We start from the raw sequence: 72089 nt of genomic DNA, 5'->3' as shown, positions 1-72089 counted from the left end.
GAGGCCCCACATCAAGACTAACGTTGAGAAAGGGGAGCGTTGACTAAGTAGGCTACTGTGATCAAGTAATAGGAAATTTGACATGCGCCAGAACACGCTTCAAGGTCTTTATAAATTCTATGTAAGTCCCATTTTCTATTTCGGCCGCTACTCTTTTCTGGCTCCCCTAAATATAAGCTTCATCCGTTGCTGCTGTTAGAAAGGCGCTCTCTGCGCCTCCGCCTTCGTCTCCTTCAATCTGTTTCCACCGCAGCTCAGCACCTGGAGGCTCGTATTCCTGACCTTAACACGCGGTTCCATCTTTTAACTGTGAGGACTTTTTTTTGCAGGCATTTGAGTCTATTCTGCTGTGGCTAGACCTACTTTTGTCTCCAACGCAGCACTCTTTCTATTTTCTCATTGGCCGAGGTTCCGCGTCCTTCAAGTTGTTTCTACTCAGAACGTTTTCTCGAACATTCCTGTGGTTCTCAATTTTGTATGCAGAGTCGGTTACGCAGCGTCCTCTGTGGATCTTGCTTTTGAATCCATTTTGTCACCTAGGGCGAAGCGTCTGCCTGCCAGAGCACTCACTGGTCTCCTCTTTGATCACGTTGACGTTTTCCCACACCACAATGTGCTGGTTACAGATGCGTCCAGGGCCGGCCAGCAGGCAACGGTTGGCATTTTTTTCAGATTCTGTCTCTAGGATCGTTTCGGTACAAGTCGCGCGTCGCACATCCTTATTTATAGCTAAGGTTATGGCTCTTGGGCTGGCTGCTTTGAAATGTCTCACAAATGTTTTCCAGATAATATTACTCCCGATTTGTCTCTCTCTTTTGTTGACGATGCAGTCCACAGAGGGCACTGTTTTCAGTCGCCCACAAAAGTATTTTATTCCTGTATAGGTGAAAGAGGTGCCCTTCGGATGGATTTCAAATCACGGCTGTATTTTTAAAATACTGCACCAGATTTTTTGGCAAGATCAGTTCTCAACGCAACTGTCGCCTCCAGCGTTTCTAATCTCATTCTTTTCGGAATCTCTCCTTTTCAGCGTTATCAGTATACAACCGCCATGTACAGCGACCCCTTCCTCTCTACCGTTGACTCCCAACATCTGATGTACCCATGGAAGGCTCGTGAGTGTATATCTCGGCAGTGTGAGGTAGCGACGACTTTCTTGCAGTGCAGGATCTCCAGCTTAATTCTTCACTTCTGTAGATGTGGGATCAGTCCCGCATACTTCTACGCGGCTTGTGGAGCAGTGGAAACATTGGAGCATTTTCTGCTCTCTTGCGGGAGGTTTGCGCCTCAGAGAAGGACCCACCAAGTAACTTCCATTACAAAGCTTGGACTCAGTTTGTCGCTCCCGGTTCTCCTCTCCTAAGGCGCGCGCCAATTGTTTTTCATTATACCAAGTTTGCGACTTCCACCACAATTATGTAACATCGACCGCTACATTCCCTAGCTAATTTTACCCAAACCATCCGCATTTAAAAGATCTTTCGGCAATTTTCAGGTATTTAATTCTCGGACATTCACTCCCGTTATTTTTCTTTTCTCTATAATTATTCTGACATATCAGCAAGGCACCACCGTTAGCTTGACACCAGTTATCCTCTTCCTTTGGCTCTCCTCCCTGATCCCAGGCCTTTCCCCTCTCGTAAATATGTGCCGCGTCACTGAGGCAACAGCAAAAACAATTTCGACAGCCAGGGAATATTTAACGTCCACAGACATCGCACAGCAACCCGGCTCCTTTTTTTCCATTTCGCCTGCATCGAAACGTGGTCGCCGCGGTCGGGTACGAGCCCGGGTACTCCATCTCAGTAGCCGAGCGTTCCAATCACTGAGCCACACCAGCGGGTAATATAACGTTCTGTAAATAACATTCTCCGAACGAAATTCGTTCTGAAATCACATAGCGATAAAGTGATTGAGTTGCAATAATGGAGCTATCATAAGAGGAAAAAAACATTGTGTTCTCGACAGCATTCCAGCCGCAGAATTGCCACCCAGCAGTCACTAATATTTACAAAGTCCGCCCCCTCACCCACCTTCGTGTTCTCCCCTCCCGTTATCGATCCAGAGCGCGCTATGAGGCTCACCGTTCTCCAAGTTATTGCTCCCGTAAACGTCAATCATCCCGACTCCGATCGTTTTCGCCTCCGCCGGAAAATTAATAGGCGCGACCGGTGGGGGTGAGGTCTCTGAACGTGTGCTGCCGTTAGAGCCACCCCCTCTTGTAGTTGTGTCACATAATAAAGGGTAAATTTTGGGTGATGGTGTAGCTTTGATGGCTTTAGTTGATACCGGAGCTACTATTTTCTTTACAAGTGTTTCTTCGGATGTAAAGTTTTGTGCCGGCGGGACAAAAAGTCTAGTTTTGTGATGTGAGAATTGAACTGTCGCATGAGACTCAACTTTACATTTTTGATGTTTCTTTCTCTCCAGTATTCGGCACAGAAACGGCGGTACGCGCCCGATCGACACTAGACGTGACTCTTGGGCTGGACTTTTTGCAGAAGTCTGGCGCTAACTTCAGCTCAGCGGAGACAAATGCCTCAACGCTTAATTTATAGAACACTCCTTCAGTGCAGAGAGTGCGTCCTTTGTTTCTCGTGATAACTTGGGGCCTCGTTCTTAAGATCTATGTGTACCGGCTTCCAGCCGCAACACTGCTCTTGACGTCCTTGGTGCTACTACAGAGTCGAACCATTTGGCCTTTATGAAATATAGGGTCTTGGCTCCCCATCTCATTACGTCCGTCCGCAAAGTTCGTTCTGAACAGTGGATACCAAATTCTTCACCGATTCATCAAATGAAACTTGCGTCATGCAGGCCCAACTCGCCAGTACCAGTTGCCTTCATTACCGACGCCTTCGCGTCCTCGCTTTACAAGACTGGTCTAAAGCCCTCTACGACGCCCACCGCCATCATGTCCCTTACAGCCCTGGTGATTTCGTCTTGTTCTGGTGGCCTATTAGAAATCAGGGATTTTCAAGAAAACTGTGCCACAACGATGGAGCCTATGTCATCATTGGCGAAATCAGCGCACTTAATTGATGCAAAGCGACTGACTGCAAACGGTCGTCGTTCTGCGAACACTCAAGTTACTCACATTGCACGCATTGTGCCCTACCACACGAGCAGGGCTTTTTAACTCGACCTGCTTGCTCCGTATGCGTAGGGGGAAGTGTGACGCCCATGAAGAGGCGACGATTCTTACTCGTGGTCGGCATCGCCGACTACGCTAAGGATAAATAAAGTAAGGTAGTAGACTTCTCGTGCTCGGCAATCGCACCGAGCTCAATTTAGTCACTCGTTCGGGGTCTGAAGAATCCCTGCTCGTAATATTATATTATAATTGAGGGTATGTTTGTTAATGCACGTTTGGTAAATTCACATGAAACACATTCTGAAACTGGAAAGCTGCATTTTTACACTACTAACTGTTTTGTAAATAAATTTTATCTTCAACAAATAATATATAAGCTGCCCTTTTGAAACAGGTTATTCCTTAGACAGCGCAGTATGTTATTAACCTGCTCTAACTCCAGACGCCTGAGAAAGCAAAGTACTGGAGAACAGAAGGCAAAATATATATAGTGCATTGCGTAGGTTGGTGTTGCTTGGTTCTGCGTAAATTCTGCACCAAAATAGCAAACAAATGCAAGTATTTTGTCCCTGTAAAGCAATAACGTTGATGCACTCACATATTTTAAAGTAAAGTACCCTATTCTCCTCGCTCAACAGAAGCACCCAGTCTTAATGATGCACACGGGAATGAACCCAAATATCGCACTATTTTACACAGTCTGATTTCAACGCGTGTGAAATGTGCGGATTTTAGAGGAAGTACATGATGCTATCAAAGGGGGAAACAGTGTATTTCGTTTGATTTTATCAACTAGCTCTTTTGAGAAATAAGTGATTTTCTAAGCATTATAGAATGATGCCAAGAACGCCACGTTTGTAGCATATGTTTTAAGATGCAGACAAGAAATGAGCTGCCGATATGCATTACTATTAGCTATTGACGATAGAGCAAAAGAGTACGGCCGTGGAAAGATATCTTTCGGTACCTCCTTTTAACCCGCTTCCTTTTTGCAGCCAAGTCGGGAAACAAAGCTCCGAAGAAGTGCCTAAACTTCCTCCCGATACGTGACTAAATGACTGTGCATTTATGAAGCTCTCATATAGTTTAAATAGTTATTATTGGGCCGCAGCTTTGAAGGATGAATATGTGCGCCGTGCTTCTATTCTCTGAACTGAGAGGAGATCCTCTAAAAAAGATACAATACGTTTCGGGAGATGTGCAGCAGGCCCAAAAATTTCTTCTCCCGGTTCATTTTGAAAACAACATTCATTGACCAAACCAATTTAGAGTGTGCCGGCAATCTAAGTCTGTTCCGTAGTGTATCCCCAATCGCAGGAAAAACAGCCACCAATATTTCAGTCACTTCATCGAACAGGTGTCCCAAGCCGCCATTGAGGCCGACGAATGCCTTGTCTCCTTCGACGTGGTGTCCCTTTTCACAAACATACCCATGAAGCTTGCGGTGGCCGCTACCCGTGACGCCCTACAACGCGACGACACAGTCAGCGCACGAAGCCCGCTGAGTGTAAATGATGTGTGCCGCATCCTGGAGTTGTGCCTATCAAACACATACTTCTCGTCAAACGGGAAATTTTACCGACAAGTGAAAGGAACACCAATGGGAGCATCTATCTCTGTCGTCATAACCAATTTCACCATGGAATACATCGAACAACGAGCCCTCGAGTTATTCCACCCGAAACCAAAGATTTTCCTCAAGTATGTCGACGACTGCTTCGCCTTCATCAAAATATGTGAGACTCAAAATTTCCTTCGTCATTTAAACTCCGTAGAACCTGACATTCAGTTCACGCTAGAGGTGGAACAAGGAAACTCCCTGCCGTTTTTGGACGTCTTCGTGTCCCCGAAACGACAATACCCTTCAATTCTCCGTATACCGCAAACCAACCTACTCAGGCCGGTGTCTCCACTTCTCTTCGAACCACCCGACAGTCCATAAAGCATCAGTGGTGAAGACGCTGTTCAGAAGAGTTGAGACACACTGCAGCACAGAACCTGACCGAAAAAAAAAGAACAACGCACGATATTCAAAGAACTGATCATGAACGGCTACCCAAAATACATTATTCAAAAAACCATTCGACGTCAAAAACACAACATTCGTCAAAAATTCAACGCACAAAGACCAACGCCACCACCAAAACACCTGAGTTTACCTTATGTCGGAGGTGTCAGCAATACCATCGCCCGAATCCTGAAAAAATCGGGTCTCCAGGTTGCGCACAAGCCCACAAACACTGTTGCGCTTTGCCTACCTGTTCCCAAAGACCGGTCGCCGAGAGAAAGAGCCCAAGGCATTGTATACCAAATTCCATGCGCCGACTGCTACGCAAGCTACATCGGCGAAACCGAAAGTTTCAAAGAAAGAATTCGGCAACATAAGACCGACGTCCGCAAATTCGCAAGGAGCGCAATGCAGTAGCCGAACATTCCGAGTACTCCGACTATAGAATCAAATTTGAAGAAATCCGCATCCTCGGAAGAGAAACAAATTACCGCAAGAGGCTCCTTCTGGAATCCTGGCATATCCAAAAAACCCCGAACAATATCAACCGCACAAAAGGAAACCTGCCCCCAGTATATGCCCAGGCACTTCGCTCTTCAACGCAACGAAAAAAAGTCGCCATTCAGCACCTCCCTGCAGTGCGCCAGCAAGACTAACAGCCTAAACCCCCTCCCACGCGCCTTTCGCGACCCAGGTGTAGTTCTTTTCACCGCCCCCCTCCCCTCCATACTTAAAAGACGCTAGCTACTGCCCTCAGTCACCCCTGATGAAGGAGCCGCGTCGGCTTCGAAACGTTGGGATAAAGTTAAACATTTTGTTCGAGATGTGCAGTTTATTATGTTTTCAAACCCAACCAGACAGGCAAATCTGTCAAAGTATTCAGTTTTCTAGCTGTACGTTTGCGCTTCCTACTGCGCGAGATGCAAAAAGCGATTCATGCGAGGGTAATTTTAAGGTGCCTAAAGTCAGTGTTTTTTTCAATACAAGAAAGATGTATCGGTTCACTGTTCTGCTGAATAAGTGCTAAATATAACTTGAAAGGTTCTCTACTGTTTTTTTTTTGTTTTAACTAGGGTAGCCATTTTTATATATAGGCTGTACCATCTTCCAAGCACTCATGATTAAAAAACTGCTCTTATGTCTCAGTTGTGGTCGTGTGTGCGTGTACTGTTTCTCTCCACTGGCTATATATTACATGTGAACGCGTTTTCAAGCGATGACTTGTTCTACGGAAATCCGGACGCCGACGCCAAAAAAGTAAGCCTTCCTTCCATATTCTGTGCTGCGAAAAATATTCTTAATTCTGCACAAATTTGCACACATTAAATAAATGCACAATTCGAGAGACTGAAGAGTTCTCAAAGGGCAGTTCTGATGTGCCTGCGAATGCATGTGATATTCTACTTCTGCTTCGCCTACAGACTTCTGTGCATTACTGAGAGGCTGCAGAGATATCTTTCCAAGTGGAAACTCGGTATTCTCCTCTCTTTTCAAAGGTCTACTATGCAACCACTGACATGCATGGCGATTGGCTCTCCTGAAAGCTGCACACACCCTTGAACGCCGACTTCATGTGTTGCTGAAATGTACGACGGAAACTGCAACGCAGAAGGCGATTGTCGAGAGGCACAAAACAGTGACGGCATTCGCAAAGAAAGAATGCCTTTATTTGTCTTGTCTTAGAAAAAGAGAAAATAAAACTGCGTCCTCGTTTTCTTTGTTCTGTCAACGTGAAAGAGCGCGCTTTGTTCGCCTTTACAGTCTACTTAAACAAAAGCTGCCGTGCACACGTTTCCCTAAGCGCACGTCACAAATAGCTCCATGAGCTGCTTTATTCAATGCCGCATGTCATGCGCCGTACTCGTGCCCCTGTCCATTTGTTCTAAATAAAATCTAGCGTCAAAACGTTTGCGTTGAAATAAAAAGAAGCGCTTTCGATTTCTTTAATATCATACATGCGTTCTTGGCTCGAAAATCTTGTCGCAATTTTTATACCATCAATATTTGAAACCTTTAAATACACAATTGATTTGCGAGTTGGGCACATGGTCTCAAGTGCATTTCATTTACTTTAATTTTCTTTCACCCTCACGAGTGTGGCTTGCTTTATATTCTCTATTAATTGCTAGTACCATGGTTGAACACTTTTAATTCTTTGATATAGCGTCCTGGCGGTTGCAGACCGTTTAATTTGGATAGCCTACTTTCGTGCCTGTTCCAATACTGTAAACACTTTAGTTTCGTGTGAAATTGGGTCCTAAGATGTAAGTAAAAAACTGAATTAAAGCTTTGTTGACATTTAGGACACCCCTAAATTGTTCTTAGAAATGGTTTAGTCTACGCTACCAGCTGGTTTGTACTGTGCTCTGTCTTTGACAGCACCGCCGCATTGATATGACTATTGCGGAAGCTGCATTAGCAGTCCGCCGTACGTCGCCTGTGGTTGATCTCAGCAACCAACAGGAGGACGGGACTGCCATACACCTGCTCGTCGTGTTTTACGCACTCGGCTGCTGCATAGCCGCGGCCACACTGACTGGCGAGCACCTATGGAAAACTTCCGTCATCTGCGTATGTGTTCTTTATGTCACGTCATTGCGTCCGCTACTGACGCAGAGAATATCGAAAAACGCTTGCTCAGATTCTCGATCTATGACATCATAGCACTCACAGCTGGCCTCTCTGAGCCACCATAACGCAACGTGTTCAAACTAAAATGTCTATATTTCAACCCATTTACCCTTGCCAGGAATCGTCTTTAGTTTTCCTCACTATTGCCGAAGTTAGCGGTTAACTGTTTATATATTTCCTCCAGATGGAAGTATTCACCCCTCAGTGAATAGTTTTCGCCTCACTTGTCGCAATCTGCTGCTTGAAATTTGGGAAAGATAAGCACGCTGTCAGTATGAATTGCGGCTGATTTTTTCTTGACAGAATGTGAACGACAATGTAAAGACGTAGTGTTTGCTGTGTCTTCAGTTGACATGTCCACGGACAACAATCTGCAAGACATTTATTCTATAAATAAGTGTCTTAACATTGCAAATTGGTTTTGAGGAAAGAAAATGGTGCAGTAGCTGTCGCATGTATATCCATGGACATCCCAACCGGGCCGCAAGGAAGACATAAAGGAGGTAGTGAAAGAAGAAAGGAAGAGGTGCCTGCCTTCTCTGTTTCCTGGTGGTGCCGGGCATTTCTTTTTGAAGAGGCCGTCTCATGTTCGTGAGGTTTTGGCTAGGTTTCAGTGTAGCTTTGCGGACTCGGCAGATGTAATGTTGCTGTCGTGCTGTCCGTAGGCATGTGTTTTACCTCCCCGAAATGAGCTTCGGAAGCTAGGTTCACCAGCCGGCCGGTCGTAAGCTTGCCTTTGATTTCATTTCGAAAGAATGCTGTCGATGCAATTCCGGTGGCGCTTGTACAGATAGGCGTTGGAATGCTGAAAATGAAGAATTCGAAAACGATCCAGCAAGAACTGAAGAGTCTCACGCATCACTATATCGACATCACTGAAGTTCTACCTTTCGGAAGGTGTGGCATTGTTTATAAATCAGAACTTAATGACTGTGTCAGATCTTCTCAAATGTAATAACTTCAATTCTCTTCCGGCTAAGCCCTTCAATCCTGAACAGGTTGTGTGCATTATAGGCAGTGTACGTGGGGTGGAGTCGTCATCGTATTCTCAAGAAAATTTGGAGGGATTCCAGGATACCGGAGCGGGAGTTATTTCTGTGTACCACTGCTCTCGCGAGGTGGCTGGAGTGCGTGTTGCTAGGGAGTCAGTTATATAAAGTTTTGCTGGTCGCACATGTGCCTAGAAGTTGACAGTTTCGCCAACTGTGTATCGCGGGGGCCCGCTGCATCCATGTTATCTGCAATGTACCAACTGTTGGCGATTTGGACACAGTAGTAGAGACTGTAATTCGGCGACTAGATGTCATGTGTGTGGAGAAGGCCAATTTTCCGACAGCTGCACCGCTGGACAACCAAGCATTTGTTTATGCAGTAACGTCCACAGCGGCGATGATGCCAGTTGTGAAAAACGGCCACAGGTTCAAAGCTTATTGGCATTACATGAACAGAATCGCTGCTGCCGAACAGACTCTCATGCACTCTTTAGGCATGAAAAACATTTTTACGCCGCCTTGTGCTTTCCGCTGCTCCTGACATTGAGGCCACATTGTCTGCCTTATTAGTGTAAATCGCCGAAAAAGCACTTTCAGTTGTGGTCGAGCGCATGCTCAGCAACTTCACGCATGCGTTGTCTGATATTCCTACGAATCACGCTCTTTGTCATCCTCAGCCTGTAGTGTCATCAGCGTCTACTTAGTTTCAAGCCTGTACTGGAAATTTAATTGGCATGTCACCACTAAACGTTTCGTCTCACGTGCCGGCTCTCGATAGTCTCCCTGTCAGTCTTTCTCCTAACATTGTTTGCACTAAAGATGCGGAAATGGCGTGCTCTACACAGAAGCATCGAAGTTCCACTTCTACGTCATCGAAATGCAGCCGCCGCGGTGGGGTTCAAACCCATGAACGCCGGATCAGTAGCCAAGCGCCCTAACCACTGAGCGACCGCGGCGGGTAGCATAGCAGAGCACACGGGCGCCTTTGCGTTACGCTAAGTCCTCTGTTCCTCAAGTCAAGACTAAAGAACGGCCTTCTAAAGTATCTTCCAAGTCTGATATGCTACAAAAGGCTGTTACAGCCTGTATTCCCGGTTGACAACAATGGTGCGTGTAAAGATTCTATATTAGAAATGGCGCTTGCATCTTCTCTAAGCAATTTAAAATTTCTTTTATCTTCTCATAACTCAGACATTGTGCTCTTGAAAGAATTTTGGCTCACCTTTCTAAAGTCATTTTCATTAATAAGGTGTCATGTCTTCCTGGCGGACTGCATAAATGTCTGGGATGGCGGGTTTTTGACACTGATTTCGTCAAAACTGTTTCACCGGGTATTAGTAGCTAAAACATGATGATCTGATTGTGAGCTTCCAGCTGTAGATCTCACTTCACCGCAATGCGCTACTCTCACAGTCGCTAAACACTATTTACCAGCAGGAGTATGCAAAACAAACTGCCTACAAAGCTTTCTTTCCAAGTCCAGCAGGATCATCATTGCAGGGGGCTTCAGATAACACCACGACATCTGTGGTTCCTACACTTACTCATATGGACAGATGTTATGGGTATGGATATTGTCAAATGACGTGCACTGCTGCAATTCTCGCGACCTAACCTTCATCCGCAGACATCCATGTTCCGTTCTCTATTTGCCCTTGGAAACAAGAGGGGCACGTATAGGGGCATGGCCCACAGTTGATTACGGTACATCTTATGACAAATTGTCAATTAGTTTCAGAAACTTAGTGAGCCCACTCCTAGATCATGGTTTTCACCGAAATGAGTTAATCTTACAGCATACAGATCTTCTCTGCGCGCCTCTTTTACATCTTATCCTTGTTCGTATAGGACCAACAAGGCTCAGCGAGTGTTTCTTCTACTTTGAGAGCTACAGAAAGCTCCCAATTCACTGTATTGTCTGCAATTTGTAATAAATTGCCAACCTAAGCTGAAATGAAGTGTGATACAGCCTTCCGCCGCAGGGAAGCAGCGTGGAGAAGCCATTTGCATAATCAGAGCCCAGCAAATTGCATCAGCTTCAAATGTTTCTCAGCGTTGTTTAAACGAACTACAGCAAACGGAAAGGATGACTGCAATCAAAAATTCAATACGTATTTACAAACCGAAACATTAGGAAGCCTTTGTATTCGTTTATCGAACGGAATGTAAACTCCTAAGCTATGCAGTTAGCAATCTCGGCTGTCCTCTCTCGATAAGAGCGAAAGATAAGTTAGAGCGAATCGCACAAGGACTCTCATCACGTTTTCAGGAGCAGCGTAGTGTACATCTCTTCGCCCCCTAGCCCTGCTCAGACTATGTTACGGTTGACAAATCATAGTTGCAATCTATAGTTTCTTCAACGCAATCCTCACCTGCGGGTTTGGACAGTTTCATGGTCGCCATATTGAAAATCTTAGCGCACTAAATCACTCAGGACCTCGTCGATCTGGTCAATGCATCATCCGAAACTGCATGGCTGCGGCTCTCATGAAAAGTGGCGAAAATAATATCTGCTGAAAACAAGGAAAGAAATAATTACATGTTCATAATATTCGGCAGGTAGCTCTAACATCCAATTTGGTAAAGCTTACAGAAATGATTTGCACAGCCGCATATAAAAGCATGTTCAGATTGCCAAGGTTGGCTTTCGCCGCGTATGCTCCATAATGTCGGCTCATGTTGATTTAGAAAGCAGAATCCGCCTTGCTATGCACAAGAACGAAGTATCAGTGTTAGGGACGCTTCACATTGCTAAAGCATACGACAGTGTTCAACATTCGATCCTGCTCACCAAATTCTCATTACTACAAACGCCATTGTACATTTATCCTTGGATCCTTGAGTTTTAAACTGGACGCCATTTCTTTTGCACTGACGGCTGTTTTCCCACAGACATCTATAGCCAGACCAGAACTGTGCCACAAGGTTCTGTGCTTTAACCACTTCTTTTCAATCGGCTGTTGTGCGACATTCCCGCACACTCTTACCTTACACTTCATGTTTGCGGAGACGACATAGCCTTCTTTGCTTCTGAACAGACATTTATGCCGTATATCGTTCTCTCCTGGCTTACCACAGTACACTCAAGGTTAGAACGGATTACAATAATTTTGTGTTAAATGTTCATAAATGTAGTGTGCTAAGATATAAATCCAGTTTGTCTTTATATATCTCATTACACTATCCATCACAAGGTGTACCAGAGGTGGAATATTCAAGCTATCAGGCGATATTTATGATTCCAGTGCGAATTGGAGGCCCTACATCAAGACTAACGTTGAGAAAGGGGAGTGTGCACTAAGTAGGCTACTGGGAACAAGTAATAGGAAATTTGGCATGTGCCAAAACACACTTCAAGTTCTTTACAAAGCCTATGTAAGTCCCATTTTCTATTTTGGCCGCTACTCTTTTCTTGCTCCCCTAAATATAAGCTTCATACGTTGCTGATGATAGAAAGGCGCTCTCTGCGCCTCCGCCTACGTCTCCTTCAATCAGTTTCCACCGCAGCTCAAAACCTGGAGGCTCGTATTCCTGACCTTAACTCCCGGTCCCACCTTTTAACCGTGAGGACTTTTTTTGCAGGCATTTGAGTCTATTCCTGCTGTGGCTAGACCTACTTTTGTCTCCAACCCAGCACTATTTCTATTTTCTTATTGGCCAAGGTTCCGCGTCGCTCAAGTTGTTTCTACTCAGAACGTTTTAACGAACATTCCTGTGGTTCTCAGTTGTGTATGCAGAGTCGGTTACGCAGCGTCCTCTGTGGATCTTGCTTTTGAATGAATTTTCCCACATAGGGCGAAGCGTCTGCCTGCCAGAGCACTCACTGGTGTCCTCTTTGATCACGTTGACGTTTTCCCACACCACAATGTGCTTGTTACAGATGTGTCCAGGGCCGGCCAGCAGGCAACGGTTGGCATTTTTTTCAGATTCTGTCTCTAGGATCTTTTCGGTACAAGTCGCGCGTCGCACATCCATATTTATAGCTATGGTTATGGCTCTTGGGCTGGCTGCTTTGAAATGTCTCACAAATGTTTTCCAGATAAAATTCCTCGCGCTTTGTCTCTCTGTTTTGTTGAAGATGCAGTCCACAGGGGGCACTCTTTTCAGTCGCCCACAAAAGTATTTTATTCCTGGATGGGTGAAAAAGGTGCCCTTCGTATGGATTTCAAGTCACGGCGGTATTTTTCAAAATCCTGCACCAGATATTTTTGGAAATATCAGTTCTCAACGCACTGTCGCCTCCAGCGTTTCTAATCTCATTCTTTTCGGAATCTCTCCTTTTCAGCGTTATCAGTATACAACCGTCATGTACAGCGACCCCTTCCTCTCTACCGTTGACTCCCAACATCTGATGTACCCATGGAAGGCTCGTGGGTGTATATCTCGGCAGTGTGAGGTAGCGATGACTTTCATTCAATGAAGGATCTCCGGCTTAATTCTTTACTTCTGTGGATGCGGGATCAGTCCCACATACTTCTACGCGGCTTGTGGAGCAGTGGAGACATTGGAGCATTTCCAGCTCTCTTGCAGGAGGTTTGCACCTCGGAGAAGGAACAACCTAGAAACTCCCATTACAAAGTTGGGGCTCACTTTGCCGCTCCCGGTTCTCCTCTTCTAATGCGCGCGCGCCACATGGTTTTCATTATACCAAGTTTGCGACTTCCACCACAATTACGTAACATCGACCGCCACATTCCCTATCTAATTTTACCCAAACCGTCCGCATTTATAAGATCTTTCGGCAATTTTCAGGAATTTAATTCTCTGACATTCACTCCCGTTATTTTTCTTTTCTGTATAATTATTCTCACATATCAGCAAGGCACCACCCTTAGCTTGACACCAGTTATCCTCTTCCTTTGGCTCTCCTCCCTGATCCCAGGCCTTTCCCCTGTCGTGAATATGTGCCGCGTCACTAAGGCAACAGCAAAAACAATTTCGACAACCGGGGAATATTTAACGTCCACAGACATCGCACAGCAACCCGGCTCCTTTTTTCTATTTCGCCTGCATCAAAACGCGGTCGCCGCGGTCGGGTTCGAACCCGAATACTCCATCTCAGTAGCCGAGCGTTCCAATCACTGAGCCCCACCAGCGGGTAATATAAAATTCTCTAAATAACATTCTCCGAACGCAATTCGTGCTGAAATCACATAGCCATAAAGTGATTGAGTTGCAACAATTGAGCGATCATAAGAGAAAAAAAACATCGTGTTCTCGACAGGATTCCAGCCGCAGAATTGCCACCCAGCAGTCACTAATATTTACAAAGTCCGCCCCATAATCCACCGTCGTGTTCTCCCCTCCCGTTATCGATCCAAAGCGCGCTATGAGGCTCACCGTTCTCCAAGTTATTGCTCCCGTAAACGACAATCATCCCGACGCCGCTCGTTTTCGCCTCCGCCGGAAAATTAATAGGCGCGACCGGTGGGGGTGAGGTCTCTGGACGTGTGCTGCCGTTAGAGCCACCCCCTCTTGTAGTGTCACAGAATAAGGGGTGAATTCTGGGTGATGGTGTAGCTGTGATGGCTTTAGTTGATACCGGAGACACTATTTTCCTTGCAAGTGCTCCTCAGACGTAAGGGTTTGTGCCGGGGACACAAAAATGTCCAGTTTTGTGGTGTGAAACTTGAACCGTTTCTTGAGACAGGCAGTGTTACTGTTTTATTGGCTGCAAAATTCCGTACAGGAACGGCGGTGCTCGTGCGATCGACAGTCGACGTCATTCTTGGGCTGCACTTTTTGCTGATCTCTGGCGCTAACTTTGACTGTCACTCTATTGAGCTCAGCGGCGACAAGTGTCTCAAAGCTTAATTTATAGAAGACTCCTCCAGTGCTGAGAGTGCGTTATTTGTTACTCATGATACCTTTGGGCCTTGTTCTTAAGCTATATGTGTACCGGTTTCCAGCCGCAATACTGCTCTTGACGTCCTGGGTGCGACTACAGAGTCGGACCATTTGGCCTTTATGAAATAGAGGGTCTTGGCTCCCCATCTCATTACGTCCGTCCGCAAAGTTCGTTCTAGACTTTGGACACCAAATTCTTCACCGAATCATCAAATGAAACTTGCGTCATGCAGGCCCAACTCGCCAGTACCAGTTGCCTTGGTTACCGACCCCTTCGCGTCCTCGCTTTCCAAGACTGGTCTAAAGCCCTCTACGACGCCCACCGCCATCATGTCCCTTACAGCCCTGGTGATTTTGTCTTGTTCTGGTGGCCTATTAGAAAGCAGGGATTTTCAAGAAAGCTGTGCCACAACGATGGAGCCTATGTCATCATTGGCGAAATCAGCGCACTTAATTGATGCAAAGCGACTGACTGCAAACAGTCGTCGTTCTGCGAACACTGAAATTACTCACATTGCACGCATTGTGCCCTACCACACGAGCAGGGCTTTTTAACTCGACCTGCTTGCTCCGTATGCGTAGGGGGAAGTGTGACGCCCATGATGAGGCGAAGATTCTTACTCGTGGTCGGCATCGCCGACTACGCAGAAGATTAAGAGAATGACGTAGTAGACTTCTCGTGCTCGGCAAGCACACCGAGTCACACGTTCTGGCTTTAGACACACGTTCTGGACTGAAGAATCCATGCTCGTAACAATATATTTTAATTCCAGGTATACTTGTTATTGCACGTTTGGTAAATTCACATGAAACACATTAAGAAAGTGGAAAGCTGCATTTTTACATTACTAACTGTTTTGAAAATAAATTTTATCTTCAAAAAATAATATATAAGATGTGCTTTTGAAACAGGTAATTCCTTAGACTGCGCAGTATGTTATTAACATTCTCTAACTCCAGGCTCCTGGAAAAGAAAAGTACTGGAGAACTGATGGCAAAATGTATTCGAAAGAACGTAAATATAAATAGTGCATTGCGTAGTTGTCTGTTGCCCGGGACTGCGTAAATTCTGCACCAAAATAACAAATGCAAGTGATTTGTCCCTGTAAAGTAATAATGCCTCACCGCTAGCGTATTTTAAAGTATAGTACACTCTCCTCCTCGCTAAAAAGAACCGTCCAGTTATAATGATGCACAGGGCACTGATCGGCAATGTCGCAATACTTTAACGCAGTTTCATTTCAACGCGCGTAAATTGTACGGTTTTCAGTGGAACTACTTCACACTATCAAAGATGGGAACAGTGTGTTTCGTTTGATTTTATCAACTACCTCTTTCGAGAAATAAGTGCTTTATTTTAAGCACCATAGAATGAAGCCAAGAACGCCACGCTTGCAGCATATATGTTAGAGTGGCAGACAACAAATGAGCTCTTGACGTGCATTAATACTAGCTATTGACGATAGAGCGAAAGAGTAAGGTCATGTTAAGGTGTCTGATGGTACCTCCTAATCAACCCGCTTTCTTTTTGCAGACTAATCGCGAGATCAAACTCCGAAGATGTGCCGAAAGTCCCTTCCGAAACGTCACTAAATGGCTGTGCATTTATGATTCTGTCGTAATGTATATATAGAGATTATTTAGCCGCAGCTTCGAAAAACGCATATTTGCGTCTGGCTTCTATTCTCTGCACCAAAAGATCTTCTAAAAGCGATAAAATACGTTTCTGGAGATGTGGATCATGCTTCAAAAATGCTTCTCCCGGTTCATTTGAAGAACAAGAATGTTTGACTAAACCAATTTAGATTGACGGGCTAGATGTGCCGGCACTGTCAGTTTGTAAGTTGCGGCCAGGGCCTTTGTTTGGCAAGGAGGCGACGTTTTTCATATGACAAGTGTATAATTTCTACATTTCGGATTGGAAGCTGAAATCTACGGTGCCCCGGGCTTCGGCACGAAATTATTGCAGATAAACGCAAGCTGCTGACTGACAATTTGCTATGACGGCAAGACTGTTGTAAATTTTTTTGAGTTCTCCATATCTGTCCTGAGGATGCCCTCGGCAGCAAGGCCCTTTAGAAACTTATTCAGAAATTTGAGTAGGAAAAACTGGGATTCTTTTATCAGTGGTCTGGTCTTTTCGTCCCATCATGGTATAGAGAAAAATCAAAACTTCTGATAGCACTCCTTGTGGAATGTAGAAATTTTTGTATACCAAATATATAGCCTGGTATGTGTAAATATCTAGATACCACTATGTAGTGTACAGTTGGTGCATACCATACTTCATCAAGGCGAAGTCATAAAGATTCTCCTAGTTAGGTAAATGTATGCACGCCAGAAATCTACAAACCCTGATGAAACCAAGAGTGGGACACATTGCTGAGATCGAGAATGGGCTGGCTGGCTTTTTGGCAGTCTTCACGTATTCATTTGTTTTGGCGCTCTTTTCACGAAGTGTGGTTCAAACTAAAAGGACGTTGTATTACTCTCATGACTGGTAAACTTCAATAATTGTTGCTCTTCTTGTCTTCCTTCATCTTGACACTCATTTTAACATGAAGCTGATATTAAATTCATATCCGCTCATCATATGGTTTTATTATTCAAGCGTAAGTACATGTCTCACCAGGAAGTAAAAAACGTTTGCTCTGTAAGAAAATCATTATTATTTGGTTAATGGCGAAGGTGCTTCAATCAACCACGTTATTAATATTCTTCTTTACCCGTTACTAGAAAATTTCAGACAGTATTTTCTTGGTTAAACTTCCAGATCCTTAAAATATTAGCGGTATATTTAAAAAACATTTTGAGTGTTCAGTGACATGGAGGACTTTTAAAGCAATCATGTACAAGCGAAAAAAACAGCGACAGAGAAGGACTGGACAACACGAGCGCCTAGAACGCGAAGTCTGTTGAAATTGGTTTGATGGTCTCAAGTGTCCATATTTTACCCTTCTGTGGTGTATTTGTGTAAGAGCAGCAGAAAAGTTTTGGTAACCTGAGTTCTCGGGAATTGTAAGCTGGGTTTTGAACAAGCTATTCAAGTGCTGCTTTGTTTTGGGGCGGAATGTCTACTTAAAGCGCCCCCAACGCAGAACGTTGTGCGAAGCCCCCGAGTAACTCGGGTAAGTTGGGATTAGTTGGGAGGAGCGTGGCGCAAGCTGGAGCCAATGGAGGAAGCTGTTGAAATTTTGATTGAGTTCACGCCAGTTGTAGTCATGGGAGGATACGTTGGTGAACATGGTGGAGGACAGTAGGATATCTGGTGATCGGTCGTCAATGTCAACATGGCAGCTGATGTCGACAACATGATGACTTTCTAGCAGAGAAATACACAGTTGGATTGTACGCTCAGTGTACGCATTAGGCAGCATATTATAGCAAACCACATGTGCAGGGATATATTTTCGCTCAATTCTTTGTGTTAACTTGTTAAGCTGAACTGGTGAATTTTGTTTTATTTAGGGAAGAAACATATGGAAGCCTTGACACGTTGAAACAAATTACATTGTTCGGAGCTCTGCCGACGAATTTTCTCTGCCAGTGAGCGCAGTAGCTAGAGCACTTATTCTGAAATTGGAATTGTGCTCGTGACATTTGCACTCTTCTTTTTGGCATAATGTTGTGGTCCAGGTGCCGCTAGGTCGTAAATAAAATAGTCAGCTTGGAAAACAGATAATGCATTGTCTACGAAAAGCTGTACTCAGTTCACTTGAATTCTTGTAAAACGGTTTAACCTCTTGTAAAATGGACAATCCATTGCCATCGAAAAGCTAGACTCAGTTCACTTCGATTCTTGTAAAACAATTTATCGTCTTGAAAAACAGATAACGTATTGCCTTCGAACAGCTAGAGTTAGTTCACTTCCACTCTTGTAAAGCGATTTATCTTCTGAGCAACTGGTCACCTGCTTCAGAATCAGAACATCTGCAGGGATACGTTTGTGCCTCCTACTGCGCGAGATGAAAAAAGCTATTCATGCGAGGGTATTCTTTAAGGTACCTAAAGTCAGTGTTTTTTCAATACAAGAAAGATGTATCGGTTCACTGTTGCGCTGAATAGGCGTTAAAAATAACTTGAACGGTTTTTTACAGCTTCTTTTTGGTTTTACCTAGGGCAGCCATTTTTATATATAGGCTGTACCATCTTCCAAGCACTCATGATTAAAAACCTGCCCTCATGTATCAGTTGTGGTCATGTGTACTGTTTCTCTCCACTGGCTTTATATTACACGTGAACGCGTTTTCAAGCGATGACTTGTTCTACGGACATCCTGATGCCGACGCCAAAAAAGTACGGATACTTTCCATACCCTGTGCTGCGAAAAATATTTTTATTTCTGCACAAAATTGCACACATTAAATGAATACGGCCGCAATAGATGGAACGCTCTGCTTTTCTGTTTTTTTTAGCCTGCCAGTGCGTCTTTTGTGCATTTTTGCTTGTATGTGCATGTTACGCTTCGAATGACTTCGATGGTGCAGCGTCTGCCTTCGAATGCTGCTTCGGTACTCTATCAAGAAAGCTAGAAAGTCTTGACTGCTTCGTTTTTTTAACCTAGATTTATACCAACTCAAACAAGGCCGAAAAATAGCCAGTAAATTAAACCACTTTGCCAGTTGGAAAAAGCGCCACCCACGGGCAACCCATACGACGCAAACTTTTTATGGGTAACCATTATCTCAGGACAGCTTGGGTTCATTTCTGCATTATCACTTATGTTATCGTCATGAAAGTTTTTTACAAATATCGCTTCAAGCAAGTGAAAATGATCTTGATAACAAAAAACTGGCATACCCTAACCCAAGCCACAATGCAGAAAATCCGATCTAGCTAAGATATCAGAGGCGCTTTAGTCTACAATGCGTAAGTTACCGTACACCAATAATACTGTTTCTGTATAACTTTTCTTGTTCAGTGGTCACTAGCGTGCTAAATGTCCTTAAAGTACATTTGAGATACCGTGTTAGAAATTGCTGCTGATTCCGTGAGTGCCACACTGCGAGTTAGGCTACATTTACATTCAGCTTGCAGGTATTCTCTTCTTGAGGGCAATCGTCCAAAGTGGCTTCGGCTGCTGTCGCAGCTAGCTCATTTTTTTCTGCTTTCTTCTTGTTTTCGGGACTGCGATCTCCACCTCTGGTAATTGGGACAAGTGCTGATCCAGCCTCTCAAGCACCCAGTAGACTTGGCAGACGGGAAGGCACCATTTTTGTTCGACCCCTGAGGGCGTGTTTTGGGGAACTTTAAGGTAGCCACCTATTTCCAGAGCTCAAGCACGAGTTGGGGTTTTTTATAGTAATCCACAAGAAGGAAACGGTAGTATATGAAGCTAATGTGCTTCGTGTCATTCGATACGTGCGTGAAAACAGAGCCGGCCTACAGCTCCAGAGAGACATTCAAGAACCAATGAAGACCGTTAATATGTAAGACGTAGGAAGCAAGCGACTGTTTCTTAGTAGGCACCCGTATAGACGGAAGAAAAGGCAATTATTTGTACGCAGTTTGAAAGAGCTGTTTTTATTCGGTCTGGCAGCCAATCCTCGAAACGCAGTGACTGGAGTAAGAGTAGTTGCAGCAGACTCTAGAATCACGAACCCTGCAATACGAACATTTGCACAAGAATTCGCAATCCATCTTCAGAAAATATCTGCTAGCAATAAAACAATTCTGCAAAAGGTCCTCAGTGATACTGAAAGAGGAGTTATTTCGGATGCCACCATTTTCTCAGCAGCTTAAAGCACTCACACATATCAATGTAATTCACGAAGAAGTATGGTATGCATTCGTGCCTCCGTCATCGATGGGCGCATGAAAAGAAGTAAAAGAGGCCACCGACGCCTCTTAGTTAAGAAGTCACGGTCCCGCTCAACACGCCCTGAGTCCTGTTGTGGCAGGCAGCATTCCAACAAAATTTTGAACAGCTGGCTGCCCGATCACCCTAGGCGCCGCAGTACCGAGCGCACTGCAACTCATCTGGCCAACCTAAGAACGACGAAAATTCATAAAGACATGCCAAAGCGGGTGATAAACACCACGGAACCCGGTCCACCAGTACCCTGGTGTAATCCATCTTATGTGCTTTGCTACATCTGTGGAAGCGGCTTGCAGATCACGACAGCATCCGCGTTCAAAACATTTTTTCTGTAACCTTGTGATAATGGAGGCACAGGAAAAGACGCCTCTGGCAGTTAAAGAGGGCTGAGTTGATGGCATCGCCAGGAGGCAGGGAAAAGGGGACTCTGAGTGCCAGGCAGTACTAAATTAAGAACCCCTTGGACACAAGTAGGCAGGCGCGCAATGCACCTTGACAGGTCACGAAGAAAGGTGCATCAGAGGAGGCCGTTAGGAGGGAATCCATGAAGAACGAACGAGACAATAGAAATGAAACTACGTATTGAAGAAAGGAAAGGCAAATAGCGACCATTATTCAGGATGGAGATCTCAACAGTGAAGTGAGCACAAGTAGGAAATTTAAAAATAAAAATCGGTGACGTGGAGGGTTTCGTATGAATTTTGACCACACGAGGCTCGCGAACATGCACTCATGTTGCAATATACACACGGGCGTCTTCAGTGTTTCCTCCATTAAATGAGGCTGCCGCAAGCAGGACTGAGCCCGCATCCAAGCGCTGAGAAGCCTAGAGCCTTACGCACTAAGACACGGCGACGGGAGCACGTAGGCACAAAAGGAACACTACCAGCACCATGAGGTCAAGCAACGGTTGGAAGGATCGGAAGATGTAAAGAAAAGGGAGGGCAAAGGACGCTCATAGGCTTCGCGGCGGTCCTGACTCGGTCGATACCTCTGTAAATAAACCCCCGCGCGTGCTAATCATGTAACAGTTGTGGTGAGAGGTGCCGAGTATCGACCACGGATCATTTCATCTATCGAAGCAGCTGTAGACTCGTAGGCTTACAACCAATGACATCGGACAAGACTGGAGACGACAATACCGAGAAACCAGTACCATCCAACAACTGGCCACAATATCGAGAGATCTGGACATTCTTTGGGAATGCTGGAGAGGATGTTGACGAATGGCTGAAGCACTACGAAAGAGTGAGCAACTATAATCGCGGAACACTGCTACTAAACTGGCTAACGTGGTGTGCGTCCTTGCCGGCATTGCCTTCGACTGGTTTGACAATCATGACGATTCACTAACTACATGAGCTACCTTTACAAGCGAGATGAAGAAAATTTTGGGGGATGAATCAGCCAAGAAGGGTGTGGAAGAGACAATGCTTCACTGGGCGCAGGTACCCGGATAAATTTGCACTGCATACATCGAAGCTATTTAAAGCTGTGCAAGCTCGTCAATTCCAGTAGCTTGAAGAAGACGAAGTCGGACACCTCCAAAAAGGTATTGAGGAAGACGTTTTTAATTTCCTCAATAGCAAAGAGAGCGTGAGCACAACCGCCAGCGTTATAAAACATTCTGCAACATTTAAACCTCTCATGCTGCGTATTATCACTCTTAAATTCGGAACACTGGCCAATGTCAACTCTGTAGCCAGTGTTGAAACCGGTCCTCCAGATTCTATGGCTGATATGATGCGAAGATTGTCTGCGAAAAATTGTGCAGATCCAGAGACAGCTTCGGCCGTGCAGAATATCTGCGGCACAGTTGTGCACCGCAGGGAGACGTCGCCGCCCGGTCCACTCCGTGCCCCAACCTAGCGGTGCTTTGCATATATGGACGATCGGAGCAACTATGCCCAACGTTATGCCCACCAGCTGACGGGAAGGGGCCCTGCCTACCCTGAAGACTTGGTTCGTCAGCAGCGCGAGCCTGGCTGCAACCAACGTCACGACGTTTTTCGCCAGTACTCTTATGGCGATCGCTGGCGCTCACAAACTTTGCGCTACCTGTTGAGGAAAACGAGAGCGTTGAAACGCTAACCGGACAGCTTTATTCCAGCCCAGCGAATGTCGGCACGAGCATGAGACGCCCGCCAGCGTCCGCGAGCCATACGCAGGTGCCCCGCAAGGCAGCCAAGCCAAGCCACGCAGACGACCTAGCCACTGGATGTGGCTACTGCTACATCTTCCCTGACAGAAAAGCAACCTCTTGGGACGAATGACGCAAAGTCCACACTTGGTTTGCCGGTGGTAGGCGTCAGCGGAGGTTGTTTGTGAATCTACTTGAGAAACTCAAGTCCCAGAGGGAGATTCCTCGTAGGAGGCGTCGGCGCAGGTTGTTCGGAGATCTTCTTGAGAAACTGAAATCACAGGGAGAGATTCGTTCTATACGATGTGTTGGTGGTCGTTCTCTTCTTTCGCAGTCTTGAGAAAAGGGAAAAGATCGGTTAGATTTCGCAGTATATTGCCGTTCCCAGTGTCAACTATGTATGACCTAGGCTTGCTTGCCGGCGCCGCCACGTTCCCTTTTCACTTTAAGTCTGTAACCCAGACTTCATCTTTTTCCAGAAGGGTTGGAAGTTCCCGTACGCCATATCGTCTATCGTAATCTCTTCGCTGCTGTTCGCGGTATTGGGTTTCAAAATTTAGTGGCGTCTAGCAAACGGGGAGCAAGCCTTCCGGGAGCCAGAGGAATCTTTGCCCGCAACCGCCTCCCTATCAAAAGTTCAGAAGGGCAGTATTCATTTTTCAATGGAGTTGACCTGTAGGACAAGAGGATCAGGTACGGGTCATGGGTATTCAGCATTGAAGTTTCGAAGATTTTTACCGCAGCCTCAGCGAGTCCGTTGCTCTGAGGGTATTGTGGACTTGATGTGACGTGTTTGAACCAGTATTCTTCAGCAAACTTAGCGAAGTCGGAGGACGAGAACTGGGAACCATTATCGGAGACTACCACCTCTGGAATGCCGTGCCAGGCGGAAATTGATTTGCAGTGATTGATCACTGTATCAGATGACATCTTCTCTAGAAGAATCAGTTCCGGATATCTGGAGTAATAATCAGGCACGATTAACCACCAGTGGCTGTTGAAGAAAACCGGGTCCATTGCAACTCTCTCCCATGTTCTCTAAGGACACTCGGTGGTTCGAAGGGACATTTTTCGGTTGCTGGACGTCTTGACACATTCTAGACAATGTTTTATTGTGGTTGCGATGTCTTTTATTACTGTAGGCAACCAAACGGTGTCCTTGGTGCGACCTGGCGTCTTCGTAATGCCGAAGTGGTCTTCGCTCAGAAGACGCATAATTGCGTTCTTACACGTGAGTGGGACAACCACCCGGGCTGCGTAGATTAGCAGATCGTCCTCCACAGTGAGTTGGCCACGATGCTCGTAGAAAGGCCTGACATCAAGGTGAAAATCCCGTCTGGAAGGCCAGTTTTTTTAAGATTCTCAGACATACAAGCACACGCGATCTGATTTATGGGACTCTATCAGCCACTCAAGGCAGTGATGCTTGATGGAAAGAGTTGTCCTCGCACAGCGGACAAAATCTTCGACGTCGCCCTCTAGCTCGGTGTCACCGGTCTGTTGAAGCAGCGCTCTGGAAAGCATGCCAGCGGCGAGGAGGTCTTTCCCAGGGACGTACGCCACCTCGTACTGGTACCGCATCATCCGCATTTTGAGACTCGGTAGTAGAGGTATAAGGTCATCCATACTGACATAAAGATTGGTACCAGCGGCTTGTGGTCCGTCTCGAGTGAGAACTTGCCGACGAGATTGTCGCTGAACTTTCCGCAAGCCCAAACCGAGGCAAGAGCCTTCTTCTCTGTTTGCACATAGCGTTTCTCTGTGTCAGATAGAAGCCGGGAGGCATAAGCGATGACCGAAAACCTGCCACTGGCGTGTTTCTGTCGAATCGCCGCCCCCAGTCCATACGAAGAAGCGTCTGCACTGACTACTGTACCCTTTGCAGGGTCGTACACCCTTAGCGCTGGGCGCGACGAAAGTACTCGCTTGCACTTGCCGAACGCTTCCTGTTGAGGAATGTGCCAAACTAATTGAAGTTTTGACAGAAAGCAAGTGAGCGGTTGGAGCATGTCATGGATGTTGGGGACAAAGCGAGCAAGATATGTTGCCATCCCAAGCATCCTTTGCAGCTCGCTTCTGTTGGTGGGGCTGTTCATTTTAAGATGGTCTCAACCTTTTTGTCGTCCGGTATGATTCCTTGCTGGTCAAGCTTGTGACCCACGAACGTAAGCTGGTCGATGTTAAACAGGCACTTGTTCTCGTTTAGCGTGACACTTGCCTTAGTCGTTGAAGAGCGGTGCGGAGTGTCTCGTTGCTCTCTGTTTCGTCTGAGCCCCAGATAAGGATGTCGTCCATATGACACACAACTTTGCTGACATCTGCGCCTGGAAGTACTCGGTAACGGACGCGATGCCAAATGGAAGACTGTTGAAGGAAAACCTCCCGAATGGCTTGATGAAAGTAGAGCTTCTTGCTAACTTCACTAAGTGGTATCTGCCAGAACCCTGAATTGGCATCCAGCTACGAAAACGTCTTGGCTCCATGGAGCAGCCCGAGTGTATGCTCAACAAAGGGAATGAAGATGAAGTCGTAGATGAAGTCGCAGATGAAGTCGACGCAAATTTTAACATCAGCGTTTGATTTTTCTGCTACCACTATTGGTGCACACCATTCAGTCGCCTCATCAACAGGTGAAATCGCGCCAATATTCTCCATTTTCTGCAGTCCAAGCCTTGTTTTCGTATAGAGCGGCATTAGTATGCGGCGAGACGGTGCTCAAAGCTAATGGTTCAGCATCTTCGCGCAGGCGAATGTGGTGTTCTCGTAGTAGCTTGCCTAGGCCTTGAAACAACGGAGAAAATTTGTCACTTGGGCTCACCTTCTAGGCGACGGCGCTGACGAAGGTTAGCACTTGCAAACCTCGGATGGCGGGCTTGCCGAGTAAAGGGGTCTGGACATCTTCCAGCACGGAGATGTCTTGGAGCGTTTCACATCCACGGTAGGCGAGTTGAAGACGCGCTGCGCCCTTGGCTGCGAGAGGTCTCCCATCACGACCGTAGAGCTGCCGATTAGCTACAGACAACGAAGGCTGATGTCGGAGCATGCTGAAAGTCGTAGGTGGGAGGACAGATTAGTCAGCACCTGTGTCGATCTTGAATTTGGCAGGTTGGCCGTGCACGAGGATGGTTGTCTCCCATGTCGACGCATTGAAGGACGAGAGAGGTCCGAGAAATCCACCTTGGCTGTCGGATTCTTATGCTTCAACGATGTCAACCCGGCGTGACATGCAGGCAGACGCGTAGTGGCCCTTTTTGTGGCAGCCCCTGCATACCTGCGTCCGCGCTAGGCACAGCTAACGCGGGTGTCGTTCTTTCCCACACCAACGACACGATGACGGAACGCTGTCAGCTGGACGCGGATGTGGGCTTGATTCAAAGTGCTGTCGGCCGTCGTTGACGCGAGCAGCGTTCGTGGGGTGCCTGAATTGCTGTTTGTCTGATGCAACTTTGTTGATGGTCAGCGTTTCGGGGTGATGCTCCGCTTGCTCCTGACGAACGCTTTAAAACTGCCTGATACTCTGAAGCGCCTTCAAAAGAATAAGATCAGCGTCTAGTTGCAGTCTCGCTGACAATTTTTGACCTTGAATGCCGACGACCAGTCTGTCTCGAATCAGTTCCTCTCGGAGGGTGCCGTACTCACAATGGTTGGAAAGCGTGTGAAGCGCAGTTACGAGGTCTTCCACGGATTCGCCATCGTTTTATACCTTCGTGTTGAAGCATGCCCGTTCAAAAATGGCGTTGCGCCGCGGTATGAAGTAGTTGTCGAACTGCTTTAGGGCGAGTTCCCAGTTCTGAGCGTTCTCACTGGAGAGTTTGAAGGTCGCGAAGGCATCCTCGGTCTGGTCGCCCATCAAGTAAAGGAGCGTGTTGACCTGATGTGACCCTCATTTGTCGCAGAGATCGGAAGCCGTGTAGAAACGCTCGAACCGCTTCCTTCATTTCGGCCCGTCAGCAGTAGCCGTGAAGCAGAAGGCCTTGAAGCAGTAGCCGTGAAGCAGAAGCAGAAGCAGCAGCCCCGGCGGGGCTTACTGTGGGAATTCCGTTACTTCTGACACCATGTTGGGTTGGGGAAAACGAGAGCGTTGAGACACCAACCGGACAGCTGTATTCCAGCCCAGCGAATGGCGGCACGAGCACGAGACCCCACCAGCCGCCGCGATCCTCACGCGGGCCCCGCCGCGCAGCTAAGTCAAGCCACGCAGACGGCCTAGCCACTGCATCTGGCTGCCTGCACTACCGCTGTGACACCGCGGCGAATATTCGCGGGCAACTGAACACCTAACAGCAGCGACCTCCGACTACGTCCACTTGGGACAGGTACCATTCTACACAATTGCGCAGTTCATCACCTGCATCTGATCACAGTGTGATGCCGCCACCTCAGCGCCAACGGCCGTCACCTTCTCCTCTACGTCGTCCTTGCCCTCCGCCTCCGGGAAGCTAGGAGGCACGGCCGATGGAGGTGAGGCCGCCGGCAAGACGATCACGTCCATACCTCTACCCGTGCTTACGTTGAAGAACAAATTGGAAGTATTCATTGATGGTGTGAAAACAACAGCTCTTGTAGACACTGGCGCTACAGTATCCGTTATGAGTTTGACGTTCAAGAACCATTTATGCAGGAACGTAATGTTTAGGGGCGACCATGCAGCGTTATTTCGTGGTGTCGGTGGCGAACGTTCGTTCCCACCTGGTGTGTGTGCTTTGGTTGTTGTAATTCACGGCCTAACACATCGAACAGAATTCGCAGTGCTACCTCCATCAACGAATGATGTGATTCTTGGGATTGATTTTCTGCAAGAGGGTGGTGCAAGTTTGGACTGTCGTACGGGAGAGATTGCTTTGAATTCCTCACTACTTTCGGCTCTTGTTGATGACTCGACAACTGATTTTTGGAGCAATTGCGGGAGAAGAAGACACTATTGTATCAGCTTTATCTGCCGCATTCGTGCGGGTTTTCTCTATTCACAATTAGTGCAAATCTTTTTAAGCTGTAGTATAACCAACGACACTCGCCGGCTCTAAGATCGTCCTCGTGCATCATAGCATCGCTCCCGTGAACAGAAGCTGCACCGAGCTGTGGACAGTCTATCAATCTGAAGAGCCAGCTGTGTTGCCTCGAGGCCCGAAACTCGCCTGTTTGGAGGAAGGCGTGTCAGGTTCCGTCGCGGCGCTAATCAGCGCTGTCATTGAGCAGCCCGTGCAACGAGATATGGAGACACAAGTTAAGGCTATGATTAATAAGTCTCTTTCTACAACCGAGAGTCGCATTCTAGTGGAACTACAAGTGAAGCACGTGATCATGTTCGGCTTCACCAAGGATGACTCAACACCGCTGCTACCAGTCGTATTCGCCACATGATCAACACCGGGTCCGCACCTGCGATACTCCAGAAGCCCTATCGAGTACCAGAAACTGAACGTAAGTTGATAGTTGCCCAAGTTCGAGACATGCTAAAACGCGGCATTATTCGGGAACCTTCTACTCCTGGGCAGCTCCAGCTATCCTTCTTAGGAAAAAAGATGCCACATGGAGGTTTTGTGTTGACTACCATCGCTTAAATACAGTCGCGAAGACGTGTACACGCTCTTACATATTGATGCACAATTGAATTTATGCACTCAGCTTCATAGTTTTCTTCTATTGAAATCATATCAAGCTAGTGGCAAATCGACATGCATTCTGCAGATAAAGAAAAAACGGCATTTATAACACTACACGTCCTTTATGAATTCAACGTTTTGCTTATTGGATTATGTAATGCGCTGCAACATTCCAGCGGTTCATGGTTACAAACCTGCAAAGACTAAAGTTGTAAATTTCTTTATGTTATTCGGACGATATTGTAATTTTTGGCAAAACATTTAGTGAGCACTACAGCCGTCTGGATATCGTGCTTGATTGCATGGAATGAGCTGGTCTTGTCTTGAATTCAAATAAATGTCATTTCGGGAACCGTGAAACAGCTTTTCTAGGTCACTTAGTTGATACAGAAGGTGTTCGACCAGATCGCGAGAAAACTGAAGGAGTCAAAAGTTTTACGGTGCCCCAAACGGTAAAACAGCTGCAGAGCTTTTTTAGGGCCCTAATCGTACTTTCATCGCTTAGTACTAAGGTTCTCGGACATCGCTTACCCACTCACGTGTCTGCTGCATAAAGATGCACCTATCAATTGGACCAGCGAGTGTGATGCATCTTTCTGTCATTCGAAATGTCTTCCTACCTCCGGACCCATCCTAATCCTCTTCTACCCATCAGCACCAATTGAAGCGCACACTGATGCAAGTGGTATCGGTATCGGCGCTGTACTTGTACAGCGCCATGGCAGCGGTCAGCATGTGGTAGCATACGCCAGCCGCTCGTTGCGTAATTACACGGTTACTGAGCAAGAATGTCTCGGTGTTGTTTTCGCTGTACAGTGCATCCGCTCCTATCTGTACGGGAATGCTCTCTCCGTCGTGACCGACCACCGCTCGATTTGTTTACTCGTGAGACATCGTGACCTCTGTGTACGGCTCGCTCGATGGGCCTTGCGCCTAAAGAAATTAATTTTACTGTGGTGCATAAAAGCAGCCGCAAATAATCAGATGCTGATTGTTATTCGCGTTTGCCGCTTCAAACGACTGATGACGACGCAGACAACTTCGATGAATATTTGGCTTCACTCCCACAAGCCTTCCATCTTCGAGCTTTCCGAAATGAGCATCGCAAAGACCAAACAAACCTCATTGTTTGATGCCACCACAGAGTCTGTAAAGAATACTTTTTGTATTCGCGAGGGATTGCTTTATAAGAAAATTTTCGCTTATCGGGAAGCCCGCACCATTCTTGTCGTGCCAGAAAGCCCACGCATCACAGTTCTTTAAACGATGCACGACTATGCCGCATCTGGGCACTTGGGAGTGGCCCGAACACTCCACCACACACAACAACAATTTTACTTGTTAAGATGCGTTCAACTATCCAGCACTATGTATCCAGCTGTGTGCAATGCCACTGCTTTAGGCTACCGACCTCAAGTCCACCGGGAAAATTGCGGCCAGTCGCACCTCCTACAGCCCTGTTTGTGCAAGTTGTCCTTGACCTTCCGGACCTTTCCCAAGGTCCTCCAAAAGAAACCGATGAATTCTTGTGTGTGCATGTGTGTGTGTGTGTGTGATTGTTTAGCCCGTTATTGTCAGACAGCCACTATACCAGCTGCTACTACGTGTGAAAGATCTCATTTGCTACTTCGATTTGTCATTCTTAGCCACGACCCTTCTGCGGTTCTCATTAGTGGCTGTGGACGCCAGTTCACAGCGGACGATGTCGAAGAGCTTCTCCACATCAGTTCCTGCAGTTTTTGCAACACTCGACGCCATATCAACCCCAAACGAATGGTGTGGTAGAGCCCACTAATCGGATGTTCATCATCATACTGGCTATGTACGTTGCTGCTGATGATAAGGATTGGGATGGCGTCCTCTCATTCCTTACTCATGTATACAACACAGCACGACATGAGAAAAATGACTACAGCCGCTTCTACCTGCTCTATGCTCGCTTGCCTCGCTGTGGCCTCGACAACACACTGCCATTTTTCATCTATGATGAACCTTCTCTTGCTACCACACTCGGCAGAGCTGAAGAAGCTCGCCGGCTTGCCCGTGTTTGAATTCCATCTCCCCAAGAGCGCTCCAAGAACCGCTAGGACGCCAGACGCGAACAAGCATCTTGTGTTTTTGGTGACATTGTGTCGTTGTGGAGACCTCTACGCAAGCTTGGTCTTTGTCAGAAACTGCTGTCACACTACAGTGGACTGTTTGTTGTGTTAGAGTGCATAAGAGGCCTGAATTACGTTATAGCAAGCCCGATTGCAAGTTGTCAGCTGGTCAAGCCAGTTTGAATTAGTGCATGTAGCCCGCCTAAGCGATTTCATCCCAGAGGTTCCATTTAACTCGCCCGACGGGCTTCTGCGCGGAGGGAAATGTTACGTGCCTTCGTAGACGGAAGAACAAGAAGTTCAACGGTTGGACAGATCTGTAGAGGTAAAAGGGGAGTAAGGGCAGAAGGACACTCGTAGGCTTCGTCGAGGTCCTGCTTCGATTGATCCCTCTCTAAATAAACCCCCCGTGCGTGCAAATCACATAACAACATATTCTTCCGCTCCTGCGGGAAAATACTGGTTTTGACGAAACGAAAGGCACAGCAACTGTCTCACTCCTCGGCGGACACATCAGCAGCGCTGTAAGGGAAGTAAAGGTGGGTTTGTAAGAAAAAAATAGGTGTTGTGGTGCAGGGTCTAGGTGGGAATCGAGCCGGGGCCACCAGCATGCGAGACGGGGATGCTGCCACTCCTCCATCGCACTTCGACGTGAGAAGCTGAATAAAGGTGCGTCTAGTGAACGCACAGTTCTTAAAAACATGTCTTCGAGATATGTACTGAGGCATACGTGAGTAGTAATGTGTATGTTAATTACAGATGTCGCAATCAAGCTAGTACAAGGTTTCATCTGTTTCTCGTAAATTTCCTCCGAGCTTGGCGTGCAGTCGTAGCGCCATCATGCGGCACCCACTGAACGCCCTCTTCCCTCCCCTTGCAACGTACCGCGTTGACCCAGCAGATGGAGAAGGTAGCAGACCGCACACAGCTATCGCATTTCCCCACGTAAGGAGACATGGTGCACTTCGTAATTCTTTCGAAAACATGTATTTTGGCACGATGCAGGCAGAAATTGTAGGACTTCAGCCGGGGGAGGGGGAGGGGAGCAGGTTACTCTGTCTCCGGAATTCTAAAAATTGATATAGATAATGATTACAGTGGGCTACGCGCCTCACGAAACCAGGAATCTCACAGTAATAGACAAAAGTTACCTATTCAGTATCAGGTAAGAAGCAGGTTATTTTGCCCATGTTAGCTGTATCCTGATGTGGTGATTTCTTGACCATGCTTTCCTGAAAAAAGCGCACTCTAACTCAAAAGGCCTCTCTTAAGAAAATGCAGGACACCTTAGGTGATATACCCATGTTTTTTTCCGCATTTGCACATGTCTCTTCTATGGACTGGCTGGCCAATACCTTCATGATTCATTGCAATTTGAAAGAGTGAGCTACACTTGCAATTTTTAAAAGCTGCAGACAGCTACTTGTTTTATATTGCCAATCCTGAAGTAGCCTGACATCATAAATGAATGTGGTTTATTGTCGAACAACTTTGCTAAATATAGCGCGCTGTATTTCTTGGATTGTACAAAATTTTCTTATTTCTATGCAGACAATCCTGGCGCAACGCCAGATAAATATTTTCTTATTTACTGCTAATTCTTCATTCATCAAGCTGGCATAAAGTCTTGCCACCTTTCTTTACGCGCATAGAATATATTCTATGGAAACTGCGTCTTGTTCGAATGTACGCCATTGCAAACTGACGACAATGCATATTCTTGTGGCATCAACCTCTTTATTTTTACAGAACCCAAGTCACCGTCGATTGAATGCTTCCACATCTTAATCCCCACAGTGCGCTCTTTACTATACCAAAAAAAGGATTTTCACGCTGGTGCGAGAGGGCGCCTGTATTGCTCCAAGTCGTCGGCGACCTCTTTAATGTCACACACGCTGTTCACGTACGCTAAGTTTTTTTCGGGAAATTTATGTATGCTTGTGAACTTTTCGTCTCAGCTCCCAAGCATCTCTAAAGCCCCTTCACTGTACCGAAAAAAATATTTCTGTTCCTCCCTACAAAGTCGTATTCAACTTTTTCTTCTTACTGATGAGACTGATTACTGGAGGTTCCAATACAAAGCCTCATTTTCTCCTGTCTTCAAATATTGATCTCAGCTTTCGGCACCGGGTGTCATCCGGGAGTAGAATGCCTCCTTACTAGAACCAAAGCAATTCAACTGTTCAAAATTGACGTCTTTTTTATGTGCCGTGTGCTCAGATGGGAGTCCTGCAGAAACCCGTTAGCTAGATAATACTAAACGCGTGTCAGATCGTCAATGGTTACTACCTCCAGGCCATTGTGAGCAGTAATGGAACACCGTCACAGGGGTAAATAGTGTACAAAGTATTTATCACTAGGTTTCCTTTGCCGAAACTATGCTTTGTTTCCCTGACGATATCACGTCCAACATCGCGGTCTCATGAATAGACGACGTGGTAAATCAAACTGAAGGACTGTTTGAAGCCCTTTTTCGCTTTCGATGTCTTCATGTATGCTGTCCATTTAAAAAAATTTAAAGTGGCCTAACTGAAGATCATTTCGACCTTGAAATGTATAATCAATCGGGGTGCATTAAACATAGAGAAAATTGAACGCTTCTTAAATTTCCTCGTAACTTCATTCCGATTAAGTGGCTCTATAATGAAGATAAACTCAGCCTTACCCTGGAATCAACCGAGGGAAACAACGCCAGGGTATCTTTAATAGCAATACATGAGCACTGGTCAAATTAAACAGAGGAAAACACATCCGCTCCGCCGCTCCTAGTTTTTTTTATGAGTTCAGCGTAGAGTTTGGAAAAACATCACTTTGGTTTTCTATTATTTTACCAGGGCGCGATACTCTTGAATATTTATCCTCAGTTCTCGGAACCATTTTATCCCCAAGCAGGCACACCTGTTTTCTTAGAGCTTTCATTCGCCTAGTATTCCGGATTGGTTTGGTTTATAAGGGTTTGACGAGGCTCTGAAAGGGGCTGCTAGCAGAGTTGCGGAATGCCTCGGATGTGAAAAAAATGTCGCTTCAGAAATATCCTCTACAAAAAGTTTTTTAATGCGTTTTGTGGGTACTCAGTTGCCTGTTGTCAAAATCTGGATTTACGTCTTCGCGCGTTTCTCACTCTTCTCGTCACTTTTTGTACTTCGAAATGTCGGCGCTCCTCCGCCGACCCCACACATTAGGTCCCTCCGTAGGCTGCCAACGCCCGCGTGCGTTGGCATCGTTCATCACACGGGTCTTCCACCAATTTCCATTCAACGGGTTCTAAGTAGCGTATTTCTTGTCAGCAGCCGAGCACCATAACAATTCACCTACCGCGGTAGCCGTTTGTGGCATAAAAATAATGTGAAATGCAAAAGTTGGAATTTTCTTGAGCGGACCGTTTCGTACAACATTTCAGTAATCTAAAAGTATCGAGTCATACGTTTCATTGAACACTAGCAAATTTTACACAGTGCTTTTCCCTCGTCTCGTGAGGTAAATAGTTTTTGTTTCTGTGTTGATTTTAGAAATTTCTTCGATAAAATTTTTTTGCAGTCTCAAACACATGCTTTAGGCTTCTTGGTCCATGTAAGACCAGATGTTACCACCCGAGAGCGAAGCAAGCCATTTTATGAGCTTGGTGTTCTTGTATTAAGAGTAAGATGACGAACAGTCCGTTGGTACTTCAATAGAGCTGTTTAAAAATACATAAAGGCAAAACTGACCGTAGTAGTGACACACAGCTGTGGTAACAACACTTATCTGTAGGTTTTGGATCCTGGCATTTATTTATATTAGCATTAGTGCCGTATGTGACCTCAGATGACTCAAAATACTTTTTTGCAATACATTTTTTTCTGTACTCCAGCGAAAAGGACAAAACGGATTTTTCCCCACATAGATGCAAAGCTGCATATCTAATGACACAGATTTGCACCCTGGGTTATAATGCATTGTTGGAAAGTAAAAAACAACACACATTTTCAGCTATAAGATACAGTGGTTTGGATATTTACTACAGAATAATTTTTCAGAGTTCAATATAAGAAGAACAAAATCAGTAACAATAAATACACGCAAATAGCGCAGGTGTACCAGTTGCTCCGGAATTAGGTGTTAAATATGAATTGTAATATTTTATAGTTAAAAATCGAAGTGGTCTATTAGTTAATCACTTTCTGGTTAGCCTTTATACCAAATGGTTATCGAAATTTATAGAGCGAATATATTTACCTCCAGCAAAATCCAGGTTTTGCAGATAACTTCCGCCACACAAGCAATAATATAAATGAGAATACTAAGCCCATAATGCTTGAAATAATATTAGTAGTAACTTTACATTACTTGGCCTGACAATTTCGTTGCTGTAAAACAAGCTAGACAGATATTATCTAATAGTTGTCCTCAAAAAAATACTTCAGATAATATTCTTTCCAATTAGCGAGAAAGACGTGGAAACATTTTATTACTGCCCACAAAATAAAAGAATTGAAGGTGTACCCGAGGTGATCAGAAGATATTGCTTCGTGTTGACCTCTGTTGCTCGCTGCTGGCCCAAAACTGGACACCATGTTTTAGCTTAGCAGCGCGGCCTCCCATTGCTCAAAAGTACTCAGCTGCAGTTCTGGTTTCCCGAGCTCAGCTCATACTAAATTAATGCTATCAGCGTGTTGACCGCAGAGGGCGCAGACGGGGCCATAGTACCTACAGGGAAATATGGCGTCATACAGGGCCAGCATATGGTGAGAGAGCGTTTGAAGCTGGCGCCAATTTCGTACGGGGTCTTGAAACCGGTGGAAACTGGAATTGTTCGACTCTTTAATGCATCAATAAGAGTTGTACGGGACCAACCGGTCTTTCGCCAATAAGACCGCGCGGCAGTCTGCCAAAGGGCCTGCTCGACAGGTGAGAACTCCAGCAGGATCGTTTTCAGCACTGCTTCTAAGTCCGGCACTGGCGAAACTTGCCTTTGAAAGAAAAATTGTTGCAACCTTGATGCATCTATGAAACTTGCTGAAAATCCTGGGGGAAACTACGGCAGCAGCATTTATTTATGCATGTGAATTTTTGTTACAGTTCGTCAACACAAGTGAAAGAATATGGACAGTCTTAACAAGTAATCCGAGCGGTTCAGCACCGATATGCCAGCACGACCAGTTCCAGTGCAATGGAGGATCAGGTTGCCAGCTTCAAAGACGGTCATCTATTAATAGCAGGAAGTAAGATATCCTACTAAAATAAACACAAGAATGCGAGTGCTTAATTTTTTTCTTGCTTTCCGCAGGGTTAAAGACCACTTCAGGGTGACGTTTGGTGCCACTTTTAGACACCGCTTGAACAATTGGCCAGTGGATATACTCTATATTCGTAATATTGGTATGATATTAAGCACTTTTCTCTCCATTGCTCAAAGCTGAGAGCTTTTTTATAATTATAGGGAGGGAATTCGATCATATCAAACATAAATTAAGGAGTTCCAAAACGTCAGTTGTGCACGTGACCCGTGGACAATAACAGCTCCGCATTCTTTAGCTCGAACCTGAGTGTACAATTAAATACTAATTATGTTTATTCATGCTCAGTAACTTAATCACAACGCTGCTTTATTAACCACCAAATGTGTTGTCTGATATTTTAAGCATCAAGTGCCACAGAGAAAACTCATCGACCATAACCCGGTGCACCAAAATATTTTTACGCGGTATGTTTTCTTCTACAACCCTGCTAGTTTATTTGTAACACAGAGGTGAAAGGTTTACAGACAAGACCAGTAAAGTCCAGCTAGCCTTTCATTTTTAGTGTCATCTTTCTGAAGCTAAGAAGGCGCCAGCCGCCGCAAAGATTAACTCAAGGAGTTCGCCTCAACTTTCAACGAAATGTTCTGAGGTCTTCGCAGGAGTTACCTTTCCGTGAAACGTGTTCTTACGCTAAGCCGTTGATAAATATTTCTTGGTAACATTTGCTTGCAACAAGGTACTAGCTAATTTCTTATAAATACTACTTTCCTTTAATATGTGCAGTTAATATAGGAAGTATAAACAGAAAAGCATAGTTAATGCTGTTAATAGAAATGCGCACTAAATAGAAAAGCATAGCTAATGCTGGGTGCAGCATTATACCACTACGCGATTTCCGCAGCCTACTGTCCAGAGTGGAAGACTACCAGGTTCTCGTGCTGTACTGGAGATGTGGTCGTCTGCTTCAACTTTTATCCGCTCCCAATCATAGAGTACGAAAACGCCGCAATGCAGCGCCGTCTGATGTGCACTGAGTGGAACGGGACGGCGGAATATTTGAACTACCGCAGCAACAAGGTCGCATTGAATAAATACGCCGAAGCCACAAAGCTCAACTATTGCATCCTGTCGCATTGATCGTCCGCCTAACTTGAGGCCTGCGTAGAAAGCCACGGCTCCGCAAGAGTGCAGTTGATTCTTTCACTAATGTCGTAAAAGATTTCACCGGCACAAATGATATCGATTTGAGGATTTCAGCGTTACATATTACGCTTTGACTGTCGGCATAAAGCTGTATCTGACGCCATACCTCAGGCTCGTCTAGTAAAACACCGTACAGTTTTAGAATCAATAAGCAATTTGCAGAAAGAAATGCATCCGCGCAGAGACATTTCATTTGTTATTTCCTCACTACAGTTGAAATGACTAGATCGGCATTACATGCCAGGAGGAAACTAATTAGAAGACTAGCAAGCGTGCTTCTCACAGGTGATTTTGCTGTAATACAAAACTTAATTCTCAAAATCTGTGCCCTTTGATTGTGAAGGAAGCAAGGCGTATTTTGCGCTTGCTTCTTCGTTGCTCCTGAACAAATTAACTCTCACAGGTTTCAATGCAGCCGTAAAGCTCGTTGTCAAGGACTCCGGCACCAAGTAATCCTCACAAATCGGGTATACATGAAGTATGACGAACATGAGCTAACATTGATGTCAGCTCAGGGCTATTTGTGCAACCATTACATTATCGTACAGATGCAGCGCGACGAACGGGGCATATAAGAAGCACGAAGGGACACAAAAGACCGCAGTGTTGTACCTCTACGTGTTCCTTTCTTCTATAACCTGCTCGTCGAGCTGTAGTTATGGAATATCGAAAACTCGCCCAGCAACCTTCCTTGTCGAAATTATATTATCGTTTTCCACAGCCGCATTCTTTTTTAGAGACCGCTTTACTCTTTTGCAGACACAAACAAGTTACGCCAAAAAGAGACGGTCGTCTACCTAAGCAGTGCGGCAACGTGCGCTGTGGTTGATGTTTATCCTGGTGTCCAAGGTAAGTATCTTTTCATCATTTAGGGTTATCAAGGGGTATTTATCCTCTAGACTTACCTCAAGGTTTTTATAATGATAAAATGCTATTCTTATAATTTAAAAAGAAATAATAAAGCAGTCTCTGATGCAAAAGCAATATTTAGCTGTTTTCATCTCTGTCTAAAACTGTAATACAAATGAATCACTGCGCTTCGGGACTCGGCTAAGCACTACTCCAAAGAATAAGGCTTTAAGTGCAAAGGCGAGGCTTGCGGATAAACTTTTAACGGGTGCACCAACCTGAATGAATCTTTCGAAAATGACGTATTCCTATGCTATTAGGACAGGGCAGATTTTTCAATAATATTTCTTCATAGAGACTAGATATATTATAGGCCATGGTCAGAGGAGTAGGCACTCAAGGCAACATCCCTCGCACGCCCGCAGCCTCTTAATCCTCATCGAGTAGGCTGTGGGGCGTGTCAATTACCAGGGAGAAAGACGAACCTCGTGCCCGAGCAAGTCATAGTTGCCGATGGTGGCGGTCTTGAGGTGAGCCAGATAGGCCACTGGGTCTTGCGGGAGCGACGATTGTGCTTAGTAACATTACCTGTAACTTGAGTTTTGTGACTGAGTTGGCTCAGGACGACGAGAAGGTCACAGTACCTGTTCAAAAAGTGGTACAAACCCCGAAGTTGCGTCCGAACCAAATCCGAATCCAATGGAGCGCGTGTGTCAGCAATGTGGCACTCGTCGAAGTGCAAGCGACGAGCACCTTCAGCACGAAATATTGTCTTTGAAAATGAAAGGTCGTCATATGGCGACAATGGGAGGATTGTGTCTGGGGAAGTGCGGGGCATTCTCACGTACAGCAGATAGAGTAGTGAATACTAGCTGAGGTCATGAATACCGGCATTGTAGGCCTATTTTACGTATGGCTGCATGACGTCCCTGTTTCGAGGGTGCGGTGCGGCATATATTGGCAGCATGTTGATGAAGGTACCGTCTGTGCGCTCAGTGACATTGATCTATCGGTTGTACAGTGCGCAGTGGTTGCAGTCGGTGCCGCTCGATTGAACTGATTCTTCTACAACCTGAGCATTATATTGCCGTCCATGCTCGCTAATTATAATACTATAATTATTGTAATATATATTGCATGCATTATAATTATAACCGTTATAATACTCTCTAATAATAGCACGCTGAGCAACAAGACGGAGAATAAAAGAGTGCAGCATAACAGCCTACTCACGAGTTCCATTTGCTAAAACGAGTGCAGTAGTTTCTACCAAATCTTCAAATATTTTACGCACGCGATAACCGAGCGGTGTCCGTGTGAATAAATGAGATAGGGGTCAAGCAGGTTGTCGCGGTATTTCGCAATAGGCGACAAGGGTGGCTTGACTCACTGCAGAAGGCCTACAGGAGGAGTGGGGCAGGAGTTAAGGCATTGACATTGGTCACAGCTAGAGGTCTATTGTTTTGTTGTGTTATACACTTTAGGCCAGTGGAGACACTTAGGGATTCAGTGCAGCATACGGGACACCCGCAGGTAATCGGATGTTATAGCATCGCGCATGGATCACAGAATGGCGTGAGGAGGTTTTCTGGAACACTTAAAAACAAGGAGGCACAGTCAACTAAGTAAACTTCGTACAGGAGACCGTTGTGAACAATGAGCGGCATGGGAAAGTGCTGCCGCCTATTCTGTCTGAAGGAAAAGTAGCAAGGCGAGATTGTTTGGTTCTTCTTACTGGAAGGTTGATACATTTGGGAGCGTCGTGGAGAGTGAAACTAAACACCTGCCGACCCTGTCTCCCCACTAGGTGCAGTTGGCAACAAATGGCACGGCAAACAATCTGCATCACTGTGGCGACGAGCAGATTGTAGGTTACAGGAAAGCCGTATTCCTGCTAACACGCCAGACGACCAGGGGTGTAGTGCAGTCTCATGAGCCAGCGCGGGAGGTGATGATCGATTGTGCTCTTGATCAGGTTACGCTCGCAACTTTTGCGCAGCGAACAGAAAAGTGAGAAATTCCAATTCACTTAAGGTATAGTTGCTCTCTAACTTCGTTAATATAGTGCTTACATATAGAATAACGTGCTCGGTACTGCCGTCCATTTGGACGAGCACAGCCACCAGGCAGAGGCCACTGGTTGTGATGTGAATCACACGCAGTAGTAGGATCAAAGTGGCGCAAAAGTGGTGATGAGGTAAAGCAGATTTTCAGCTGTTGAAGGATGATTCACATTCGAGTGAACACAAAATTTGTAAGTCCTTGTGCCGACGACAAGTGGGGAGGTTTTGCAAGCTGCGCAAAGCCAGGAATAAAGCGCGGAAAACACGAGACCAAGCCGAGGCAGCTTCGAAGACACTTTTGCTCCCGCTATTTATGGAAATCTCTAGCTTCATCAATAGTTGAAGGATCAGACTGGATCACATCCAGGGTCGTTGTCAGCGTCCCCGGAAAGTGGTCCTCAAAGCCGCTGTTTCCGTCGCCAGCAAATAAAACCATTTCTTCCGCAGCTGCGGGGAATTAGGAAGTACCTTCAGATTCCGAGGCGAACACGCAACGCATAGGCCAGAAAACCGCGTTTCTTCTAGAAAATAAAAATAAACCTAGAGTTACGACTGTACGCTAACGAACAGGTGGGCTATTAGGAATGAAGGAAATGTATAAACTGAAAACAAATGCATTCACCTTCAAAGTGTGTAAAAAGTCATGTGCTCAATGTAAGTTTTGTCCCTGGGCTGTCTCACTGCTATTGCGTGGTCACCTAGGTGTGAGGAAATGTCTGTAAGGATGGGTTATGTTTCCTCAGAGGCATTTTGCGATGGTTAGGCCCTGAGTATAAGAACGTAACAATCGACATATCGCAATGTCTTATAAATTGCTGAACTGCAGGGGCTAGCTGCTAAACTACTATCGTAGTGAGCAAGAAACAGATCCCTTCCTACAGGGGCCAGGCGGGATATCATGCAGATGTCAGTTTTCTGTATGAGCAATTATCCTTCCCGCCGCGGTGGCTCAGTGGTTAGGGCGCTCGGCTACTGATCCGCAGTTCCCTGGTTCGAACCCGACCGCGGCAGCTGCGTCTTTATGGAGGCAAAACGTTAAGGCGCCCATGTACTGTGCGATGTCAGTGCACGTTAAAGATCTCCAGGTGGTTGAAATTATTCCGGAGCCCTCTACTAGGCACCTCTTTCTTACTTTATTCTTTCAATCTCTCATTTATCTCTTCTCTTAGGGCTCGGTACAGATCTCCACCAATATATGCGACAGATACTGCGCCATTTCCTTTCCACATAAACCAATTATTATTAGTATCAAATAACATTGAAACATAACAATGCAAGTAGGGTGGTAGAAGGTGCAAGATTTGAAAACAGGTGCTTGAACTGGTACCGCAAGTGTTTCGGAATAGAACAGCTCCGTAATTACCGGTACACTCGGTTGCGGTTTTGAGCGATACAGCATTCGGAAGGAAGCAAGGTTCCACTGCTACTGTGAGGTCATCTAGGTGTGAGGAAAGCTCTATGAGGGTACACTATTCTGCGGCATTTTGGTTTCGGTATATCTCGAATATCAAAGGTAATCTTCCATTTGAGATAGAGAGGTTCTGAATATGAGAAAGTAAATTTCGACATATCGCAATGTCTAACAAACTGCTGAAATGCACAGGCTAGCTGCTAAAATCCTATCTTAGTGAGCAAAAAGCGGTTCCCACCCTACAGGTGTCAGGCGGGAATCCATGCAGATGTCAGTTTTGTGTATGTGCAAATATCCTTCAAAAATAACAAAGCAAGTGGTGAGGTAGAAGGTGGAAATTTTGAAAAAAGGGGCTTGAAATGGCTCCGCAGCTGTCCTGGAATAGAACAGTTCCATAATTATCGGTACAGTCGCTTGCGGTTTTTAGCAATAAGAAGCCATGTTCCACTGCTACTGTGAGGTCATATAGGTGTGAGGAAATATCGTTAAGAATACACTAGGCTCCTTCTGTGGCATTTTGAGATCGGTATATCTCTAATATAAAAAAGTAATCTTCCATATAACGCAATATCTTGCAGAGCTATGGACAAAACAGGCTAGTTGCTAAACTCCTATCGTAGCGAGCAAGTCATAAAACACTCACTAAGGTAGCAGGCAGGATTTTATGTAGATGCTGGTTTTCTGCACGTGCAATTTTTCTCTAAATTTAACCAAGCAAGTGGAGAGGTAAATTCCAAAAACGTGCTGGAATTTGCTCCACAGGCAATTTGGAATTGTGCACTGCCGCAGTTGCGGATAGGGTCCGTTGCGGTTTCGAGCAATGCAACATGCGGAAGGGAGCAAGGGAGTAATATAGTTACGAACCAACAAGCCCAAATGACCACTTCTTAAGTGCCATTATAGTGCGCGGAGCACCGCGTCTATAAATCGATTACTCGAATTTCGCAAGCGGGTTAAGCAAGTCGAACGGCAATACATAGAGATCTAAGGTGCTGAATTGTGAACATCATTTGGGGACGGCTTATAAATTATATTGTTGCTTAAATACTTGATTTTAAGACAGAACATCAAACGGTTTCACGTGGTTACGCCAATTTGTTCTGACATTCAGCAACAACTCGCCTACAACTGTAATGCTGTCAGGTCCGCAGTAGGAAATTCATCTAGCAGGGTTGAGGCGCTTGGCTCTGTCAAGGCCAGGAAATTGTTGCTGAAAGAAAAACATCCACAGCTTGAGGAACTGTAAAAAGACAAGTTGTCCTTGCTTTATAAGTATCTTTTGAAGCGCCTTCGCAACGTCGGTTTTGGCTTGCATGCGGCGCTTCCAGTTTTTTCCTAACACTGACCAAAATTTTTCGTTTCTAAAGAGCCTCTCTCCTTTCGTGCTGCATGCACTCTGAGCTTTGAAAAATAAACTTCACTGCCTCAACTTCAGAGGCAAGCAATGCAGTGTCATGCACCGCCATGCCACTTCGGAAGTACACACTGCTATGTCTCGGCGCCGACACCTATTTCCCTTGCCTTCTGCACGATACACCATGCGTAGGCATCCTGGCCACTTTCCTATCCAGTTTGTGCCCTGTCTTAAGGCAGGGTTTTGACGGTCCCATAGCAGACCCACAGCGTCTGCTCTCACCGGCTCCCACTCTGCATATGAAGGGCAAAACGCACCGCGGCTACTCGACCAGGTTGTCCGTGTGCGCTGACGGGTACGTCGACGTAACCTGCCTGGAAAGACGGGCCCGCGCAAGCCATAAGATTTTGTGGCGTCAACTTCCAGTTTTGGGTGGTTCTTTGATTTCTTCTGGTGTTGCTTGCTGTGCACACGCTCACGCTAAATGTCACTATTTCGGGAGCTCAGGCATGAATAGCTGCCGCTTTAAAATTATTTCAAAAGGGGCTCTTCCCTGGTACCTCCTACCTCGCTATGTTCATGCGCGCAGTGGCGGCATCTTTTTATTCCGTGTTTTCTGGTGCACACTAAGTAGTAAATCTTGATTAATTTCTTTTTCTCTCTATATTTAGGTGGCTGGGTTGATCTTCGAGTAAGTCAATCATCTATTCAAGAAGAACTTGATTTGCACTGCAAAAAATTCTTTTTGCAATTAATTGCTGACCACGCAAAGAGATATGGAAAACGAAATTACAGTAAACGTGTGTATGCACCTGTTTGTCAAAAAGCTTTTACAACAAGTGACCGTGTATAGATCTCCAATACAGAACTAACAATAAAACATTATGAAAGAGAAATCCTGAAGCGATGATATTCTTACTCTAGCAGGAAAGAAGGTGCGGCTGTTTTTTAAGCTCTTGGTCAAAGCCGCCAACCCCATGACTTCAAACAAATTAGTAGGAACTTCTTGGACAGGAGACATAAGTGGACTGCTGCTTTGCGTCTTCTACTTAGATATACTGTCGATCTTAAGAAGGTTCTTTCCGCAGAGTTCTGCAACGGCATGCCAAAACACACAACAGCGAATGAAACCTAATCGCAAAACAAAAGAGAAACTTTCTGTTGTTCCGTCAAAATTTTGTGTACCATTTTGAGACCTGACAACAAAAAGTTTTTTGACAACAACAAAAATTTTTTAGTAATTTTCAGTCCTCTGCCGTAGCAAGAGAGCAAGTTCTGTCACAACAACACACAATTTCGCAATCTGCATGAAAACCACTCGCAATGACAGGACGACAAATCTTTCTGACGTTTTGTTGGTCCCTGAGGAGCAAAACTGAAGGTCCGGATGTGTCGTCTTTTTCGACTTCGAAAGTGCGAAAATTACTGCTCTCACATTTATAAGTGTAGAATTGCAAAAGTTAAAACCAACTGCGTACACGTTGCTCTTTTCTCCGACTGTTCGCTTTCCAGCGATACGTAGAGCTTCCGAATTCGGGACGAATTTCAGCGACTCCTTTCTTTCTAACACAGGCTCGAGCAGATCACGCAGCCAAGGACAACGTTTTGGCACATTTGGCAAGATTTTCACATGGGTACAAACCTGTGACCAGCAGTATAACGCAACTACTTGACGCCTGCTTGAGAACAAATTGCAAAAAGCAGCAGTGTCAAGAGTCGATTTCCAAAATCAGTTTGTCTTCTCTTTTCGATCTACTGGTCACACCGGCGCTAGATGAAATTCAATAGAGTGCCATTCATTACGTTGCATCATGCGGCCAACGCTGGAGTGTGACGACGTAGAATTACCTTCTGCACTTAAGTAGCTGGAGCCAAACTGGTCACTCTAGGGGTTGAAAAGAAAGGCAGTCAGAGAACTCGTAACAGGTACCGTGACAAAAATGTACTTTGTAGAAAATGAGCACCCGGCGCGGTGGCTCAGTGGTTAGGGCGCTCGGCTACTGATCCGGATTTCCCGGGTTCGAACCCGACCGCGCGGCTGTTTTTTTATGGGGGCAAAAATGCTAAGGCGCCCCAGTGCTGTGAGATATCAGTGCACGTTAAAGATCCCCAGGTGGTCGAAATTATTCCGGAGCCCTCCACTACGGCACCCCTTTTTTCTATCACTCCCTACTTTATCCCTCCCCTTAAGGCGCGGTTCATGTGTCCAACAATATATGAGGCAGATGCTGCGCCACTTCCTTTCCCCAAAAGCCAGTTATTAATAATAGTATTACTATTATTAAAATGAGCAGAAATGTTCTGGAGTTTAATGCGTAAGTAAGGATAAACGCATTGACTTTTATTTATAGTTCTTGGTTGCGCGACTACGTCCTTCGTGAGCCATTGTGATCAATGGCGAAGCAAAAGTCACACCAGTAGGGTGGATTTTCGTCACAAATGTGGAACATATGCACTATTGTACTGACACAAAACGGTGAGCGTCTGGATATGTACGGCTCATTTCACTACACTGTACCTTTGTCCTAAATGTTTCGATACTGATTTCTTTTGTTGTCCAGAAATGATTCCCCAAAACAAATCTTGGCGCGTATTTGTAGCGCCATCTTTTCGGACTAACCTGAACTATTTGTATTAATTGCTGTGGCAGCCGCTAGATTGCGCTACATGTAGAAAATACGTTGTCTCTAGTTGTTTGCACATTTTACTGTGAATGAATGTGGAGAGATGGACATCCACCTCGAACAGTGTGTAAACATAATATTCTGTGGGAGCTTGGCAAGGCAGCCACAGAGACGTATGAGCTCTTTCGTTACGCTTACCACAGAGGGACATTTTGGCGGGTGCGAGTTTTCGAGTGGCGCAAGAGGCTCGTTTCGGGGAGAACGTCGGTGGAAGACGTCATAAGGCGGGGACGCTCTTCAACCTCGCGGAATGAAAACATGGCTTGTATCAGACAAACCATACAGCAAGACCGCACTATTACAGTCCGCATGCTATCAGAAGCTCTCGACATTAGCTATACAACATGCCACCAAAGTTTTCGTGAGAAGTTCAGGAAACTAAAAGCTGAATGCCAGACTAGTGTCGCACTCGTCACACAGGGCAACAAGAAACGCGGCGATCAGTGAGGGCTGATTTGCTTTCAGAGGCAGATAAGGATGCTGCATCGTCGACAGCATCATTTTGGACACGAAGTATGATGTTTTCAATACAATTCTCAAACAAAGAGGAAGAGCGCCAAATGACGGTCCGCAAGCTCTCCGGCGTCGGGAAAGGTGCGGCGACAGGAGACCAAAACAAGGATGATGCTGATAGCATTTTTTTATGAAAGAGGTGTCATACCCCCGAAATTCATCCTACAAGGACAGACGGTGAATCAGGAGCTTTATATCCGCGTGCTCCAACACATGCGTGATGCACTGCGACGCCGTCGACCTGACTATGGGCATCTGCACAATGGAGCCTTCTCTACGATAACGCAAGGCCGCACACTGCTCTCAGCGTGACAAAATTTCTCGCCAAGCACTGCACTACTGTATTTCCCAATCCGCCATATTCGCCTGACCTCTCCCCATGCGATTTTTTCATTTTTCAACGTCTGAAGAGCGCCCTAAAGTCTCGCTGGATGGGAAGCGTGGAGGCCATTCAAGACGCCACGACAAAGGAGCTGACAGCCCAGCCAAAAGAAGCATTTCCCAACTGTTTCCATGACCTCAAGAAGCATTGGCAACTATGCATAGACTGAAAGGAAGACTACTTCGAAGGTGTGCTGCGTAAATGATTTCAGTGTTAAACGCAGTTTTTTAATAGACTTATTCTCAGATCTTTGTGGACAAAGGTAGTATAAAGCGTGCTACGCGCATAAACTTTCCGCACTCAACAAGTAGAAACAGTCGTGCGGAAAGAACTATACACGGAAAAGGAGTGTTTCAAAAGTGATTAAACTCCATTTAAAAGAAAATTCACCAGCAGTACACATGTTCTGCATAATTTATTTACTCCATATTTCTCTGTTCTCGTTTAGTTCTTACTCTACACCACAGCTAGCCGAGCCATCTAACGTCCAGTGCCTCTCTGTGCGTTTTCGGATACAAAAGCTCTGAGTTGTAAAATACGGACGGCTCTCCTAGAGTTCTTTGTTGTTCACCAATGTGACGGAGCCCTTGAATGCGGCGTCGTTCATAGCGCGAATCACTTTCGTACGTTATACTCCATAAACCGTAAACCAAACCCCTCAACGTGACACCTTACTGCAGGCATAGTCCGAAGCATACCGCTCTGAAAACTGATACCACAAGATGCTTTCATACATACGAAAGTGCGCTTCTTTACTATTGTTATCACTGGCTCTCGCTTGGAGCCTACCAGGACTTTCAGTACAATTACAGCGGGACTCGTTTATTTGCGGCGGCAATTACGGTACTTAGTAGTAATACCAGCATAAAGCAAAATTCAGTTTTACCTGTCATGCGAAAATAATGGACTAGTCTTATAATTAATATTACTCTGCCGTGTCCGGAAGTGAATGGGGGCTATTCAGGCAAGACTTACATAGCCAGCTGCACCATTTTTTTGCACTATCGGGGAGGCTACCAGTCGGGAACTGACTGGCTGCTTTCAGGAAGTGTATACTCTTAGCGAAATCTGCGTGCACGTTTCTGACTGCCATTATGTGACGATTATATTCAGACGATGCTTCTTCTCACTCGGAGACGAAAAAACAATGTATGCGGATTTAGGAGGAAATATTCCCCCTACCTTGAATGCACGGCCAGGTCAAGTGGGGACCAACGGATTAAAATCATTCAGAAAGATGTTTACGAAGCCTTCATGAAACTGATTTCTTTTATGCTCCACAGAAAGGCCTTTATGTTAAACCATTCCTAGGAAAGAGAAATGTTTTCCATGGACAGCTAGATTTTTCTGCCTATTGTAAAAAGAAATGCCTTACAAAGCACTGCATCGCGAACAACCAGCGGCACCGTTCAGGTACAGACAATATGCAGCGGTCAGTCCGGAGCACGCACGAGGGACGGAGCGTTCGGCGCTAGAGCTTCTCGTAGTCTCCTTCGTTAAGCGCCAGCCTCTGAAGATTTCAAATCCGAAGGCCAGTCTTGAAATTTCCCCCGGACGAAACAACGCCAACCTGGCGGCCTAGGCCGGTGTGACCACGGCGGGGTCGTAGTATGGTTTGAGGCGGGTCGTCTGGACAATGGCGCGGCCTCGGCGATGATGATAAGAGGATGGTGTCAAAAAGTTCGGCGCTTTTTCGAAAAAAACCGGCGCTGCGCCTAAGCAATCACGCCCGCGCGCGGAAAAATAAAACAAAAACAGCAGGGAAGGACCCCCAGAGAGTGCGTAGCTTTGCCTACGGCTGCAACTCAGCTCGCCGGCGGGGCGCCGAGGGAGGCATAGCCGCGCGCGGCATCGATTTTTCTCGAATGTTGGAGAAGTTTTTGCTTGTTCTCGACGGAAAGGGGGAACCTTGTCCGCGCCAAAGTTATACCCTCTCCACTTCGCTCCTGCGCCGATGACTCATCGTGCCGAGAATAACTTAGATTTTTCTGGGCGTGATTTCCGCGCTCGACAAATGGGGTCGACCGCCCGTCGCGAGAAGGAGAAGGAGTTTGTGCCGTTGAAGCTGCGTGTATGTGCGCTAACAAACAGACGCGGTGTGCGCCTATAAATGAGGGGCTGCAGCCGCTGTCTGTTAGCCTGAGCCGCCGTTTAAGCTTCCGAGAAGCGCGCCCGCTCGACTCCCGGGAGAACACCATTCGCGTAGCCCGGACCAGCGAGGCACCGTGCGCCAACCTGCGGGACGGCCCCATCGAGCTCCTCAGGTTGTAAGACTGCCGCAGTGCCGGGTGAAGAAATTGTTTTGTTTCTTTGCCTATCTCTGCATTTTTCCACTTTCGGTGCTAAGATTTTGTTGAATTTTTTTCTCTCTATAGTGTTGCTGTCTTGGAGTGCATTCTATTTGTAAATCACTTTGTATCTGCTCGTACGAGTGACAGTGAAATCCTTTGTATCGGATCTTAGCTGTATAATCTGTTTTGTTAAAGCCGGCGCCAAACGACCTACCCCCTTGTCACTTGGTAGCTGGTCTCCAGCTGAGCTTGCCACGCTGAGTCGATGGCACCTCCCTTGTGATCGAGACCGCTACCTCCACATGCTGTAAGGGTGTCTGGGAGCGCACGCAAAAATGCGCGAAATGGTGACATATTCTGGCGTCCGCAACAGGACGTTTGGTGCTTTGTGAGCTCAGAAAACGTAGAGACAATCGAAAGGAGTTTACGAACAGGTCGTAAACGAGTGTTTAGGAGCAGAGCGATATTGTGAGGTGCCGCGCTTAAGCGGTTATTGAGGTTCACCGTATAGAGGTAGTCTGTCTTGAGTAGTTCGTCCTCCAAATATGAGCTTGAAGGAAGTAGTTGAGGTTGGCACCCAGATGGGGATGTCCGGGGCTGAACCACGGAAATGGGTGAACCAGGAGAGAGAGAAGGTTGAAAAAAAGGCAGAAGGCTCGGGAAGAAGCCGATATGGAGAGAGAGAGAGAGGGATGAAAAGGAGAGACACAAGGCTTGGAAAGGAGCCGAAAAGGAGAGAGAGAGGGTTGAAAAGCAGAGAATGTGGGCTCGAGAAGAAGCCGAAAAGGAGAGAGAGAGGGTTGAGAAAGAAAGAGAGAGAATTCGAACGAGAAAAACAATTGCTTGCCATGAAGCTTGAGCTCCAAAGTGCTGGGAACCACTCAGTGGAAGTCCGTAGCACTAGAGAAGAAGGCAGCGGCCTGCGGATAGATGCCAGCAGATTACTTCCCAGATTTTATGAAAAAGGGACGATCTCGACGCGTTCCTCAAGCGATTCGAAGGGACCGCGGGAAGTCATATTTGGTCAGACAGTGAATGTGCTACCGTTCTTAGCACGTCTCAGCGAGGAGGCTCTTAGTGTATTCGGGCGACTTTCTCCGGACGATGCTGCAAGCTGCAGCAAGGTAAGGCCGCCTTGCTTAAGCGATTCCGACTGACCACCGAGTGATTCCGAGATAAATTCAGAACAGGGAAACCCACACATGGCGAAACAGTAACAACCCAGTATGCGGCAAGATTAAGTCACTACTTTGATCGGTGGATAGAACTGCCAGAAATTGCGCAGGAACACAGTGCACTTCGTGAGCTACTAATCAAGGGACAATTCTTAAGTAGCTGTCACCCGAGCTTGTCGCTTTACCTTCAGGAAAGAAGGGCCAAGACTCTTTCCGAAATGCTGGATCTTGCCGACCAATTTATTGAAGCTGAAGGAGGAGCAAATCTGACCAAGATTAAGAATACGAATTCGGAGACCACGGGGAAAACCGACAGCCGTGATGCCCGATTTAGCCCAAAGGCTCCACCAAAGTTCTACCTGTGCAACAAGTTAGGCCATTATGCATCTAATTGCCGCAACAGCGCTACAAACAGTAGCCCAACAGCTTGTTTTAAGTGCGACCAGAGGGGGCACATAGCCGCGGTTTGTCCGAACCCAAGCAAGCCCACCCCCCAGGTATCTTGCGTACGGGCCTCCTCAGGTCACCAGCTGGAGGAAGATGAAAATGGGTTTGTAGAACTAAAGAACGGCAAGAATGTACCAGTCGTGAACGCCGTAGTAAACGCGCTGCCCGAAGCCGAAATGAACAGAATGCCTGTCCTGAAAGGGAAGGTAGATGAAATAAACAATTACAGTGTTGCTGCACACGGGAAGCAGTGCTGTAATAATGAAACGAAAATTAATGAGAGATAAGGATGTCATTAAAACGACGAGCCTTGTGCGGCTAGTGGACGGGAGAAATCCAGATCCTGCTCTTCAGAACAGCGCAGTGATCGTCAAGCGAAAAGGAAGGGGCGAAGGAAGCCCAAGCGTGCTAGCTCAAGCAAAAGAGCAGCGAAACAGACAGTCAAGCACGAAGAATGGAAGAGTCCCGCGGATGAACGCCCTGAGGAAGAAAAAACCTTTGCGCTGGAAAGGACGGGCACTGCTGTAGAAAACCGCGCGAAACCGAAAAAAGGCCAGGGAATGGTCATAAAGAAGCAGCGGAACGCGAAAGAAAGACAGCTCAAGAGGACAAGGTGCCTGAAACTCCGGCTAGGCTCAGCTTAGCGCAGGTTGTGGACATGTTCATCGTGCTGTTGTGCACATTACTTCAGCTGCCTTTCTGTCTCACAGGAAAATTCGGGAAGGTGACCCAGAGGGTATTCACACCGGTTAACATTGTGAGATTGTGTGCTTTGACTCAGGTGCCATGGAATCCATCGATTGCCTTGTTTGTGTGTGCATACCTAAGCGCACAATTATTTTCCGAGTCGGCAACTTTATCTACAGGGTTCAGGTGGGGCGAAACAGATGCCCATGTTGACCGAGAAAAAGACTCGCGAGTCGAAGAGACTCTTGTTGCGACCAAAGGCAACTGTGAAGGTCCTCACGCGCGCATTACGGAAGCGCAAGTAGGAAATGTATGTGGAAGTATCGGCTAAAGTATGTATCGTATTTGTGCGCGCCCTGTCTAGAAGGATGTGTTAATGCGTTGCCAAGTTGCGGTATGTTTTGAAGTACATTGTGATTATCGTCAAGTGACATGTATGTAAGAACATGATTGAATGTATGTATCCTGGCGTCCACCATATAGATTGTGAGCGCAAGCATGTGCGCACGAATTCTGTGTTTTGTGAATATTGTTGCACAATATTCTTCAAGGAAGGGGCAGTGTCACCAAATTTGGCGCATTTTCGAAAAAAACCGTCGCTGCGCCTAAGCAATCGCGCCCGCGCGCGGAAAAATAAAACAAAAAACAGCAGGGAAGGACCCCCGGAGAGTGCGTAGCTTTGTCTACTGCTGCAACTGAGCTCGCCGGCGCGGCGCCGAGGGAGGCATGGCTGCGCGCGGCGTCGATTTTTCGCGAATATTGGATAAGTTTTTGCTTGTTGTCGATGGAAATGGGGTAACCTCGTTCGCGCCAAAGTGATACCCTCTCCCCTTCTCTCCTGCGCCGATAACTCAGCGTGCCGAGAATGACCTAGATTTTTCTAGACGGTGATTTCCGCGCTCGACTGATGGGGTCGCGCGCCCGGCGCGAGAAGGAGAAGGAGTATGTGCAGTTGAAGCTGCATGTATGTGCGCGCCTTCCTTGGCGCGAAGAACAAACAGACGCGGTCGGTGCCTATAAATGAACGGCTGAAACCGCTGTCGGTTAGCCCGAGCCGCCGTTTAAGCTTCCGAGAAGCGCGCCCGCTCGATTTCCGGGAGAACACCACTCGCCCTGCCCGGACCAGCGAGGCAACGTGCGCCAACCTGCGGGACGGCTCGTCGAACTCCTCAGGTCGTCGGACTGTCGCAGTGCCCGGTGAACAAATTTTGTTTTGTTTGTCTCTCTCTGTAATTGTGCACTTTATGTGCAAAGATTTTGTTGAATTGTTATCTCTCTCTATTGTTATTTTGCTCAAGTGCATTGTATTTGTAAATCACTTTGTATCTGCTCGTACGAGTGGTAGTGAAATCCTTTCTATCGACTCTCAGCTGTATAAACTGTTTTGTTTTGTGAACCTTTGGCTCCGACCAATTTTCTAACTTGCGACCGGCGAGAGCAGTGCACCAAACGACTAACCCCCTTGTCACTTGATAGCTGGTCTCCGGCTGAGCTTGCCACGCTGAGTCGAGGGCATCTCCTTTGTGACCGAGACCGCTACTCCCACACGCTCTAAGGGTGTCTGGGAGAGCAAGCAAAAGTGCGCGAAGTGGTGACAGATGGCGTAAGGGGTTCGATGAGGTAATTGACGGGGGATGTCTGCTGAAGAATACGATAGGGTCCCTGGTGCATGCTAATGAGCTTGGAGGAAAAGCCGGGACCTGAGGAGGGTACCCAGAGCCAGACCAATGAGTCAGGAAGGTAAGCGGAAGGAAGTGTAAGGGAATTACACGTGCTTTTGTGCTGCTGCTGGGCGTAAGAAGTGCAGGACCGGGCAAGCTGTCGGCATTCTTCAGCACAAGTTGCGGCTTGAGAAAGAGTAGTAAATTCGGAAGCATCAGGGCGGTAAGGTAGAATGGTTTATATTGTGCAAGAAGGCTCATCGCCGTACCGGGGAAAGTATGGAGACAAACCGGTGGTGGCTTGAGCTGCGGATTTATAAGCATATGCGACGAAAGAAAGAACGGGGTCCCAGTTGCAATGGTCAGAAGCAACACACATGGCCAGCATGTCGCCGAGTGTCGGTTAAAACGCTCAACCATGCCATTCGTCTGGGGACTGTAGGCGGAGCTGGTGCGGTGAACGACGTTGCATTCCTGAAGGAGAGCACTTTTTTCGGCACACCATGGCGAAGAATGATGCTATGGATAATGAAGGATGCAATGTCGTGGGCTGTAGCGGATGGTAAAGGCGACGTTTCAGCATAGCATGTGAGGTGGTCGATGGCAACGATGATCCAGTGGTTACCGGTTGATATGCTGGAAAGAGGGCCGTAGAGATTCATGCCAACATGCTCGAAGGGCTGCGCTGGGCAAGGCAGCGGCTGCATAGGAGCGACAGGCCGGCAAAGTGGATGTTTTCGTCGCTGGCATTAGGTGCAAGACTGAACAAACTGGCGATATAACGAGCCATCCCACGCCAGTAGTACCGCTGTCGTAGACGGCTGACGGTCTCCAAGAATCCGGCATGGGCACACTGGGAATCATCAGGGTAGGAAGAGCAAATAAAGGAGCGCAGATGTATCGGAATAACAAGAAGCCACTTGCGACAATCCGGGAGGTAGTTGCTGGGGTAAAAAACCTCGTCTTGAATAGCGAAATGGTGGGAATGACGACGGAGAGCTCGGGAAGAAGGTCGAGACGACTGGGCAGACAAATGATCCTAGAGGCAAGTGAATCAAGGGTCTTTGCGTTGCTCAGTAGCCATATGAGCGGACTCAAACGTCACAGAAGGCAGGGCGGATATAGAAGTCACTGGCTCAGGTGGTAGAGGGCAACGTGAGAATACATCAGCATTGGCATGTTTGTGGCTGGAACGATAGATAACGCGAATGGCGTACTCATGGAGTCCCAGAGCCCAGCACGACAGTGACCAGAGGGATCTTTCAAAGAGGACAACCAGCAGAGGGCGTGGTGATCGGTGACAGCTTCAAAAAGGCGCCCGTACAGGTAGGGGCGAAATTTTACGATCGCCCAAAGAATGGCTAAACACTCCTTCTCATTCACAGAATAGTTGCTTTCAGCGTTGAGTGTTCGGCTAGCGTATGCGACAACGCATTCGTCAAAGCCTTGCTTGCGCTGAGGGAGTACTGCTCCGAGGCCGACGCCGCTGGCATCGGTGTGGAGTTCCGTCGGAGAACGAGGGTCGAAGTGACGCCGAATTGGTGGAGTGGTCAGGAGGCAACGGAGTGTCGTAAACGCTTTATCAGAAGCTGGCGGCCAGGCCGAAAGGTGGTAGCTGGAAATGAGCTAAGTCAGGGGGTCGATGATAGAGGTGGAATTGCGGACAAAGGGGCGGAAGTAGGAGCAGAGGCCGACGAAGCTGCGGAGGTCTTTTACAGAAGTGGGCTTCACAAATTCGGCCAGAGCTCGCAACTTGGCCGGGTCCAGGAGAACACCATCCTTCGACACAATATGTCCGAGAATAGTAAGATGCCAAGCTCCAAAGTGGCACTTTTTCAAATAGAGATGGAGACCAGCGTCAGCCAGGCAGCGAAGAACACACTAAAGGCACTGGAGGTGAGACGAAAAGTCCGGGGAAAAGATCACAACGTCGGCTAGGTAACAAAGGCATGTCTGCCATTTGAGCCCTCCGAGTATGTTGTCCATCATGCGCTCGAAAGTGGCGGGTGCATTACAGAGGCCGAAGGGCATCACAATAAATTGAAAGAGCGCGTGGCTTGAGACGAGTGCAGTTTTTAGGCGACCGGCCTCTGCCATCGGCACCTGCCAGTAACCGGAGTGCAAGTCCAACGAAGAAAAGAACTCAGCGCCCTGCAGGCAGTCGAGGGTGTCGTCGACTCGGGGGAGACGGTAAATGTCCTTGCGTGTAATCTTGAAGAGACGATGCTAGTCGACACAGAACCAGATGGAACCGTCTTTTTTCTTGACCAGGACTAGTGGTGATGCCCACGGGCTCTGCGACGGCTGTATCACGTGGCGCTTGAGCATGTCGGTCACCTGCTCGTCAATGATGCGGCGCTCAGCGGCTGACACGCGGTACGGACGTTGGCGCAAAAGCGCATGGGTGCCAGTGTCAATACGGTGGGTAACGGTGGTAGTGCAACTCAAGGAAGGTTCCTGGTAGTCAAACGAAACTTGAAAAAGGTGCAGAACGGCGATAAGCTGGTCTCGTTGGGTAGACGTCAGGGCGGCATCGACAGAACGGTGAAAAATATCGACAGAAGACTGAGGGGAACAGGCGTAATGGCACTGACGTGAAGGCCGGCCGTGCTATCGACGAAAGTGTGTGTATGCTGAGGCGGGATCGAGAAAGGCAACACTACAAAGTTATTGGCCACGGAGTACAGTGGTAGAGCAGGAGAACGCGTTCGCCACAGAAATTGCGCTGTAGCCACGAAGAATCGTCAGCACTGCATGAGGCAGGACAGCACACTTCTGGTCAGGGCATCTTAAAGATGAAGTATAAGTGACAGTTGCATCTGAGAGAGCAGCACAAGAAAGAGGCACCAGAACATAAGAGAATGGCGGAACGTCTGTGTCCTCTGAGATGACCACTGTAGCGGCAGCAGCACCGAGTACGTCCAAGGGAGCGTAACTGTGGGGCGACAAGTCAAGCTGAGCACGGGCTCCGTCAATAACGGCGTGATGTGAGGAGAGGAAGTCCCAGCCAAGGATAACGTCGTGAGAGGAGCAGTCGAGGACGATGAACTCGACTGTGTAGGGAACGTTCTCGATAAGCAGGCGGGCGATGCAAGCGGCTAAACGTCGAATTTCTTGAGCGCTGGCGGGGCGGAGAGAAACGGAAGGAAGGGACGTCGTCACTTTTTGAGTCTGCGACAGAGGGTGTGACTGCGAACGGAAACGGCTGCGCCAGTGTCAACAAGTGCTTCGACGGCGACTCCCTCAAAGAACACGGTAATAATATTGGCAAGCACAGAAACAGGTCTTCAGTGAGTCGCTGAGAAAGCAGTTCTTGCCTCCGGAACTGCGGCTGTTAGTTTTCCGCGTGGACGGCGGAGCACCGCAGAACGGGAACGGCGGCCAGGAAAAGGCGAGCGGTGGGAGCGGAGATGGTAACTGGGAGAAGAAGAATCTGGAGGCGGCTCGTGTGACGCAGGCGAGGACGACGGTGGAAGGTCGTACGTCGGCTGACGCCTATAATCGTAGGGTAGGGGTCACGACTGCGACACAATTGAGCCACGTGGCCAGCGACGCCACAGGCGTAGCTAATAGGGCGGTTTTCATGTGTGCACCAGGATTTGAGTGGCTGGGGCTGTGATCGGGAGCGGGCAACTGAACGGCAAGGTGGGGTTCTAAGTCACTGGGGTTCTAACTGCCGGGTAAATGGCCTGTAGACAGGGGCAGCAAGTGAGGGCCGCGACCGCACCATGGCATCGGCATACGTCAGAGGAGCCGCGATCAGGGGTGGCTGAGGAGGAGGTGGCAGTACTTCAGCGACTTGCTCCTCAATGACACGCTGTAGCTTGGGAGTGAGCGACGGCGCAGGCGTAGGCGGGCAGGTAGAAAAAGATAGCTTGCGTGCGACTTCCTCACGTAAAAACTGCTGGATGCGCTGGAGGAGCGACTGTTCGTCCAGAGAGCACTGTCCCCTGGAAGTGCCAAGCTAGAAAGTGTGGCCTCCTGAAAGCCTGCTCGCCGGGTAGAAAGGCGCTCTTTGCGCAGCTCATCGAAGCTTTGGCAGTAACTAATGACACCAGACAGGCCGCCATTGGAGTCTGAACCTGGCAACGTTTAACGCTGGAACTTTATCTAGTGAGGCTAGCCTTGCAGTGCTGTTCGAGGAACTAGCGGGAATTAAATGGGATGTGATAGGGCTTAGCGAAGTTAGGAGGACAGGTGAGGCGTATACAGTACTAAAGGACGGACACATACTGTGCTATCGCGGATTAGAGGAGAGACGAGAACTAGGTGTGGGATTCTTCATTATTAAGGATATAGCTGGCAACATACAGGAGTTCTATAGTATTAACGAGAGGGTAGCAGCTATAGTAATTAGGCTGGATAGGAGGTACAAGCTGAAAGTGGTGCAGGCCTACGCACCCACATCCAGCCATGATTTCCAGACTATTGAAAGGTTCTATGAGGACGTAGAATCGGCAATGAATAAAGTAAAATCGCAGTACACTGTACTGATGGGCTACTTCAACGCGAAGGTGGGCAAGAAGCAGGCTGACGACCACGCGGTAGGTGACTATGGGATAGGCTTCAGAAATAGCATGGGAGAGTTATTAGTCGAATTGGCGGATAGAAATAATTTACGGATCATGAATACCTTCTTCCGCAAACGAGAAAACAGGAAGTGGACCTGGAAGAGCCCTAATGGTGAAACTAAAAATGAAATCGACTTTATACTATGCGCTAAACCTGGCATCATTCAGGATGTGGCCGTCCTCGGAAAGGTGTGTTGTAGCGACCACAGAATGGTAAGGTCTTGAATTAGCTTAGACTTGAAGAGGGAACGAAAGAAGCTAGTGAAGAAGAAGACCAATAACCTGTTAGCCGTAAGAGGGAAAGCACAGTAGTTTAGGATAGCGCTGCAAAACAGATATTCGGCTTTAACTGAGGAAGACGATCTTGATGTTCACTCAATGCACGATAATCTGACATCAATAATTACGGGGTGCGCAGTAGAAGTAGGCGGTAGGACAGTTCGAAAGGATACCGGGAAGCTATCTCAGGTGACGAAAGATCTGATTAAGAAGCGCGAAAGCATGAGGGCGTCTAACCCTACCTATAGAATAGAACTAACGGAGCTATCAAAGTTAATAAATAAGCGCAAGGTAGCCGACATAAGGAAGTCTAATATGGAAAGAATCGAGCATGCTCTAAAGAACGGAGGTAGCCTAAAAGCATTGTAGAGGAAACTAGGCATAGGTAATAACCAGATGTATGCATTAAGACACAAGCAGGGCAATGTCATTAGCAATATGGATAAGATAGTTAACGTAGCCGAAGAGTTCTATACAGACCTGTACAGTAGGCAATGTAATCAGAGCACTAATGAGAAAGACAGCAGTGCACAGCAATGCGTCATCTCGCCAGTAACGAAAGATGAAGTAAAGAAAGCCTTAGAAGCAATTAAAAGGGGAAAACCAGCTGGGGAGGATCAGGTAACAGCAGATCTGTTGAAGGATGGAGGGGACATCGTGCTAGAAAAACTAGCCACCCTGTATACGCAATGCCTTATGACCTCGACTGTACCAGAAGCTTGGAAGAATGCAAACATTAACTTAATTCATAAGAAGGTAGACGCCAAGGACTTGAAAAATTACAGGCCGATCAGCTTACTATCCGTTGTCTACAAAGTATTTACTAAGGTAATCGCTGATAGAGTCAGGGCAACGTTAGCCGTTAATCAACCAAATGATCAGGCAGGCTTTCGTAAAGGATATTCCACAATATATCATGTTCACACTATCAATCAAGTGATAGAGGAATGCGCAGAATATAACCAACCTCTATATATAGCTTGCATTGATTACGAGAAAGCATTCGACTAAGTGGAAACCTCAGCAACCATAGAGGCATTGCGTAATCATGGGGAAGAGCCTTATGTCAAAATACTGGAAGATATATATAGCACCTGCACAGCTACTATAGTCTCCCATAAAGTCAGCAATAAAATTACAATAAGGAAGGGCTCAGGCAAGGAGACACGATCTCGCCAATGCTGTTCACCGCATGTTTACAGGAGGTATTTCGAGGCCTGAACTGGGAACAGTTGGGAATAAGAATAAATGGAGAATACCCAAATAATCTGTGATTTGCTGATGGCATTGCCTTGCTGAGTCACTCAGGAGGTGAACTGCAAATCATGATCAATGAGTTAGACAGGCAGAGCAGATCGATGGGTCTGAAATTAACACGCAGAAAACCAAGGTAATGTCCAACAGCCTAGCCAGGGAACAACAGTTCACAATTGGCAGCGAGAGCCTAGAAGTTGTGACGGAATACGTCTACTTAGGGCAGGTAGTGACAGCTGATCCGTATCATGAAAGGGAGATAACTAGAAGGATAAGGATGGGGTGGAGCGCATATGACAAATTCTAGCAGAACATGAGTGGCAGTTTACCAATTTCCCTCAAGAGGAAAGTGTACAAAAGCTTAATCTTACCGGTACTCACCTACGGGGCTGAAACATGGAGGCTAACGAAAAGAGTTCAGCTTAAGGACAACGCAGCGAGCCATGGAAAGAAAAATTATAGGTGTAACGTTAAGAGACCGGAAGCGAGCAGAGTGGGTGAGGGAACAAACACGGGTTAACGACATCCTAGTCGAAATCAAGAGAAAGAAATGGGCTTGGGCAGGTAGCGCATGTAATGCGAAGGCAAGATAACCGCTGGTCCTTATGGGTAACGGAGTGGATTCTAAGAGAAAGTAAGCGTAGCAGGGGCGGCAGAAGGTTAGGTGGGCGGATGGGATTAAGAAGTTTGCAGGCAAAGGGCGGATGCAGCTGGCAAAAGATAAGGTTTATTGGAGAGACATAGGAGAGGCCTTTGCCCTGCAGTGGGTGTAGTAAGGCTGATGATGATGATGATAATGGTGATGATGATGATGATGATGAATGACGCCGGAGACAGTCTGGGGATCCTTGGCGATAAGCATCTGGAAGGCATCATCCTCAATGCCTTTTATAATATGCCTGATCTTGTCAGCCTCGCTCATAGAAGGGTTGACACGCTTGCAGAGGTCGACGACATCTTCCGTATAACTGGTGAAGTTTTCACCGATTTGCTGGGCCCGAATTCACAGGCGTTCCTCGGCGCGAAGCTTATGTACTGCGGGACGGCCAAATACTTCCGTCAGACTGATTTTGAGAGCTGCCCAGCTTGAGATGTCAGCCTCGTGGTTTCAAAACCAGAAATTGGCTACGTCGCTCAAGGAAAGGGTAACGTTTTTGAGCTTGACGCTATCTTCCCACTTATTGTCTCACTTATTACGCATTCATAGAAGGCCAACCAATCCTCCACATCCGTGTCATCTGTGCCGCTGAAGATGGCCGGGTCACGCGGCCGCGCGGCGCCGGAACAGAAGACAAATGATGGAAGTGGTGAAGCGGTTTGGTTGACGGTCTCGGGCATTGCAGAGGCGGTAGGCAACGCGCTGGTACGAAGCTCCAGGGCGATGGGATCGTTGGCACCTCCACCACTGGTAATAAGGAACATCTTACAAAGCACTGCATCGCAAACAACCAGCTGTACAGTCCAGGTACAGACAAGAGGCAGCGGTCAGTTCAGAGCACGCACGAGAGACGGAGCGTTCGTCGCTCGAGGTTCGGAGCGTTCGGCCCTTCTCTTCGTCTTCTCCCTTGAGCGCCAACCTCTCAATTTCCAAAGCCGAAGGACAGTCGTACATTATAACATCTGATGACAAAGCAAGTGTTATTATAGTGAACGGTAGCAATACTTTAACGGTAAACTTTACAGCGCACTGTGAATTCAGGAACTCCTCTTGCACTAAATGAGATTATATTTCTGCGTTTCGAATGAGAGAGAGTTATATAAATTGATATACTTAAGTTTCTTGGTTTCTCGTTCGTGGATTGATTGACTGATTGATTGATTTTGCTGAGAGGAAGAAGGAAAAGAGGAAAGTTCACAGGCCTGCCTGCAGCCTCAAGCCGAGCCACCCTCGCTCCCGCGTTCTGAAAGTAGGAAGGGTAAAGGATAGGAGGGCAAAAAGTGAAAGAGAAGACGGGCCGCGCTAATATGCCTAGGGCCGATCCCGAAGCCAGTGCAATACCGGACCGACCCCTGCCACAGTGCTTCATGCAAGCACTCGGCCATATTTCAAAAATAATTTCAATACCTTAGGTCCAAAGACACCGCTGCAGATAAATCAGGTATCAGATATCGTGGAATACTAAGATGTCGGTATCCTATAATCAACACTCAATACGTAACCGGCAAGGAATATTTTATGGAAAGGATTTTATTTATCAGATGTACGCATGGAACAAAAAGTAGCAGCACCCAAATTAATTACTACTCTTCGCGACTTGGTTTGCAAAGACAACTTTTTTTTTAATTCCTTATTATTCGAAGCGGAATCGACATGCTTTCTATTTGTGCGTGTACTCCGACCTTTTCTATAAGATGGCAACGAAAAAGAGGGTTGCCTATTTTTTCATCATGCTGCTGACTAAAGATTTGTATGGAAACAGCGCAGCAGACGGGACCAAGAAAGGAAGATACACACGAGCGCTGACTGTCATCTAAAAGTTTATTGCAGCAACGTTAATATAAAAACCCATACATATGATAAAAACATGAAATGTTAAATCTAGGTGACAAGATTCTTATAAGCAGCTATCGAGATATCTGGTTCTAAATGACTTGTACTACTTCCTGCCACACGATCTGTTGTTCGAGGCAGTAAAAGAAAGCATTGACGTTTTGGGAACCGTAAAGTTTCAAAATGCCTGTGGCATTATTTGTACAAGCTTCATTGAAGTGCTGGCGTTCTACCTGCGCTACACCTTCATAATCTTTTATGGAGCGCTGTACTTCCAACACAAATTGTGTCCGCAGGATCATGTGTTGCGCCTCTTCTTAGTGACCTGCTATTGCCTATTATGACAGAAACTTGAAAGAGGCCCTGCAAACCAGCAGCTCGCTAAGCGTCTTCCGTTATGTGGACGATTTTTTTATCGTTAACAAGGCATCTGATTGAGGACCCCAGAGGGATGCGGAAGACCTTGTCCAGATCTTCGGAGGGATTTTTAAGGACTTCGCTTTGGCAAATGAATTACCTGCAAATAGCCAACTTCAGTTTCTTGACCTGCGCCTATTAATACATCAAGAAAACATCTACTGGGGTTACATCCGCGACCAAAGAAAGGCATCATGCTATACATTTCAGCGCACTCAAAACTAGATAAAAGAGCAGTAGAGACAAGCGCCATTAAGAACGCCCTCAACCGGTCATGTCATCATGGCATCAATGAAAGCTTCAAGGGCCAGCTGCAACGACTGCGCGCTGCTGGCTTCCAGGATGCTGTTCTCCATACAGTTGGCAACAAGACACTGAAAGACATCTGGCAAGCGGCCACAACGACGCAGGAGCATGAGCGCAGAGAGAAAAGTGTTGTGATCATGTACGTGCGCGGCGTGAGTCATCCGCTGAAAAAAAAGCCTTAGGGCGATCGACGCCAGGTTGGTCTTCTCTGCGCCAAACAAACTGGTAAACCGAGCAGATACGATGCCAAAACAATGGTGAAAGAAACACGAAAAATCTTTCGTTGATTGTACAAAGGAAGTCATCTACGATATTCCTTTATCGTGTGGATCAGCATATATAGGACAAACTGGGCGCTGTTTGAATGACAGGCTCAGAGAGCATAATAAAGATATATAATACAGCGTAAAGAAGAACTTGCTTGAACACGTGACGTCATGCCAGTACACCGCCACTTTGGACAGGACCAAGGTTCATAAACGATAAAAGAACCAGCTTGACCGCGAAATTATTTAGGCGTATGCCACACATCAACGAGAGGAGAAGTGCGTCAGCGCTCCTTCTGTTAACTTGAAAGGAAAAGAAATCAGATTTCTTGATGGCTGATTGGAAGAATCTTGTCACCTAGTTTTAAGGTTTCATGCTTTTATCATATGTATGGGTTTTATACATGAACGTTTCTGCAATAAAACTCTTTCAGTTGATAGACAGCGGCCGTGTGTGTGTCTACTTTTGTTGGTCCCGTCTGCTGCGCTGTTTTTATGCAAAGAATGTACTAACTAGCCCGGCTTAAACTTTTTTAATAAAGCTATATTATATTCTTAAAAAATATTTCTTAAGAAACTAGACTTGACACCAGTGCTGCCTAACACCAACCACGAGAGTAAGAACACAGAAACACGCACATTAAAATCGAGGGAAGGGTGTTCATTTGGTCGAAATGCTCTAAAAAAGAAAGTAAGAAAGTAACAACCCCCTTAAGGTGAAGATCAAGTTAAGTTGACAGTGTGTCTGAAGTGGATGATTTCCGCTTTTTGTACCTACAAATCTATTTGTTATATTATTAACGCAACAGCGTTCAGAAGCCAGTACCGTGTAAAAGCAGACCACCGTTTGAGGCCTCGCAGGCGGAATGGCCAGTGCAATAGGCCACTTCGGCAATCTGATGGGGACGCCTAAATTACATCATCTTGTGGTGTCATCGCAACCTGCCCACCGTTCTGTGAGAGCTGCCTGCCGTGGCAGACGACAGTAAATTAATTATTGCTCGTAAGAGGGTGCTCGGGAAGAGCAACGTGAGACGTGCAATCCCCAGCGGTGTCAGCACCTCCTATCGCAGGGCAATGGCGCAGAGCCATCGCTTAGCCCTAGACCATTGTGCCAGGAGTATGATGGGAACTCCCGAAGATATATGAATAATATGTAAAGAATGAACAATCCGGCACATTTGGTAATTAACCCACTACTGCTATTGGTACATTCCCTTAATTCGGAGCTTAGTGTCCCCACCATTTTTTTTTCAAAAGATGCAGCATTGAAGAGGCGGTCAAAGCTTCAACTTGACGACGTCAGAAGACCGCTTCTACTTCGGCCGCTGATCAAGGTGTATCATAGCGGCAGGAGCAGTGCCCTTCTGCGGGAGCGGCGTGGTTGCCATTGCCTTCAACAATTATCTCTTGGAACGGCCGCATTCTAATTAGAGCATCGTGATCTTACCTCTTTAAACCCCATCTTGTTGCCTTGCTTCACAGTATTTCCAGGTGCCCACCTGCTGCGTAGTTGCTAGCGCGCCATTCCTTTCTCCATTCCTTAGAACTGCATTTAACTTCATTATAGATATATTCTGACTTTTCCAGGGGCAGCTCGACAATTTTGATGGCTTGTTACGACAGCGCACTCCTCCCACTGGAAATAAAGATTGCACGAGCGCGAGCAGCAGCATGCCTGCACGGAGTGGCCACCTGAAGATGTGAAAGAGCGCCGCGCACTCAAGTGATCTGGTGTGCCAAGCGAAAGGGAGTACTGGCGGCACATGGCAGCAGGAAGAGTTGTATGTGTGCCTGCACCACCATTGGGCCCAATTGACTTGCGAGCAACAATCAACTAATCTTTGAAGGGCCGATTACAGAGATGACGTCTAATTACACTTCAGTGAGCAGTACGAGAGATGTTTTTAGATCGAAACGCTCTACTGCGCCCATGCTGAGTCTGAACGCCAACTGGCTCTTGGTTTTGACCTCTAAAGGGAGGCACACCGCACGGGCAAAATACGCATGGCACGTGCCTCGATCTTCTTCATCGACGCCATAGCTGCTCCCTTGGCACTCACATCCGCCACTGCGCTGGTCGCTGCTCGACCGCTTTTCCTCGCCAGTTGTGGCGTGTGATCAGTGACGTGAATCGATTTTGCGCTTGGATGTCACGTCCGCTGCTTCGCCGACCGCCGCTCTGGGCGCTCTATCGTACACTAAGTGTACGATATCTTGAGTTTTGTATCACCTAATGCATCACGTGATTTGCCTTTGCTGAAACAATTTGCTCTCACTCAACTGTTCAAAAATTAAAAATGAACCAAAGCTAATCCTTGCCTAACCATGTTTAACAGAGCTTTCGCTCTGTATATCCTGGCTCAGGTGACTTGATGCAAAGCGATTTTTTTGTGTTTGCGGACTATCACATGCCGCGGTTAAATGCTGCTGCTGCTATCATAACTTAAGGTCTTCTTTTCGTAAAGTACACAATTCGCAGGAACCCTGGCAGCAAAGACACGAAATATCCTAAGCTAATATACAAAAAAGACGCTTTTTGCCACCCTAACTGCATTCTTTTTCACAGAGCTAGTAAGGTGGGAAAAAAAGCTACAAGCTGAACAGCAATTCCACAACGTTGACAAACCATATCAACCAGCACAGCGGCAAATTTTATTGAAAATTTATTTCCTGCCGTAAAGATAGTAATCAGAGGATTAGATGCATTGGGAAACTGGAGTTCACAAACATATTGGCGCCAACTTAGGCTGTCTGTTCTCGTCATATTTAGCATGAAGATACCCTCTTTCGTGATATCTAATATCTTCTTCTAAGGTTCGAACGGTTTGAAATTTCCGCGCAGGTATTCTGTTTCTTCATGCCTTCACCACTGCTATATCGGCACGTTGAAACAACTCCCGGGCAACTTTGGTACTCGCTCACTTTAACCTCCTCCTGCTAAGATGTAATCGTCGCCAAATATCCGTGTACGAAAGCTTAAACTCTCGGACGAGAAGGGAAAGTTGTGGTACATGCCGAAATGTGGTGAGTAGAACAGACAAGGAGAAGAAAACTACACACTACAAGCATTTAAATCTCATCGAATGTTTTTACTTAAAAAAAGAAAAGAAGCACACCATCGTGTTTGTTCAGGATGAGGAGGAAAAAGTTATTGCACTGTAGTGCTTCTTAATGAGGTTTTGGGGCACTTTCATAGAAGTTCTCTCTTTGTCTGTATCCCCAGGAGTCATCTCTGTCGACCTCGTCCATTTTTAATCCAATCATTGGCTGCCCTCAGAACAGGAGTCCGCTCTCCACCGTTGGCCGTTCAGCTTGCTTTACCAGACCTTGATGGTCGTCACAGCGTTCGCTAGATAGCACAGTCTCCGATAGCTCCGCACACGAGTTTTGTATTTCGGGGACCTTGTGTATGCTTTGGCTGGCCCATGTCATGTGATATATTGCGGGTGTTTCGTCGCACCAGGGACACGTCTCTGCGTATATCGTAGAGTGAATTTTGGTTAGTATGTATGGGCTTGGGTAAGAACCTTTCTTGTGTTGTCTTCAACTGACAGCTTCCTCTCTGTCGAGAGATTTGTGCGGCGGGGAATATCACATTCCTCTGCCTCTAATTTTCTAGTATGGGCGAATATTTCTTGCAGCTTGAGTCGCAAAGACTCACGCTGCTGCAGTCAGAGACTGGAAGAGCGCTTTCACAGAGACTCGGATACCGCAAGCAGATGCGAGAAATGACGAGGACGGAAGCAATACCCGACGAGCTTCGCAAGTCCCTCAATGCAGCCAATACAAAGGAACATGGACCCCATCCTCCACCGAGAGAGAAGAGAAGCGAGGGCTGAATACCTCGAGAAAACAAACGCTCTTCAAGCCATGACTTTCTACGCAGACGCGTCCTCCAAAGCGGAGCACCTGATTGCAGTGGGCACAGGAAGTAGCCGTTGTTCTAGCGGTGGCGGAGGGCTATAGGACCGGCGGCCGCTAACAATACTCACGGACTCACAAACAGCCTCCTGAAATAACATGAATGGCTCGATAGGTCGTCACAGACTCCGTATAGTCCTCGCAGCGAGCGACAGAAATAAAAACCATTAAGAATAAATCGACAAGACCGCACACAAAATTTTGTGGGCACAGGGACACATGGGGGTGGTAGGGAACGAAGAGGCCGACAGGATAGCTCGGCGATTAACTATTTTCCGAGAATCCAACGAGACCCCGGAACTCGCGCTTGTTCAACTTGTTAAAGCACAAAAAACATAGGGAATAACGGCATGTGGCTCGCTGGTCCAGATACGCAAATTCCTTGTGGCGTAAGACAATAAAGGGCTTGCTCAGGGAAAGTTTTCTCCTTTTTATTATGTACGCCTCATCTACCTCCCTGCACATATGAACCCACCACGACATATCGCAGCTTTAATGTCGAAGAAAAGAGCGGCAACCGAAGGCTCAGCATAGCATCACTAAGGAACGTATTTCGTTCAGAGTTAATATACACTACCGTTCTTAAGCGTGCTTGTGTAGAAAGTGAGCGGTTTTGTGATTTTGATTTCACCACACGAAAAAGAAATCCAATAGACAACTCCCGAGGTCAATGGCAAAATTTCGCGGAGTATTTTACACCGCAGGTGTGGTTTATAATATTTAGTTCTTAGATCCGCTTGCTAACCGCTAAGCAAATCGCTCAACCGGTGTCGAGCAAAACAAACCATCAACCGTTCTACGGTAGGCAACTTTTTTGTGCGAAAGCAATATTGGCCTCTTAGCCTTGAAAATGGCGGTGTGCGTCGAATCCTCTGAATTTAATCATGTGGAGTGGGATATGGCCATTTATAAACGAGACTTTGAACGAGGTTGACCTTAGTAAACATGTATAATTACTAGAAAAATTGCCGCGGCTGCGTTTCGCACCCACTGTTGCACGAGCATATCAGCTACGGTGACCACTGCAGGAGAGCACTACGCTACCGCAGCATCTGATCACGCCCCTTGTTTAACTGCAACACACTATCGCGCTGTGCATTGCACATTGTCGTCTTCATCACCTTCCATCAGTGCGCAAGCCATGAAATGAAACGAAATGTACATGGAATAGGGCTGTCTGGTTCTGGGCGTTGATGTCCATCCGGAAAAACCGGCTTTCGCCCAAACTTTCGGGTTTAGCAATGCTATACCGCCAGCAATTTTTTAGACTTCCTTTCTAGTATTCGACAAGTGGTCCGCATGTGGGAGGACTACTGCCTTTTTTTGTATTTGTGACTACTAAGTTCATTTCTTCAAAAGGATGCTGATGTCCTTTATCTCGCTGTATTGTTGCAAAATCTTTATTGTCTTGAATAATTATACAGAATGCGGTCGATCGCACTATCGACCTTAACAAGAAATATGATACTGCGCGGGGCCCTGAAACTCGAAGAAATGTCTACCTCTTTAGAGTGAACTGTTTGTTTACATTTTTAAGAGGTTTTCACTTTGGCCTTGTAGACTAAAGCATGTCTTGTGCACAATTATATGTTTAAGTATTTATATTCTCAATTCTTCTTCTCTTCCCTCCAATATGGTGACAGCAGAGTCAAAAAGGAAGATGCAGAGAACATCATTTTCCCGATCTAACAAATTAGCTGAAGGCCCTAATCAATCTTGTCAGGGCGGAACCAGCGGAACACAGACGCAGGACAAGAAAAGGAGGTACACACACCACACCGCTGGACTTGCAACTGATTTATTTCGAAGAAAACCACCACATTTAAAGGATTCCCTGCGCAAGCGCACACTCTGGATGAAGGGAACAACTGTATTAAGATAAAAGAAAGTTATATTCTTTATCCGTGATAAAAACCGAGGGATCGCTGACACACTTTTCCTTGTTTTTCCTGATTAGAAACGCTTCAAGAATTTCACGCTCTCGTCTTGTTCTCCCCCGACCGATAATGCTCGTGCGGTGAAGCAAAGGAGAACATCCCTCGCATACCTTAACATGCAAGGCTAAACTGCTGCCAGTGCCTGAATTGAACGTTGTTCGGTGCTGCCTCAGACGTTCCTTGATGCACCCTCCGGTTTGCCCGATGTAGGTTTTCCCACAGGACAATGGGATGCAATATACCACCCCTACTTCACACGAAGTGAACCTCGTCTGGTGCTTGGTTTTACAGGTCCCCTTTTTCTGCGGACCACCAGACATACCAGACATACGGTCCGCAGAAAAAGGGAACCTGTAAAACCAAGCACCAGACGAGGTTCACTTCGTGTGAAGTAGGGGTGGTATATTGCATCCCATTGTCCTGTGGGAAAACCTACATCGGGCAAACCGGAGTGTGCATCAATGAACGTCTGAGGCAGCACCGAACAACGTTCAATTCAGGCACTGGCAGCTATTTAGCCTTGCATGTTAAGGTATGCGAGGGATGTTCTCCTTTGCTTCACCGCACGAGCATTATCGGTCGGGGGAGAACAAGACGAGAGCGTGAAATTCTTGAAGCGTTTCTAATCAGGAAAAACAAGGAAAAGTGTGTCAACGATCCCTCGGTTTTTATCACGGATAATGAATATAACTTTCTTTTATCTTAATACAGTTATTCCCTTCATCAAGAGTGTGCGCTTGCGCAGGGAATCCTTTAAATGTGGTGGTTTTCTTCGAAATAAATCAGTTGCAAGTCCAGCGGTGTGGTGTGTGTACCTCCTTTTCTTGTCCTGCGTCTGTGTTCCGCTGGTTCCACCCTGACAACATTATGAACCAACTAGCCCAGCAATTTACGCCCCTAATCAATCACATCAAATATCAGCTCCGGCGGTGGCAGGTAACTGAAGACACACGACGGCGATAGATAGAACACCGTGATCGCACCTCTCACAAGAACGTATCGTGGAATTCTCTACACCCCCATCTATTATAGGGAAAGCTGTCTAGGAATGCAATTTTTCCGCATATCTTAAGATTTCACCACAACAATGAACGCATCAGCAGATCCGTCCGCCGAATGTTTCTAGGTCCCATCTATTTGTGAGTAAAACTACAACCCATTGGTTTTCAGTGGCAGGCTTAGCTGCTCCACGGCGGCGGCGGTCAAACTTTGAAGCCAAGCTTTTGTTGGACTTCTTAACACATTAGACCATTCCTATTAAATGTTCACTGATGTAACTTATAGCACTGCAAAGTTAGCCAACAGTTATTCCAAAAACTTACTCTATTCATTCTAACTTCTCGCATCATCTTGGCGCCAGCGTAGAACTATCTTTAAAAGCAAGATATTTTTGCATTTCGTAAGGTTATATAATTCCCCAGCAGCCGAGGTATCTCAGTGTTTATGATGCGTGGCTCTGACTAGAAACACGCAGGTTCGATCCAGGCCGCGGTGGTGGCATTTCGACGAATACATTATCCTGAGCCTCGAACTACGCCGTCCCTTATAGCCCTAGTCACTTCGGAACGTTAAACACCATAAAAGCAAAAACACCCTTCATGTCAATATTTTCGAAACAGTATTTACAAATATTCCACTTTTTTCTCACAATTGAAACCGACGGCCAGGGACGATGGAATTCCGATAATGCTTGGCAACAGAAACTAACGAGGGCCGCACCATACTGCTTTGAACTTAGTATCAACCGCACTGCATGGTTGCCTGTGTCCTTCGTGGCGCTTGTTCTTGCTAGTGCGGACTGTATTCCACAACCAGATGGCAGCACGAAGAAAAGCGCCTTACAGCCGCAACTAGACAAGTGGCAAACGCAGCCAAGGACACCGAAAGAATGAAGACGATGGTGGCGACGTGCATCGCCCAGCCAGGGGAACCGGTCGCCACCCTAGTGCAGCAACCACCATAGATAAGTCCTCCTAAAATAAGGCATACCTTTCAGGCACACTGTTTTGTTTTTACTCCTACTCTCTCCGAGTGGATAGACTGTCATTACTTACTCGAAATCCATTATGAATATTCTATGCCGCAGTACTGTTTTTGAAATAATAACTTGCACTCTGCCAGTTGCCAGTTTGATCATAGTGCGCAGTACAAAACATGAAGTGTTTGACAGAAAATGTTACTTTATGCAAATATGCCAAGCTTTCAGGCGGTCAGTCTTTGAGCCATTTCTTTAGGAACGCACACCCTCCACCTGTATTAGAGAAATGACTAAACGCCGAGCGCCCAGGCTATTTCAAAGTGGGTCGACATACGGCCGTCGCTTTTCATGAGGTGATGGCAGGCGTCGTTTGCATTATAACTCGAAGAATTGTTTTACCCTATACCAATAAATATCAGAGCCGTCGCCGACTTTCCAAGTATGTTGTGCTAAGAAATTTGCATGACGAGATGCTTCACCCCGTCTTAAAATTTAACAAGGTATATTTTTAGCGTCCTGTTAAAAAATACCTTAAAATTTTTCTTTTCTAATGAGCTACTACTTATGACTAGTTTGCACGCAGTGAAAAAGCAGCAACCCGCATCCGCTGCTGCTTTGTAATGCGAATATTGCAAACAGCAAAAAAAAAACAAAAGTAAAGTAGCATGTAAGTGACATATGCTTCCCAGAGGGCTTCTCGACTCCTGCTTTACAATATGAAGGAAGAAATATAAGTTAAAATATATTCTGTTCGCGCTCCGCTAGAGCTAGAATGGGGGGTAGGTGAAAAAACACACTTGGAATAAGAATCACATAATACTTTCAGAACTCCCCCCCAGCCTGTATGGCTTCCCCGCATTAAGTGAGTAGCCCTTCCCGCTTCCTTAATTCGAAGAGGCGTTCAAAGAAGCCGCCTAATTTTCTAACCTGTCTAGGTCCCAATTGCAGGCATCTGGTGTCGACAACATCCGCATAATAATGCACATATATGCCTCTAAATTAAAAGAAGGCAAATAAAGATCAATAACCCTGAATCTGCTGGCACGTAGGCGGCCTACACGCGCTACGTTACCACTTTTCGCGTATTCTGTCAGTGCTTCAAGGTTGGCCCTTCTACCTTCGACGGTGGCTTCAGTCGGCGCAAATCCTCATTCCGCGATGACATGATCATCATTTAAGCGTGCTCTACTCTACTTCCACATGGGTGAAAAAACGAATGGGGCCTCAGTATTTAAAATTGGCGTAGAAGGAAACTCTCAATGCCATCGCGACTTTTTATTTCAGCAGTTGCGGTGAGGGAAAGCATGGTGGAAGCGCCGACGTTAAAAGCACTGCAAGCGCTAGTGCACACTTCTGTCGTGGCAGGCAGAATCTCAGGAAAAGCACTATGGAAACTTGGAGATGCCAGCAAGGATAGTTGGTCTTGATTCTATCGCCTGCTGTGAAGAGTAATCGTCTCCGGCGGATTACAATCTGGTTTCTGGGCTCAGATCTGCAATGTAAATGCGTAGCATTGCTCAAATCTCGGGTGGCCTCACTCTTCCGCAGCCACAGAGGGCGCTCTACTGCGTAGAAATGGTGTATGGTTTATGGGGGATTTAACGTCAGAAAGCGACTCAGGCTATGAGGGACGCCGTTGTGAAGGGCTCAAAAAATTTTCGACCACCTGGGGTTCTTTTACGTGCACTGACATCGCACAGCACACTGCCCTCTAGCATTTCGCCTCCATCGAAATTCGACCGCTGCGGCTGGGATCGAACCCGCGTCTTTCGGGCCGGCAGCCGAGCGCCATAACCACTCAGCCACCGCGGCGGCTATGCGTAGGAATGATAAGTTGTTATAAGGAAAGGTGTGGTAACTGTCTTACGATGGGCTCACTTCTTGGCCGAACAATAAGGAAGAGACTAAAAAAAGAAGGAAATAGGGCAGAAATCTACACATATTTCACCGTTTCCAAACATCGCTGAATTTCCCGCTTCACGCAACAGGCGTAACCGCTGCAATTTTGTTTTCTCAATACTTTACCGGGTGACGATAGTGGATGACGATGAGAATGAGGATAGTACTCAAACTGCAAACATTTAATTAAGAGCGCATGAAAATTTAGCAATTTTATCTTCGTGTAGTGCCGTAGCGGACTTTATTATCGTCCTTGTACGAGATAAACTGCGAATAAGCAAGCCGATACACATTTATACCTGATCGAGTGCCAATTTTATTTCACGCGCTTAGTATCCAATCTACACAGCGCTCAGTCATGACAGTCATGCTACTTAGTAAGTGTATTGTATTGTCCTTCCATTCTCTGAAATAAAGTTCTTCAATTCAACAGGCGCTGCGTGGTTGATTTTTTCTTCCTGAAACGCCCCTATAAACACATATGCACTGCTGCATTCACGGTAAAAGAAGAAAATACGTCGCGAGAGCAGAAATATTTCTAATAGCACACGAGTACAATTTATAATGTTATAATACCGTCCGCACTCCTTCAAGGT

General features: G+C 46.5%; 1 long non-coding RNA gene across 1 annotated transcript; it reads left to right on the top strand.

Annotated features, from left to right (window-relative positions):
* The first annotated feature begins 18740 nt into the window (after window positions 1–18740).
* On the top strand, window positions 18741–43227 carry LOC144134939 (uncharacterized). Its single transcript, XR_013315313.1, has 5 exons — window positions 18741–18868; window positions 35291–35433; window positions 35499–35590; window positions 37414–37503; window positions 43003–43227. It is a non-coding gene; the product is annotated as an uncharacterized LOC144134939 (long non-coding RNA).
* Window positions 43228–72089: the final 28862 nt, after the last annotated feature.

Source organism: Amblyomma americanum, chromosome 5 (genome assembly GCF_052857255.1).
Source record: "Amblyomma americanum isolate KBUSLIRL-KWMA chromosome 5, ASM5285725v1, whole genome shotgun sequence".
NCBI lineage: Eukaryota > Metazoa > Arthropoda > Arachnida > Ixodida > Ixodidae > Amblyomma > Amblyomma americanum.
Note: the sequence above shows the minus strand (reverse complement) of the source record. Positions and strands in the feature narration are given on the sequence as shown.